This window comes from Rattus rattus, chromosome 3, assembly GCF_011064425.1.
Source record: "Rattus rattus isolate New Zealand chromosome 3, Rrattus_CSIRO_v1, whole genome shotgun sequence".
In the NCBI taxonomy this organism is placed as follows: domain Eukaryota; kingdom Metazoa; phylum Chordata; class Mammalia; order Rodentia; family Muridae; genus Rattus; species Rattus rattus.
The window spans coordinates 157,718,107-157,779,054 of NC_046156.1; the positions used below are offsets into that span (position 1 = coordinate 157,718,107).

The 60,948-nt window shown below is 44.0% G+C and overlaps 1 protein-coding gene and 1 long non-coding RNA gene across 2 annotated transcripts; both read right to left on the bottom strand.

Moving 5' to 3' along the window:
• Positions 1 to 3,210: 3,210 nt before the first annotated feature.
• Positions 3,211 to 6,271, bottom strand: LOC116895606. The gene is made up of 2 exons (XR_004387293.1): positions 6,062 to 6,271; positions 3,211 to 3,331 (listed from the first exon to the last, which is right to left on the bottom strand). It is a non-coding gene; the product is annotated as an uncharacterized LOC116895606 (long non-coding RNA).
• Positions 6,272 to 31,668: 25,397 nt separating this feature from the next.
• LOC116895980 (baculoviral IAP repeat-containing protein 1f-like) lies at positions 31,669 to 59,733 on the bottom strand. Its single transcript, XM_032897016.1, is given in 18 exon segments — positions 31,669 to 31,750; positions 31,752 to 31,796; positions 31,798 to 31,925; positions 31,927 to 32,032; positions 32,034 to 32,064; positions 41,115 to 41,279; positions 43,310 to 43,396; positions 43,705 to 43,857; positions 45,771 to 45,938; positions 47,748 to 49,856; positions 50,306 to 50,363; positions 51,091 to 51,172; positions 51,545 to 51,644; positions 52,638 to 52,757; positions 53,918 to 53,969; positions 54,962 to 55,043; positions 58,558 to 58,657; positions 59,110 to 59,733. Coding segments are annotated over 18 exon segments (4,236 nt in total). The 5' UTR covers positions 59,678 to 59,733.
• Positions 59,734 to 60,948: the final 1,215 nt, after the last annotated feature.

Below are 60,948 nucleotides of genomic sequence, written 5' to 3' on the forward strand. Positions count from 1 at the left end.
TCTGTGGTTACTGGAACCCAGAGCACACAAGGTCGGGCCAACTACTCCCCAGAAGGGGGAACATGACTGAGATCTGTCACTAGCTGTGCTGTCTCTAAGAAAACCTGGGCGTGGTGGAGCAAGCCTGGAATCCCAGCACTTGGGAGGGAAGGCAGTAGGATTAAGTGATTAAGGTCATCCTAAACATTGAGTTTGAGGCCATCCTGGGTTATGTGAGACCGTGTCTCAAGGACCCCTCTTTCAGCACCCCTCACCGGACAAGAAGAGGAGGGAAGCCAGGTGTTATGATAGCACATGCCTGTGCTTTAGTATTCATGAGACTGAGACAGGAGCAGATGAGTTCAAGTAAAATCTGAGCTATAGAGCAAACCAAGACCAGTTACTTAGTAACACCTTTCTTTCTTTCTTCCTTTCTTCCTTCCTTCCTTTCTTTCTTTCTTTCTTTCTTTCTTTCTTTCTTCCTTCCTTCCTTCCTTTCTTTCTTTCTTTTTTTGAAACAAAGTTTCTCTGTGTAACCCTAGCTGTCCTGGAACTCACTTTGTACACATAGTAACATCTTGTCTCTCTCTTACATACACACACATACACACACACACACACACACACACACACACACACAGCAGAAAGAGAATAAAATGGGATAAATAACAAAAGAGCAGGCACAGCTAAAGGAGATTGTGTGTGTATGACTGTGACTGTGTATCTCTGTCTGTATGTATGCATCTGTATGTTTGTCTATGTGTTTGTGTGTCTCTCTCTGTATCTGTGTCTACCTGTCTATGTGTATGTGTTTCTGTGTGTGTGTGTGTGTGTGTGTGTGTGTGTCTGTGTGTGTGTGTAAATCATGACCATATTTACCCCTGGATGAGGACCAGCATCGACTATGACCTGGTGATGTCCATAGGGTCTTCTAAAGCATTGAGGGACATTTATTTCCTGACAGTGCTTAGCTCATAGGCCCCTTTTATTGTTATTATCCTTTAAACCAGATATGTAAATATATTAGTTACTCATAACAACATGCTGGTTTGTAACTCAAACAAATTTCCGTTGATAGATTTTAGACCAAGTGTTATATACAACCACTGCTGGCAACCATCATCAAAGTTAGATGGTAAAATTCTACTTACTTATTTAAGTGGAGAATAAGCCTTGCTATGTAGAACTGGACTGGTCTGCAACAGGTGATTTTAGAAGGGAGGGGATTAAGGTGTTCAGAGGGAGATAAGAGAGGCTAATAGGAAGATGATAGTGAACATATAGTTGTTATACACTGTTATATAAATATATATTTGTCACAATGTATATATATATGATAATATCACTATTATATATTGTTAATGTATAATAATAAAACACTTTTATAAGAATATTTTAAGGATTTGGATATTATTGCCATTCCACCTCAAGGTCAGATAATTATTTAAAACTTTAGTTTAAAGTTCAGTAATTAGACTTCATCAGCTTCCATCAACTTTAGAGAAGCATTGGATACCACAGAACACAACTGTAGAGCTCAACAGAGACTGCAAACACCAAGTTGCAGACTTTCATGCCTTCTATGGGAAACCAGGGCAAAGACTTGTTCTCAGTGACAAGTGCTGGGCTTTAAAATAAATTGATTTGGGATGATTCATATTAAAGCATTTAATATAAAAAAAGAAAACTGGATTTCTTCCTTCATGTTTCAGAGAGCTAGGATTTCATGTAGATTTTGTGCCCAGAAATACCCAATTTTTCAAGCTACATACAGTGATATTATCTTTGAAGATTCCTAATTACTAAGTAAAAACAACAAATTTCATTCTGCAGCTGAACACTTGTGTGGAAGAGAAATGAAAATAACCTTTGAAGATGGGCAGAAAAGGGGGGGTGAGGGTAACTCAATAGTAAGGGGATTGCCTAGAGTGCCCAAGTCATTGTATCCATCCCCACCGATGGAAAAAAAAAAACCACTTAGGATGTCTCAGACAGGAGAAAAGAAAACACAAAAGGATTCCAGAAGATGGAGAAAGAGGAAGACTAGTTTGTAATAAAACACAATCAGAAAGGGCATGGAATTTCCAGATATGGTAGCAGCCCTCTGCAATGCCAGCACTTGGGTGGATGAGGCAGGATGGTCGTAGGTTCAAGTCCTACCTGGGCAGGATAGCATTCTGTAATAGTCTGGGACATAGAGAGACCCTGTGTCTTTAAAGACTGTATTATTAGCCCCAAACCAAGATGTAACTATGAAGAGAAAAAAAAAAGCTGGACAGGAATGGGTCATGGGAGACAAGGGATGAAAGACATAATGATGTGTGTCTTTCACAGCAAGAACACAGAGTAGGCAGAAATACACACAGGTAAAGACATGGACAGTGAGGAATAACAGTGGAAACACTTCATAGTGGGAGAATCATTTTGCTCACTTAGGGAAAAAGAAGCAGTGTGATCTTCTATTGGGTCATCCTTCTTCATTCTCATGCATCCTCCCACACAGGAGAAACACAGACGATCTCCCTTTTGCCTAGAAAAGGAATGGGGTCAGTTCTACAGCACATACACCTGTTCACCAACTCACAAGGTAACTCCAGATGTTCAGATTTACTGGACATCACAGACACAGGCTTAATGAGTAAATCAGAAAGAATGTATTCTAGCTGGGGTGGGACAGAAGAACAAATTTAGGAGTCTGTATGCAAGCTGGATTGTGAAGAACTACTTGTGTCTCCTCACATCATTGTCAGCAATATTTAACTAGAAGTAGAAGCACGTCACCCATGAGACTTGAAGAAAACTGGAAAGAGGTGTCAAGCATGAAGACCATGTGTTAAAAAGATCGTCTGTTGGACAAAGTGGATGCAGAATCCCCTGGTTCAGAGGCTGAACACTAGGGAGCTTTGGGAACTGAAGATTATATGGGGCCCTTAAGAGATCTATGTCAAGCAATGAAGAATACAGAAATATGTACCAGGATTTGACTATTTGGTCCACACTAAATGCTGACACTAAAGAGATGCTCAGCATGAGAGCAGTGGCTGCCCTTGCAAAGGAGTCCAGTTTGGTCCCAGCACCCCCATGATGGCTCACACACAATTGCAACCCCAGTCCCAGGATCCAGCACCCTGTCTGGACTCTGAAGATATCATGCAGACATGAGGCACATGTACTTATGTGCAAACACATACACACACACACACACACACACACAGAAGGAAACCTGACTCACCTGTGTAGAAAAGACCTGCTTTGACCAGAGCTTCAACAGCCATAGGTGATTCATGGGGCCAGTCCTTAAACGTGTCCATTCTTAGTCCTTCATTAGCAAAGACACTGTCATTGCTATAAGCTTGGATAAAAAGATAGAGGTGAGACCAGCAGGCTTTGATAGGATGTGTGCATATGCAGTTTTGAAGTCTCTGTGTGTGCACGTGTGTATATTGTGATTGTGTGTCTGTGTGTGTGTGGGTGCACATGTGAGTGTTTTGTGTGTCTGTGTGGGTGGATGGATCTGATGATCCATGCTGGGGTCAAAACTGTGAGTGGTTAGAAGAGCAGGAAGGAGGAAAAGATACAAGAGCTACCCTGCTAGAACTCCGGGAGCAGAGCAACAAAGTTTGGGGTGCTCCATTCATTCTATTAATATCTGTGTATGATCAATGTGTTAAAATGTAACTTAAGACTGTCCACTGACCATGTAGCATCAGGATACAACAAAATAGAGAGGCAATTCCTGTTTCCAGACTGAGGTCATTTCCCCTGTGGCTCCCTTACAACAATCATTTCGATGGCTCACATTTTGAGATGACCAGATGTGGGGGAAGGGGATCTCCATTAGACATTCTACCTCATCCTGGCCTCTGGATGCTGGTTCTTGCATTTTCCATGCTATGAGGACTTGAAATTACATTGTCCTTGCCTTGGTCTCCCAAGTTACTCAAGTTGAAACCTTGTTTGTATTCACAATTAACCCTAGATGAGGGTTGTTTTCCTTTTGCTTTAAGTATTTCTTTGACGTAGAGAATACTACACAGTAATTTAATTAACAACAAAAAGATTTTCACAGTCTAGAAACCTATGTTTTCTTTGAGGTTTGACCTCTATTAAGCCAAGAGGCTACAGGGAATAGGTTCTACAGTTTTCCTTAGTGCTCACAGGGTGTTCTCTGTTTGGAGCAGGCTAGCACTTCAGACTTCCTTTGGTTTCCTTCTTTACCTGATCCCTTCACCTATGTCAGAAATCTGTCTTAGGACTTACAGTTCTCTGTGTGTTCATGTGTATGAAGGTACGTGTGGGACTCATGCCTGTGGAAGTCAGAGGACACCCTTCACTATTTCTCCCTGGTTGTTAGGGAGGGTGGCTAGGATGTGAAATCCCAGAAACCATGCCTCTGTCTCCCCAGCCTGGGATCACAAATGCACAACAGTGACACCAGATGGCCAGAGAGGAGGTCAGATCCACTAGAGATGGAGTTGCGGATTATTGTAAGCTGCTACTATGTAGACATGTTGAAAGGAACTTAAGTCCTCTGCATGAACAACTGATGCTATTAACATCTGAGACGTCCCTTCAACCCCAAGTTTATTGGGGGTCGTCACAATGATTTGCTAGGTTAGAAAGCTATCCTTCTACTTATGATATTTCCAAATCAGCTTCCTTAGTGCTGGGATTGCAGGCATGGACATTGAACAGGCACTAACCTTATGCAGCCTATAAGTGCCTCCTTCCAAGAGCAGCAATTACAGGATGAACAATCTTACCCAGTCAACCACAGACTACTTCCCTGTATTATGATCGCTTTCTTCCTGTCCACTCTCCCTTGTCCCCAGGCTTCTGAACTCTGCTGGACCTGAACTAGGAGCCAATCCTACTTGCTATATAGTTGCTCTATTGACCTAAATTCCTAACACTAAGGTTTTGTTTTCCATGGGTGCTGGGATGGGACCAGAGGACCAGGCCTATTCTAAGCAAACAAGTAATGTCCTCAGATCTGTCACCTCATTTGGTTGTGAACATTCCGCAATTTCTTGACAATGCACCAAGCCATTTGAGAATGCGTCGGGGGTTGGGGATGTAGGTCAATGGGTAGCTTGCTCTCCTAATCGCCTTGGTTCCATCCCCAGCACCTGAGAAGCTCCACTTCAGCACTCAGCAGGAGGGCCAGAAATTCAAGGCTCGTTTGAGTTCGAGGCCAACCTGGGATAGGAGAGACCCTAAAAACTGCTTCCAAAACATTTTATCCAAAAGCTTAGTTGTTTTAAAGGGAGCATCCATTGCAGCAGCAACACTACATAGCTATGCTTACCTGCACTAACAACTAAGAAAGCCACTTCAATGAAGGGCTCCATGATACAGAAGCTTGACACTAAACCTAATAACATCTTAATTAATGCCATCATGGTAGAAGGAGAGAACCAGCTCCTAGAAATTGTCCTCTGACTTGTGCACCTTCACACATGGGACCCATGGACATACACAGACAATAATAAGTAAATAATTGAGTGTATATGTTTTTTTTAATTTACTTTAAATTTTTTCTTTATTTTGGTCTACATGTTTGACTGCACCACATGTGTGCAGTGGCCACAGAGGTCAGAGGAAGACACTGGATCCTCTAAAACTGGACTTGCAGCATTGTGAATTGCCAGAGAATGCTGGGAACTGAACCTGAGTCCTTTGCAAGAGCAGCAAGTGCATTAGCCACTGAACCGTCTCTCATGCTCATAAAGTTAGAACAAAAATAAACCAAAGTCATTCCATAACAGGGAAATCATTTATGAACATAAGTTTTAAACAAGGGCTGGAGAGATGGCTCAGTGGTGAAGAGCACTAATGCTCTCTCTTTCAGAGTTCCTGAGTTCAGTTCCCAGCATCCACATCAAACAGTTCACAAATGCCTGATACTCCACCTCCAAAATTCCTGATGTCTTGCCTTGCTTCCAAAAAAGACATCTGTATACATGGCATGCATGCATGCATGAGAGAGAGAGAGAGAGAGAGAGAGAGAGAGAGAGAGGAGACAGAGACAGAGAGAAAGAGAAAACAAGCTAAGTGTTTCGAATGAGTCTGAGGTTTTTACCTGATACCACAGGTAATTCTCTTCTGACCCAGGAATTCACAAAATGCTCTCCCTGAGGAAAGAAATTTGGTTACTAACTGATTGATGTATAAATTATTCATCCATCTGTGAGCTGCAAGTGAAGAACTTCCCCCACTGAAGCCAAGTTTCATTAGAGCAGCCGAATATGGGCAAAGCAGTCGTTTTCATTCTGGTTTGATTTTTACTGATTTGGGGAATGTTTACACAGTTCCAAACCCAGTGAAATGGAAACTTTCTCAGGGCCACTCTTACCAGACAGCTCAACAACAGAACTGCAGTCACACACAGATGTATGTGACTCATGAGGAACTGAGACTCAGGAAAGGGCTCACCTCAGAAGGGCCTCTCCAGTTGAGCAACTCTCCCTCTGAGAGAACTGCCCCAGGCTCTCAACCCATGCTATCCAAGTCAGTCAGCCAGTACAGTCTCCCTTGGCTTCAGTTTGGGTGGATTTCCCAGTGCCCACCACTAGGAGGAGATCCTCGCTGGTTTGAGTCTAAATACCCAGCTGCAGGAGGCAGCTCTGAGGGCCCTGCCTCTGCCAGGTACCACAGAGGACTGAGTCTGTCATCCACATGGAGGCAGCAGAAGGATGCTAGGGAGTGGCCTCAGGCAGAAGCCACCCACAGCCAGCCTGGAAAACCAAGTCTAAGCGGCTCCAGCTTAGCAAGACAGCAGGATTTCTGTTTTCCTCTCTGCAGACAAGAGGCAGGAGAATGAGAAGAGAAAGGGAGAAAGGCACAGAATCCATCAGAAAAGAAAACAGAAACCCTCACCCTGACAGTTCGGATATTACTCAGAACATACACTGCTGGAAATGGTGGTGTGTTTTCGATTACCGTTACATGAAGAAATCCCTCGTAGGTTTGTATGTACTTGGCAATTTCCTCTGCGGACTTCTTACTTTGAAGAAATTCACATCTATGATTTAAAATATGGTTAAAATTTACTCCCAATATCGATGACATCAATATTAATGAAAAGAACCGCAATATTACAACAAGATTATCTATATAGCAATAAATGGTCGCTAAAAAAAACCATCAAATTGTGAATTTCGTACTTCAACAAAACTGTCAAATTTCCCTGAAGTCTTACTTGTAAGGATTAATATCATGCTGTTAAAAAACTTAAAATTTATTAATGATAAAACACATCATTATTTATACATCAGACCTTCTACTGGCTAGGTACTTTTTGTCAGTTTTACACAAGCTTGAGTCATCTGCTTGTGACTCGAGAGAGCACCATCAGAGAAAATGCCTCCGTCAGATTGGCTTGTAGGTGAGTCTGTGGGTCATTTCCTTGATTAATGATGTTTTTGGGGGCTGGAGAGATGGCACAGAGAGGTTAAGAGCACTGACTGCTCTTCCAGAGGTCCTGAGTTCAATTCCCAGCAACCACATGGTGGTTCACAACCATCTGTAATGAGATCTATGCCCTCTTCTGGTGTGTCTGAAGACAGCAACTGTGTACTTACATATAATTTAATTAATTAATTAATTTTAAAAAGGGTGTCGAACTACCAGGAAGGGGTAACGATGGGTCAGCTCAAATTTGCCCAAGTTTATCAAAATGATATTTGTGGTTGGGCCCCGTCCACTATGGACAGTACCACTCCTGGGAAGGTACTCTTGGGAGGCATAAAAGAGATAGCTGGACCCAAGCCTGAGAGCAAGGCAACAGGCAGTGTCCCTGCACAGTTTCTGTTTGTTCTTGCTTATGTTCCTACCCTGACATCCCTTGGTGTTAGACTGTAATCTGTTTGTGCAAGAGATTTCCTCCTCAGATTGCTTTCGGGTACGGTGTTTTGCACAACAACAGAGAACAAAACAGGGCAAACCTTCTTATTCTTTTAATTCTTATTTCAAGACAGGGTCTTTCTGTGTTGTGATGGTGTTGTCAAAGTCTTTACCTCAAGCAATCCTCCCACCTCTGCTTCAACAGTAGCCTGCACTATAGGCATATAATACTATATCCTGCTGTCATTTTCTTTAAGAAAATATGAGATCAATTCACAGTATTAGGGGATGGCACATGCACTCTCTCTCTAAATCAATGTAAAAATAAGAGGTGGAAGAAGAAAGGCATCTGAATATCAGCTATGAACTTCAACGATATTAGACATTAATGCTCTTCTCTTTTAGGAGACATAACAATGCTTGACTCTTTTTTTAAGTAATGATTTAAAGATATACATTAAAGGAATGACAAGTGGAACCATGTGTTAGCTGGAATTTGCTTTGCCATAACCCAGTCATTACTGTTCCACGGGGATGGTGGCGAACAGGTAGATGAAATATGATAAGGCCAACTTTGGAGAAGTGTGTATTACATTTCCTCTGTTTTCTGTGTAATTTCCATAATGAAAGTTTGAAAACTACTTAGAGGAGTGAATATTTATGTGGCAGAAACAAAAACCACAGGCATCAAAACCACACCACTAAACGAATTGTTAAAAAGAAGTAAAATGCACTACTTCCTTTTCTAAGCAACAATAACAAAATTCTGAATGCCCAAAATAAAACACACTTGTTTGTTTCCTGTGGCTCTGGTGTGAGGTGACCTAGGACCTGGTCCTCTTGAAATTCGTTGTTGTTTTTAATCAGAAGATGACCTTGAATTCCCACTTCTCCAGTGTCCACCTTCCTAAAGCTGGGATTACAGGCATGTGCCTCTTTATGCAGCAACCATTTTATTTCGTGCATTTCTCTCCAACTTGAAATATTTCAAAGTTAAGGTTAAGTCATGAAACTGCTGCTTGACAAGGCAAATTGTTATATTGAGACAGCAAACAACATTTAATAACTGTTAGGAGGGCCTGGGGGAATGTACTTAAGTTCACTGCCCAACACCTACTAAGCCCTAAGGAGGGGGAGAATACCTCTGTCTTCCAAGGGTACCAGCACTAACATGCACATAACCCACCACCCCAATTACTAAAAATAACATGGTCTGGGGAGATGGTTCAGTAGGTGACAGAGTCCATCTAGAAAAGGCTATAACAAACAAGTGAGTTTTCTGGAGATGGCCCACCGTTTTGCATGACTGTGATGGGTGTGGTCTGAGAGGCAAGGTCCCCAGAGACTTCACCCCAGGATTGCTTCTCCCTTAAGATATGCTTGCCTTTCCTGCCACTGTTAATTGATTAATGATTTCCTGGGTATTTACCTACTCTGTTGTACAGATCTCCTACAGAATCAATATGAAGATGTACTTTTGTGTGGCAACACTGTTTGAACAAATTGATGATTTCAGAAAAACTGATACTTTTGTAATTCTTGATGTGATTTTATAGAACTCCTAAATTTATACAAGTGATCTCTAGCCCCCTATAGAATACAAGCTGCAAATAGGGCTCTGTAAACTTTCATGTATCACAGGCTAAATACACTAGGAAAACAGGCTTAGAACAAGTTTACAATCAAGGAAAACATTCTTTTTTGGTCAGGAATGATGCCACTATCTGGGAACTAAAGGTAATAAACTGAGAAGGGACAATTTATTGTAGGCACAAGGACAGAAAATAAATGATTGACTAGCTTATCTATCCAAGAGTTCAAAATGATGACACGAGATAGATGACTTATCTCTTCACAAAAACATGCTAACTTATGACAAAAACTATTGCTTTAAATTTATATTGAATTTATGGAGCTAGAAAATAGATAAGGGATGTTCAGTCAGGTACTAGTCTGCCAGGAGCCAAACCCACTTTTACACCCTCAGTCTCAGGAATGTTCTCAGGAATGTTTCAGACCCACTTATACACCCTCTGTTTCTGGGAAACCTAGCCAGTTATCTGTTCTATCAGTACACCTGCAACTTGAGGTTTATGGTCACAGGAACAGAAAGAACAATGGGAGGGTGGTGACAGTGATGAATTGGCCTTAGGCCCTGTGTAGCCTTCCTGCTTGCTTGTCTTTATAAGCCACTGCCCTGAAATAAAGTTTGAGAGCTTGATCAGACAAATGACTTGCTCTCCTTCTTTGTGCCTCCTCTCCCCCATTCTTTCGCCCCCTCCTCAAGTCTCCTCTGAATCACAGGTCCGGGTACTAGTCCTAATGGAAAGACATGTAAACAATTCTGCTGTAACTCTTTAAAATGTATTGATCTATGAAATAAATCATTACTTTAAACTTACTGTGAACTTAAGGAAAATAAAAATGTTTAGAAAACCATGAAATCAATTATCCTTCTGTAATGGTTCACAGAATAATTACACTTAGGTAATATTTTTGAGAAAGAATAAAAGCCAAGAACAATAATAAAGTGGTGGTGTAGCCCTTTTCTGCTTCACTCACTGTGCATGTGTCTGTGTGTGCACCTGACTTTCTTTTTCTTTTTCTTTTCTTTTCTCTCTGGCTCATAAAGAGTTAACAAAATTAGAGCCTCTTACCTGATTGGCATGAGGCCCCAGAGTCAAAGAATAAAGAACACAAGTTGTTCCTCTCCCCCTTCTCTCCATGTGTTCATGGCCTCTACTCCTCTACTCTTCTCCTATACCTCTACTTCTCTTCTTCTTCTCTCTCTCATCCCTCTACTTTGTCACTTCATTAAACCTCTTCACATGGGAAAAAATGTCCAAGATTTTTTTCTTAATCCCATGCTGCTATCACCAGGAGTTAATTGCTAGAAGCTATTAGCCTTTGGCCTCAGAATAGCAAGAGAGAGTTAAACAGCCAAAAGTCAGCTTTTGCCCCCAACCCCTCCACTCCACACCTCACTGCTTTCCTCAGTTCCTAGATACCAAGCAGGCCTCTGAAAGTACATAAAATACCTCACCACAAGCAAGAGGATCTGAACGTGAATTTGTGTTGCCCATGTAAAAGCAGTCCACTATATCCTTAATCCTAATCTGGAGGAAGAGATAGATAGATCCAATGGGCCTGTCTCAATTGATGAGATATGTCAACGTGTCACCTCCACAGGAATGCAGAAACATACACTACATGCCAACACACTATGCATATAAACACACTCTACATATACTGACATACTACACACAAAATATAAAAATGAAAAGATAGTGAAGCAAAAACTAACATAAAAGATAAAAAGCCATTTAAGATCATGTGATTCAAACTTTTCACTATGTGACCAGACTTTCCTTGTTTAAAAAGTTCTAGGGTGATCCCATATTGGAAAAGAGAAACATCAGAACTCAAGAGAATACTCCTACAATGTGGCTCTTTTGCCTCTTGTTTTCTTTTGCTTTGTAAAAAAATAAAATACTTGTCAACTTACTTGGGGAACCACTTGGCATGCTCATTCCAGGGATCATCTCCTTCTTCCCAGTTTCCCAAGCATCCACCACAGGAGAAACACTGCACAGTGTCCCTTTTTCCTACAGAGGCAGAAACATGTTTGAATGGCCAGCAATGGCACCAGCTGTGTCTTGGACCTGATCATACTGTATCAGAACACTCCAGCATGCCTGATCTTCCTAGACCTCTCTGGTTGAGCCCTGTTCACAATCCCACTGCCCTAAATGACCTCCTTCTGAGCTCTGAACTTCAATTCCCCAGCCATGGCCATCCTCCACATACACAACTCTCCACATGCTATCTTCTCTCAGATAGAGGTAGCTCATAGCTTTCATGTCCAAAGTAATGGAGAAGCAAAAACTAAAACTAGCTGGCGTTGCCTTGGCCATGTCATTTCTATAAAAATGGAGGCACATTTCTCTAATTCTTTGAGCCTCAATAAACTCAACTACAAAATGTGGAAGAACAGCAAACTGGTTGACTTAGAATTAGTGCTCAACCCCTGCATCGCTGCTTTCATTGTCATTCACATCTGCTCTAACACCTGTGTGTGGCTGAGGCATTTCAAAGTGTAGGGTTCTTGAGGCAGCTGGCCTCATGGATGGGACCTAAACAAGTAAAAGGAAAAATCCTTTCAAACTACAGAAATTAAGTGAATCAAGGAAATATATGAGTAGCAATGTTCTTGAAACCAGAAGACTTTGGAATCGAGCTATCTCATGGTCCAGTTCAGGACCTTAGGACCCTAGCTCATTTCCTGGATTCTTTTTATTTGTGTTTTCTAGTGCTGGATCTAAACCAATGGCTTTCACATGCTAAACATTAGCCCTCCAGTGATGAGCTGCACTTTGCCGTTAATATTTTCTAAGGTATGCTGTGATAGAGAACCTTTATTTTGAAACATATTTAGCAAACTAGTAAAGCTACAGAAAAAAGCAAATTAAAGTTGGAAATATAATTATTGAAGTTGATGTTTAATGAGCTAGATCTCATATCTAATATAGCACAATTAACAAATAAGGAATGTTTAACAAGAAGTAGTAGTAATAGAAGAGGAGGAAGAGGTGGAATGGAAAAGGGAGAAAAGGGGGAAGAGGAAGAAGGGGAAGAGAAGGAAGAGGAGAAGCAAAAGGGAGAAGAGGAGGAAAAGGAAGAGGAAGAAGGAGAAGAGGAGGATGAAGAAGAGGAAGAGGAGGAGGAAGGGGAAGAAGAAACAAAGAGGATGGAGAGATGTCTCAGTGGTTAAGAGGACAATGGGAGAAGACTGGAGTATGGTTCCTAGGACCCACCTCAGGCAGCTGATAACTACTTGTACTCCCTGTTCCAGGGGATCTGACATTTATTTCTAGACTCCATGGACACCGTTATCTTATAGTGCAAAAATCCCCCCCCACACACAAATACATATTTTTTTAAAAAAACTAAATTTTATATTCCGCAGAAACACCTCACAAAAAGGAATCCTCTTACCTGTAAAGACAAAGCCAGCTGCTGAGAGTACACGTGGTGATGTCCTATGGGCATAAAACGGCCAGTCCTCAAAGGACTCCAGTCTGGCCTCCTCCTCATGGTACCTTGCTTTGCCACCTCTCAGCAGCGTCTCTGGACTCTTCACCCGTATGTCGTACTTGCCAATGTTACCAACATCTTTGCCCGAAAGGAACTCACATTCTGGACGTAATTTCCTGTGAACTTCTATGGGAACTTTCCTGATTCCGGTGCTAAAGAGGATTAAGCTACAGCAGAAGCACTGAACCCCATGTTTCACATCTGTGTGGTAAAACCCAGCAGCTGCCATCTCCTGTGGGGTCCATGATCTGGACATGTCATAGGTCACAAAAGTCTTCAGTCGTTTGGCTTCACTGCGCATCTGTGCATTAAAACCTTTCTTCATTTTCATCCGTTCTTTATGGTCTTCTTCTTGTTGTCTCTTGAAGACTTGAAGTGCATCCACTTGGAGAAGAGTAGAGAGATCAGAGACCGAGTCATCATCAAACTCACAAATTCTCTCCTCAAAGGCTTCTCCCTGGGCTGCCATTTTCTAAATGAGAAAGGCAAGCAGAGGGCTGGTGTTTGTGGTGTTTTTGTTATTATATGTAAAGAACTGTGTCTCAGGCCAGAAAGATGGCTCAGTGGGTAAAGAGGCTTGCCCCAAGCCTGATGTCTTCAGTTTGTTGCCCAGGTCTTTCAGGTAGGTTGGAGACAAAGAATCTTGTATATCGACCTCTGGCTTTCACTTGTGAAAGACAGAAAGAAGTTGCTTGAGAAACTATGAACTATGAAACATCAATATCACCTGCTTAATCAGCAAATACTTGCTAAGCACCTACCTGTGTGTCAAGCAGTGAGCTGGGCCTCAAGGCCTGGCAGTGAGTCACAGGGACCTGAATCCATCCATGAAGTCTTGCAAGTGTCCTTTATCCTGATTGAGTGCTTATTTTAGCATCTCGTATGCAGCCCATTCTAGCCCTAGAATTTAAGGTTGAAGCTCATAACCATAGTAGAGTATGTAGTCTGGGACTCTATTTGGTTTTGTAACAATGTACTTGGTATCCTAGGTCCTTCAGCTGTACACAACCCTCCTTTCAGGTCCCAGCACGCATTAGGCTACATGTAGTCTCATCTCTGAACAATACTACAGGTCTCCTTGCTCCTAGCAACATTTAAACTTAGACAGTCTGTACTCAAATGCATTCCCAATGTATTGAGATAGGAGAATTAGAAAGGCTAATCTGGCCTGAACAGGTTTTGGATACGTATGCAGGAAGGCATACTGTGTCTTTATGAATGCCCTATTCCCCATTTCCTTATGTCCATATACAATTAAAATCACATGCATTCTGGGAAGTGACATGCATCATGAGCAAGGACTGACAAAGTTCATACCTGTCCATCAGAACAGAGGGTCCATACCTGGTAGCCAACTTTCCTTCTCCTGAGCCCCGCCCAAATGATAATTAGGCCATGAACACTCTCGCTCACATTGTTGGCTATCAATCTTGAAGGTGAGTCTATACCATCGTTTCCTGCCAGTTAAGGTTACCTTGTTGTTATGCAAAATGTCTGTGAGCCACTCTTTCCAATTCCAACTCCAACTCCAATTCCAACACGGGAGTCTGAGAACTGGGAACAATCCAACCTCGTGTCTCAGTCTCTTGGATGCTGGGATGTTTACTGGCATGTGTCATCGTGCCCAACTCCAAGTGTGAATTATGAAGACAATGTAGAATATGGGAGATGCTCACCATGTGTGTTAAAAGGAAACATACAAAATTGTGCACCCTTTATATTGACAATCTGACAATATCATTCCATTAAAAATTATTCTTGAAGATTTTACTTTTTTTTCATTTATTTACTCTTTTATTGATATGAGTACACTGTTGCTCACTTCAGACACACCAGGAGAGGGAATCGCTTCCCATTACAGTTGTGAGTCACCATATAGTTGCTGGGAATTGAATGCAGGACTTCTGGGAAGAGTAGCCAGTGCTCTTAATCACGGAACCATCTCTCCACCAACTGAAGATATTATTTTCAACTCTGTGTGTGGGTGTATATATTCTAGGAAAGGTGTTGGATGCCCAGGAGCTGCAGTTGTGGGTGGTTGTGAATAGGCTGGCCACGAGGCCCTGAGATAAAATGGATTCCTTTGCAAGGGTAGACCCATCCAACTGCAAAGCCATCTCTCCGGCTCCTTAAAAACATTATGTTTATTGTGTTCACTTCCCAGGTTTAATGCTGCATGTGAACTCTAGATGCCCCTGCTTCAGGCACAGAGTTGAGTCTGGGAAGTAGACGCTGGGGTTCACGGGTTCTTACAACTTTTTACAATGGGTTGTACAGAGCAGGTGGAAAGTCACAGGGTGGAGACATCTATTAAAGGAGAGTTATTGATGAGCTCAGGATCATGCCTGGACTATGACCTGGTTCGAAAAGAGGACGGAAATTGCTCTGCATGCCATTTTATATGATATTTACACAGTGCATGCCACCCCATGTTCTTACAAAGCTGGGTCTTCTTGAGCATGCGCCCTTGGTCGAGTGAAGCCCAGGTAGGGAAAGGGCTCCAGTCTTCCACCTGTCATGTTAGTCTCTGGAACCTCGTTCTTCACCCCATTCCCTGTTCTTCCGACTCATAGTTGTTGAAATGGCTACTATAAAATATATGAAATATTTTCCTCTTGCCTACAAGTTACATGGAACAATTGACAAATATCTGTAATGTAATGAGTTTTGGCTGTGTGTGCTGCTAGGAATGAGCTCAAGGTCTTCTGTACGCTAAGCAGGAGCCAACCACTGAGCCACACCCCCAGCCAGCAGTGTAGGTCTGTTTTTAGTTTTGTTTACTTGTGTTTTGTTGTTTGTTGTTGTTGTTGTTTTCTGAGTTTTTTGAAACAGAAATTCACTGTGTGGCCTTGGCTCTTTAGACCAGGCTGGGCGCAAAGTCTTTCATCTGGCACCTAGAGGAGGTGACAGCAGTGACACATTTGATGCCACATAGTAATGAGCTCTTCTCACTTCTGTATAAAATCTCCTAGAAATCTATCAGTCCTCAGGCTGCTCAGCTCCTTGACTAGTTATTTTTACACTGGTCCCCTGCTCCCTCCCACCATCCCCCACATACACACACTTACAGTCTCCTTAGCAATTATGAGACAAAGGTCATGCCCTTATCTAGAGACACAGTTCCCCAACTCTAGCTTCCTGCTCCTTCCCAGTACTGAAGGAGCCCGCCCAGACCTGACAGCCTAAGGCTTTGCTTAGTTATTTTCATTTTTGCTAGCACAGCCTGTTGTTATTTTTTCTGTTGCTGGGATAAAATACCCTGACAAAAGCAGCTCACAGAAAAGAAGGCTTATTCTGACTTACAGTTTGAAGATCTGTATTTCATGGTGGCACAGAAGGCTTGACAGGAGCAGGAAACCAGCTGGTCACAGTGCATCAGCAGCAACAGGCAGAGAAAGCAAGAGGAGTGTCACAGGCTATAAAGCCTCCAGGGCCCCTTCCTCCAACTCCACCTCCTTTTTAAACTTAAGCAACCCATTCGTTTACATCTCAAAAGATATCCTTCTTCCCAGTTACCCCTCCACAACTCCCCCATCCCATATTCGCCCTCTCCTCCCTCCCTTTTACCTCTCTCCTGCCCCACTGCTCCAGTATCTCCCTATGCTGGGGCATCAAACCTCCACAGGAACAAGGGTCTCCCCTCCCATTGATGTCAGACAAGGCCATCCTCTGCTACCTATGGAGAGAGCCATGGATCCCTCCAGGGTACATTCCTTGGTTGGCGGTCTGGTCCCTGAGGGCACCTTCCTATGGGGTTGCAATCCTTCTGTCAGCTTCCCCTACTGGGGTCCTTGCATGTTTCACCTCTTAAACGTTTCAAGGTCTTACCCAGTAGACCACCAGCTTGAAACCAAATGCTCAAACCATGAACAGCCCGTGTGGACACTTCACATTCAGACCACAGGATGAACCCAGACACAGAATTCTCCACTAACATCTGTATCTGAATACCTCCCTCCAACCTCTCCTCCCTGTCATCTTTCCTTTTTCATTTTCTAAACTTATTTTTCTTACCATGTATCTATAAACATGGTGGTTTTGCTCTCTTAGGAAGTCACCAGGATACAACTGGATCTTCACCTTAATGATTTATTCTACAGCTTTACACAGCCCCACCCTGAAAACAATAAAGGTTCCCTCCTATAATTCTACACTGGGTATTCCATTTCAACCCATGATCCTTTACAGAACTCTCAAACGATTGTGGCATGGCTAATCTTGGTTGGTAACTACACACTTCATCTATCCTGTTGCTATGGAATCCCTTCATTAGTATTAGAGCCAACTTCTGCATGATTAAAATATAGACTGAAGACCAGCAGCTCTCCAGGAAACTTCTAGGAGTCTAGGGCCACATTGGTACCGCTGAGACAGCCAGGGTCGTAGACTAAATAACTACCAAATCTCAGCCATTCTAACATTGGCTGTCTCACACATCATTGATCAATGTCTCATACAGTCACTGTGAGACTTCCCAGACCCCATCCTGTGAGCCAATCTCATAAATCCCATGTATTTGGATATATATCCACAACTACATATCTATCTTTATCTATATATCTAAATCTATATGGGTACATTCTATCAGTTGTATTCCTTTAGAGAACTCTGACTTTAGAGAACAGAATGGAGAACTTCCCAGGAAAAGGAAGTGACAGCTGCAAAGCCCCTTGAGTAAGAGTGTATAAATATTTTTGTTGCAGGGCATAAAGAAATGAGCTTCAAACTCACTAGGAAACATTCTTACTATATTTTATAGCTTTTGTAGGGCCAGAAGATGCTGTGCAGGCTGCAGGAAGTTGTCGAGAGGCATCAGTGATCTTACTCAGAACTGGTCACTGCAAGCTATGTCACTGTTCCTAGGCCAAGGATTTCCACTTGTGCAATACTGGCATGCTGGTTGTGGGGTAGCAAACCTCATTGTGATTACATTTGAGGCCAGTCTACCGAAGGGAATTTCCTGGCTTTGTAATCCTCATGCACAGTTCATGGCTGGGGAGGTAGGTCATACACCCTAGAGTAGAAACCACTCTAGCATGCAGTTTTGTCGACCCACTTTCTGTTCCTGGTGAGTTGCATGCATGTGCACCTGTCCAGGAGCTATCTCAGATCTATGAATAGAAAACACACACACACACACACACACACACACACACACACACACACACACACACACACACGAAATTTAGTGGCTTACAGGCTGTAATCCAGTTCAACCAATTCAACAATGACTGTTCCTTTTCACAAAAGCCAAGAATCTGGTTCAGTCTACAAGGCTGCATGCCTCAGCTGGTCATCAGTCTACATTGGAATCCCAAAGAAGTTCTAATAGTAGTGAAGGAAGCCTCAGCAACAGGATAGATGGATTTTCCAGTGAAAGTGAGCGGAGTAGGAAAAAAGCAAGAGCATCTTTCCATACCTCTCTTTTACATAGGTTAATGCTTAAAAACACAGCCCTGACTTATGGTGGTTCTTCCCACCTTAAGTATATCAAGAAAATCCATTACAGATGTGCCCAGCTGCTTGGTTTTTATAGGATTTCAGATGTAATAAAATTAACAACTAAGATCATCATCAAAATAAGAGATTGAGTATGAGGCAGTGGGCTGTGAAAGGTACCCTGATTCCTGACCAAGATAGGACGAATCTCCAGAGACCCTAAAAGGGACGGCAGGCACATTCCCAGTCTCCCAGGAGATCAAGGGTTCACATAACTGCAGCCCTCACAGACACCTGTAGAGAGGTTTAAAACAGTCCAGTCACATAGGGCAAGGCCACAATCCCCTCCTCCACAGGGTGAGGATGTGACCACTGGTCACATAGGCTCATGGCAGATCAATCATAGACACAGGACCACGCCCCCAAATATGTAGATGAGGTCTTCCAAGCTCTCAGCCTGAACCAATAGGAAGTACCTGCTGTCAGACACTGACCCATCGAAAAACTGTATTTAAAAATCATATTCAGAAGGATTAAAGGTGTGCAGGAATTATTCCATTGTCTGAGAGCATCTGTTGTAAGAGCTGTAACACCTCTGTTTGGGGAGGAGATCATTTCTCCTGAAATCAAAGCCAGAAGCTCTCCTGTACCCCTCGCCAGGTAGTCAGTCTCCTGCTGGCTCAGCCCAGACCAAGCAACTGAAGCAGCAGTGGTGGAAAGGAGCAGGACCAGCAGCAGAGGCGGCAGAAGCAGTCCCCCCTCCATGTCCCAGTTCTCTTCCCTTTTCCTGAACCCAACACCTACCCAGGGCCGAGATCTCTGTGGAGAGCCCCCAGCCAGAAGTCCCACAATTGAGCACTGAGCCGTAAGTGGCATGGCTTTCCTGTTGCCTCAAACAAGGTTCAGGAATGCTGTGGAAGAGGAGGTAAAAAGAATGTCAAAGAGTGATGATGGTGAGAGATGCTGTGAGATGAAAACCACTGGATCCCCCCCCCCATTTTTATTGATTGTGTATTTTTTTTTTTTTTCGTTTTTTTATCTTTATTAACTTGGGTATTTCTTATTTACATTTCAATTGTTATTCCCTTCCAGGTTTCCGGGCCAACATCCCGCTAACCCCTCCACCTCCCCTTCTATATAGGTGTTCCCCTCTCTATCCTCCCCCCATTACCACCCACCCCCAAAAATCACGTTGACTAGGTTTCAGCCTTGGCAGGACCCAGGGCTTCCCCTTCCACTGGTGCTCTTACTAGGATATTCATTGCTACCTATGAGGTCAGAGTCCAGGGTCAGTCCATGTATAGTCTTTAGGTAGTGGCTTAGGCCCTGGAAGCTCTGGTTGCTTGGCATTGTTGTACATATGGGGTCTCAAGCCCCTTCAAGCTCTTTTCCAGTTCTTTCTGATTCCTTCAACGGGGTCCTGTTCTCAGTTCAGTGGTTTGCTGCTGGCATTCGCCTATGTATTTACTGTATTCTGGCTGTGTCTCTCAGGAGAGATCTACATCCGTTCCTGTCGGCCTGCACTTCTTTGCTTCATCCATCTTATCTAGTTTGGTGACTGTATATGTATGGGCCACATGTGGGGCAGGCTCTGAATGGGTGTTCCTTCTGCCTCTGTTTTAATCTTTGCCTCCCTATTCCCTGCCAAGGGTATTCTTGTTCCCTTTTTAAAGAAGGAGTTCAGCATTCGCATTTTGATCAGTCATCTTGAGTTTCATGTGTTCTGTGCATATAGGGCAATTCAAGCATTTGGGCTAATAGCCACTTATCAATGAGTGCATACCATGTGTGTTCTTCTGTGATTGGGTTACCTCACTCAGGATGATATTTTCCAGATCCATCCATTTGCCTATGAATTTCATAAAGTCATTATTTTTGATAGTTGAGTAATATTCCATTGTGTAGATGTACCACATTTTCTGTATCCATTCCTTTGTTGAAGGGCATCTGGGTTCTTTCCAGCTTCTGGCTATTATAAATAAGGGTGCTATGAACATTGTGGAGCACGTGTCTTTTTTATATGTTGGGGCATCTTTTGGGTATATGCCTAAGAGAGGTATAGCTGGATCCTCAGGCAGTTCAATGTCCAATTTTCTGAGGAACCTCCAGACTGCTTTCCAGAATGATTGTACCAGTCTGCAATCCCACCAACAATGGAGGAGGTTCTCTTTCTCCACATCCTCACTAGCATTTGCTGTCACCTGAGTTTTTGATCTTAGACATTCTCACTCGTGTCAGGTGAAATCTCAGGGTTGTTTTGATTTGCATTTCCCTTATGACTAAAGATGTTGAACATTTCTTTAGGTGTTTCTCAGCCATTCGGCATTCCTCAGCTGTGAATTCTTTGTTTAGCTCTGAACCTCATTTTTTAATAGGGTTATTTGTCTCCCTGGGGTCTAACTTTTTGAGTTCTTTGTATATTTTGGATATAAGGCCTCTATCTGTTGTAGGATTGGTAAAGATATTTTCCCAATCTATTGTTGCTATTTTCTCCTAACCACAGTGTCCTTTGCCTTACAGAAGCTTTGCAGTTTTATGAGATCCCATTTGTCGATTCTTGATCTTAGAGCATAAAGCATTGGTGTTTTGTTCAGGAAATTTTCTCCAGTGCCCATGTGTTTGAGATGCTTCCCCACTTTCTATTCTATTAATTTGAATGTATGTGGTTTGATGTAAAGGTCCTTGATCCACATGGACTTAAGTTTTTACAGGGTGATAAGCATGGATCAATATGCATTCTTCTACATACTGATCTCCAGTTGAACCAGCACTATTTGCTGAAAATGCTATCTTTTTTCCATTGGATGGTTTTGGCTCCTTTGTCAAAAATCTAGTGACCATAGGTGTGTGGGTTCATTTCTGGGTCTTCAATTCTATTGCACTGGTCTATTTGTCTGTCTCTGTACCAATCCCATGCAGTTTTTATCACTATTGCTCTGTAATACTGCTTGAGTTCAGGTATAGTGATTCCCCCAGAAGTCCCTTTATTGATGAGGATAGTTTTAGCTATCCTGGGTTTTTTGTTATTCCAGATGAATTTGCAAATTGTTCTGTCTAACTCTTTGAAGAATTGGATTGGTATTTTGAAGGGGGTTGCATTGAATCTGTAGATTGCTTTTGGTAAAATGGCAATTTTTACTATATTGATCCTGCAAATCCATGAGCATGGGAGATCTTTCCATCTTCTGAGGCCTTCTTCAATTTCTCTCTTCAGAGGCTTGAAGTTCTTATCATACATATCTTTTTACTTGCTTGGTTAAACTCACACCGAGGTATTTTATATTATTTGGGACTATTATGAAGGGTGTTGTTTCCCTAATTTCTTTCTCGGCCTTGTTCTCTTTTGTGTAGAGGAAGGCTACTGATTTATTTGAGTTAATTTTATACCCAGCCACTTTGCTGAAGGTGTTTATCAGGTTTAGGAGTTCTTTGGTGGAACTTATGGGATCACTTAAGTATACAATCATATCGTCTGCAAATAGTGATATTTTGACTTCCTCCTTTCCAATCTGTATCCCTTTGGTCTCCTTTTGTTGTATGATTGATCTGGCTAACACTTCGAGAACTATATTGAATAAGCAGAGAGAGAGTGGGCATCCTTGTCTAGTCCCTGATTTTAGTGGGATTGCTTCAAGTTTCTCTCCATTTAGTTTAAAGTTAACTGCTGGTTTGCTGTATATGGCTTTTACTATGTTTAGGTATGGGCCTTGAATTCCTATTCTTTCCAGGACTTTTATAATGAAGGGGTGTTGAATTTTGTCAAATGCTTTCTCAGCATCTAATGAAATGATCATGTGGTTTTGTTCTTTCAGTTTGTTTATATAATGGATCACGTTGATGGTTTTCCGTATATTAAACCATCCCTGCATGCCTGGGATGAAGCCTACTTGATCATGGTGGATGATTGTTTTGATGTGCTCTTGGATTCGGTTTGTCAGAATTTTATTGAGTATATTTTAAGGCCGATGTTCATAGGGAAATTGGTCTGAAGTTCTCTTTCTTTGTTGGGTCTTTTGTGGTTTAGGTATAAGAGTAATTGTGGCTTCAGAAGGAATTCGGTAGTGCTCCATCTGTTTCAATTTGTGGAATAGTTTGGATAGTATTGTATGAAGTCTTCTATGAAGTGTTTGATAGAATTCTGCACTGAACCCATCTGGACCTGGGCTCTTTTGGTTGGGAGATTTTAATGACTGCTTCTATTTCCTTAAGAATTATGGGGTTGTTTAACTGGTTTATCTGTTCCTGATTTAATTTCGGTACCTGGTATCTGTCCAGGAAATTGTCCATTTCCTGCAGATTTTCAAGTTTTGTTGAATATAGGCTTTTATAGTAAGATATGATGATTTTTTGAATTTCCTCTGTTTCTGTAGTTATGTCTCCCTTTTCATTTCTGATTTTGTTAATTTGGACACACTCTCTGTGTCCTCTCCTTAGTCTGGCTAAGGGTTTATTTATCTTGTTGATTTTCTCAAAGAACCAACTTTTGGTTCTGTTGATTCTTTCTATGGTCTTTTTGTTTCTACTTGGTTCATTTCAGCTCTGAGTTTGATTATTTCCTGCCTTCTACTCTTCCTGGGTGTATTTGCTTCTTTTTGTTCTAGAGCTTTTAGGTGTGCTGTCAAGCTGGTGACATATGCTCTTTCCTGTTTCTTTCTGCAGGCACTCAGCGCTATGAGTTTTCCTCGTAGCACAGCTTTCATTGTGTCCCATAATTTGGGTATGTTGTACCTTCATTCTCATTATATTCTAAGAAGTCTTGAATTTCTTTTCTTTATTTCTTCCTTGACCAGGTTATCATTGAGTAGAGCATTGTTCAACTTCCATGTATATGTGGGTGTTCTCCCTTATTGTCATTGAAGACCAGCTTTAGCCCGTGGTGGTCTGATATGACGATGAGATTATTTCTATCTTTCTGTATCTGTTGAGGCCTGTTTTTGACCAATTATATGGTCAATTTTGGAGAAAGTACCATGAGGGTGGGTTGAATTATATCCTTTGGTTTTAGGATAGAATGTTCTATAAATATCTGTTGTCCATTTGGTTCTTGACTTCTCTTGGTCTGTCTATGTCTCTGTTTAATTTCTGTTTCCATGACCTGTCCATTGATGAGAGTGTGGTGTTGAAATCTCCTACTATTATTGTGTGAGGTCCAATGTGTGCTTTGAGCTTTAGTAAGGTTTCTTTTATGTTTGTAGGTGCCCTTTTATTTGGAGCATAGATGTTTAGGATTGAGAGTTCATCTTGGTGGATTTTTCCTTTGATAAATATGAACTATCCTTCCTATCTTTTTTGATGACTTTTAGTTGAAAATCAATTTTATTCGATATTAGAATGGCTACTCCAGCTTGCTTCTTCAGACCATTTGCTTGGAAAGTTGTTTTCCAGCCTTTCACTCTGTGGTAGTGTCTGTCTTTGTCTGTGAGGTGTGTTTCTTGTAGGCAGCAGAATGCAGGGTCCCTCATTGCTTATCCAGTTTGTTAATCTATGTCTTTTTTATTGGGAGTTGAGCCCATTGATATTGAGAGATATTAAGGAATAGTGATTATTGCTTCCTGTTATATTCATATTTGGATGAGGTTATGTTTGTGCTTTTTCTTCTTTGTTTTGCTGCTTAAGATTATTTTTTGCTTTTTTTCTAGGGTGTAGCTTGCCTCCTTATGTTGGGCTTTACCATTTATTATCCTTTGTAGCACTGGATTTGTAGAAAGATATTGTGTAAGTTTGTTTTTGTCATGGAATATCTTGGTTTCTCCATCTATGTTAATTGAGAATTTTGCAGGATACAGTAACCTGGGCTGGCATTTGTGTTCTCTTAGGGTCTGTATGACATCTGTCCAGGATCTTCTGGCTTTCATAGTCTCTGGCGAGAAGTCTGTGATTCTGATAGGTCTGCCTTTTATATATTACTTAACCTTTTCCTTACTGCTTTTAATATTCTTTTTTTTATGGTGCACTTGGTGTTTTGATTATTATGACGGAGGAGTTTCTTTTCTGGTCCAGTCTATTAGAAGTTCTGTAGGCTTCTTGTATGCTTATGGGTATCTCTTTCTTTAGGTTAGGGAAGTTTTCTTCTATGATTTTGTTGAAGGTATTTACTGGTCCTTTGAGCTGGGAGTCTTCACTCTCTTCTATACCTACTATTCTTAGGTTTGATCTTCTCATTGAGTCCTGGATTTCCTGTATGTTTTGGACCAGTAGCTTTTTCCGTTTTACATTATCTTTGACAGTTGTGTCGATGATTTCTATGGAATCTTCTGCTCTGAGATCCCTCTCTTCTATCTCTTTGTATTCTGTTGGTGATGCATGTATTCACTGCTCCTTTTTGTCTCTTACTTTTGGTTTTCTATATCCAGGGTTGTTTCCTGTGTTTTTTCTTGATTGCTTCTATTTCCTTTTTTAATTCCTTCACCTTTTTGATTGTGTTTTCCTGGAATTCTTTCAGGGATATTTGTGATTCCTCTCTATAGGCTTCTACTTGTTTTTTTATGTTTTCCTCCATTTCTCTAACAGAGTTCTTTATATCTTTCTTGAAGTCCTCCACCATCATGATCAAATGTGATTTTAAATCTAGATCTTGCTTTTCTGGTGTGTTTGGATATTCAGTGTTTGCTTTGGTGGGAGAATTGGGCTCCGATGATGCCATGTAGTCTTGGTTCCTGTTGCTTGGGTTCCTTTTCTTTCCTCTCACCATCAGTTTTTCTCTGGTGTTACCTTGTTCTGCTATTTCTGACAGTGGCTAGACCTTCCTATAGGTCTGTGTGTCAGGAGTGCTGTAGACCTGTTTTCCTGTTTTCTTTCAGCCAGTTACAGAAACAGAGTGTTCTGCTTTCGGGCATGTAGTCTTTCCTGCCTACTGGTCTTCAGCTGTTCCTGTGGGACTGTGACCTAAGTCTACCAGGCAGGTTGCTTGGAGCAGAAAAGTTGGTCTTACCTTTTGGTCCCTCGGCTCAAGTTGCTCATGGGAGGCTGCTTTTGAGCTCTCTGTGAGGGAGGCAACCAGGGAGGGCCTGCGCCGCTTTTTCCGGGGTGGGGGGGGTGGGGGTGCACCGGGATCCCAGACAGCGTTAGGTGTTTTCCTCTGGAGTCAGAAATATGGGCAGAGTGTAGTCTCTTCTGGGTTCCCAGGCATGTCTGCCCCTCTGAAGGTTTTAACTCCCCTCCCACGGGATTTGGGTGCAAAGCTGTTGATTGGTCCCTTCCGGTCCAGAAGGTGTCTGACTGTGGGGGGGACCTACCGCTGCCCAGTGCCCTGTCTTCCAGTTCCCAGAGGCCCCATACAGTTTCCTCTTTGGTCAGGGAGGTGGGTAGGGGGGGCAGTATTAGTGGTCTCCCGCTCTGCAGTCTCAGGAGTGCCCACATGTCCGGGGGTGAGCTCTCTCTCCCACAGGGTTTGGGAGCAGGGAGCTGTGGTAATTGTTTATTTCTTATTTACATTTCAAAATGTTATTCCCTTCCCAGTTTCCAGTCCATCAGCCCCTAATCCCCCTCCCCCTTCTATATTCGTGTTACCCTCCCCTTCCTCCCCCCATTACCCTCCCCACAACAATCCCCTACACTGATGTCCAACCTTGTCCAACCTTTCTTCTGGTGCCCCAACAAGGCTATTTATGCTACCTATGCAGTTGGAGCCCAGGGTCAGTCCATGTATAGTCTTTAAAACCACTGGATTTCATGTGACTGCTGCACTCATGAAATCACACCAGCTGTGGTTATTTGCACAAGATCTACACATAACCAGTGCAGTCAAAAGCCTTTCATGGTTGTTTGTTTTTCTGGCCCCATTCCTTACTGGAAGAACTTAGGCAGTTGATAACCTCAGGAGGAAGGAGAATCACCATTTTCTATTCAAATGTGTAGTCACTGCTAGTTTTCCCAAGCTCCAGTTGATGGTCCTATACCCACACCATATGGGCAGCACTAATTGACCTAGCAGGAGATAGATAGATAGATAGATAGATAGATAGATAGATAGATAGATACATACATACATACATACATACATACATACATACATAGATACAGAAACATAGATACATAGATAGATATGATGGATGAAATATGGTGTTAGGGAGTGTATTGTAGAGATTTTAGGATTTTAAGAGGAAATAGCTGAGATGGTATGTATTATCATGTTTTGTTATCTCCATGTATACAAAAATTTAAAGAATAATGCAAAATTAATATTAAAAACGACAAAAAAATGTTTGCAGAATAGTCAGAGAACAGGAAAGAAGCCAGTATAGTCAGAGTGAGAGGAAGGAGAGATAAAGGAGATGGGGATTGGCACAGTTGAGAGATATTGGAGAGATGGCCATTAAAGGCTAGGGCTCACAACCAAAATATAAGAGTTAACACTATTTACTTTAAGTGGGAAGATGATTGGAAAATACTGATCATGATCTGTCCTCAGAAAAAGCCTCTGACGTAATAGTAGAAATATGCCATGGTTTTGAAAATATGTAGAATATGCCAAGGAAAGAAGGAAGCTAATCATGGGGGATCTGCTGTACTTTCAAAGTGGACCCACCAGGATTTGCCCAGTAGGTTTCATGTAAAACATAAAAGATTTAAACCAATGATAATGCCATGGGGGTTTGGTAAGTAACTAGAACAAAGGGAAAGATCCAAGTGTTGAAAGTCTGAGTAGTCTGTCTTAGTTACTGTTCCATTGCTATGAGTAGACACCATGAGCAAGGCACCCTTTGTGGCATATAATTGGGGCCTAGTTTATAGCTTTAGAGGTGGTTAGACCTTGATCTTCATGGTGGGAAGCAGGCACTGGAGCAGTAGCTGAGAACTTTACATCTTGATATGAAGGCAATTAGCAGAGAGAGAAAGTGAGACTGACATGGGCTTTTGCGCCTCAAGACCCACCTAAGCCATACACTCCCTCCAAAAAGGCTACATCTTCTAATCCACTAACTGTAGACCAAACGTTCAAACACAGGCACCTGTGGGAGTTATTCTCACTCAAGCCACCAGAGCCCTTTTTAAAACTGATATTTTAAATTTTTACAGTGTGTGTGTGTGTGTGTGTGTGTGTGTGTGTGTGTGTGTGTGTGTTGTGTAAGTGCCTATGAAGATCAGAGATAGAGTTACAGGTGGGTCGTAAATCCATCAACCTGTGCCCTGAGAACCCAACATGGATCCTCTACAAGGGCAGTTCATAATCCCTAACTTCTACATTAGTTACTATTCTAGTACTGTGATAAAAACACCATGAAAAAAGGGTTTATTAGGCCATATGTCCCAAAAGGTTAAGAGTCCATTGTTGTGGTTTGCCCTGGAGTTATCTGTATTTTGATGCTAATTCCACTGCCCCAAGGACAGCTGCCTAGTCACATGCTCAGGACTCAGGTGACTTCACCAGAACCTTCTCCCCATTTAAATTGTAAAATACAGGTGAGGACAGGAACAGGATAGAAGGAGGCCTGTCATTGGATGAGAAGGAAGGATGGGTGGGAGAAGAGTTTGAAGGAAGAGGAGGAGACAGAAATGGAAAGGAGAGAGAGAGAAGGGAGAGGGAGAGAAACCATGGCAGGTGACGTTAAGATTCCGCTCTGTGTATTTACAGGTTGTTATTAATGTTCTTAAGGGATGGATGGTACTGGGCTTTGTATGTTTAGGAGGGCAATTATATCTTATCAATTGGGTCAAAGATCATTGTGTTGTGTGTTCATTTATGTGACGGTTTGAGTATAGGAAAGGTGCAGTGGACTGGAGACATTGGTTGCCACCGGGAGTTGATGTTTTCAGCCAAGATATCCAACAGATATCTTGGGGCACCTTTAGTGTCAGACCTAGTGAGGATAAAAGACAACCCTTTTTTTTTTTTAAATTTTTACATTTTACAACAATAGTCCATCGTGGTGGGGGAGATAGGCAACAAGGAAAGCAAGTGGCAGAAGGAAGAGGTTGAAGGCACACATCTTGAACCACAAAGTTCAAACAGGGAGAGCAAATTGGGAATAGGGATAGACCTTAAGTTCTCAAAGCTCTTTCTAGATCACACCCCCTAAGCTTCCACAAGGAACATGACCAACTGGAGACCAAATAATTAAATACATGACTTAGGGGAAACATTGTTATTCAAAGCACCATAACCACTGACCAACATCTTCAGCACAAAAATACTTTTGTGGAGAAGACAGTAGCAATCAAGACTTTGGAGATTTGAAAATGGAAATTTCCATTTGAATGGAGTAGTGCAGGGCCTATGTCTTGGTTAGAGTTGGAGATGGTGAGGTAGAGAATGAGAATTTAAAGCCATTCATCTGGATGAGGGGGTCTGTGAAGGGTGCTTACACACAGACAAAGCCAGGAGAAGTCAGATCTCCCCAGGATTTAGAGAGGAGAAACAGCAGAGAGCTGAGCTGGAGCCCTCTGAGGAAAGCAGGAGTGAGTGATACCCTAGGAACAGGTGCTTCCAAGAGGCCAGCAATGAGCCGAGAAGTTAGCTGCTGAGTTTTGCAAGGACAAGGCAGGCAAGTCCTTCATAATTGGCTACACAGAAAAAGTCCGTCAGACATTCTGGGGTCAGAAGGACCCAAACACAGGACCTTCCTCCCACTAGACCACTAAACAGCCTCTCCAACCCCTTCCACAATTTATATATTGAGTCAGTCTCTTCAGATCGCCCAGGCTGGCCTTGAACTTGGGAAGGTATCTGATGGAAGGGTAATCTTGGACTTGGGAACCCCAGGAACCACAAAGCTCTGAGATGGAGGCATACTATAGGAAGAGTATCCTGATTGCCCAGGCTGGCAAATTCCTCTGTTAGAGCTAACGGTTGCATTATACTTGCCCCAAACTTCCATGTGGTAAATATACTGCATGGTTTCCGACTTTTCAATGGGCTCTGAAAAGTATTAACATATCAGATCAACAAAAAGAAAATCAATCTTTCTCAATGGAGACAGCTCAAGGTAATGCCTCAGTGTCAAATCCTTTCTTTTCAGTGCAAGAGATGGTGCTCAGGGCCTTGTAAATACTCATGAGGCACATTGTCTTGAGCTACACCACTTCAGAAATTTAATATTGAGAATACCAATCATTGAGCTGCAGGTGCTTGCTCTGATGAAGGTTATCTTGGATTTAGAAGCCTGGAATCACAGTCTGAGGAAGCCTCCTCCTGGGGCGGAGGTCTTGGAGCTCTCCCGGGGAGGGATCACCAGATTTGCTGAGGAGCTCAGGGGCCTCAGCTCTGCTCTCCTTCTTTGTGTGTTTTCTTCTCAGCATCTTCCAACCAGAGATGCTCCAGGCAATTACATCTTATGAAGGAGATTTATTGAAGGTAGGAGTCCAGGAGGATGAGGGACAAATCCAGGGAAGGCTGTCCCATGCTCCTGGGGAGGAACAGGCAGGAAATGAAATGTAGGGGCAGTGCTGATAAGGGTTTCTGAGGAGCCTGGAGAGGGCTGTCACTGTGGCCAGCTCTTGCAATGGTTTCACCAAGGCTGTAGGCTGGAGACAGGAAAAGAGGTGTCACTACTGTGACAGCTCTTGAGGGGTAGCTCAGCAGAGTAGGCAAAGAGATCTGACACCATGGACAGCTCCTGGGACAGTTGTGGGCTTGAGATGTGGTACAGGTTGAGATCTTATATTGCCATCATTTTGACAAAAGGTGCCATTTGGACCAGTTCTAAGGAGACATTTTTTTACTGAGTGGGCCATAGGCTGGTGCGGAAGGAAGAACCTGCATGATGTATGCCCAGGATCTTTCTGGCTTTTCAGTCTCTGGTGAGAAGTCTGTGATTCTGATAGGTCTGCCTTTATATGTCACTTGACCTTTTTCCTTACTGCCTTTAATATTCTTTTCTTTGTTTTGTGCATTTGGTGTTTTGACTATTATGTGATGGAGGAGTTTCTTTTTCTGGTCCAAGTCTATTTGAGTTCTGTAGGCATCTTGTATATGTTTATGGGCATCTTTTTTTAGGTTAGGAAGTTCATCTATAATTTTATTGAAGATAGTTTTTGGCCCTTTAAGATGGGGAGTCTTTGCTCTCTTCCATACCTATTATCCTTAGGTTTGGTCTTCTCATTGGGTCCTGGATTTGAATGTTTGGGTTTAGGAGCTTTTGAGTTTTACATTTTCTTATATGGAGAAGGTGGTTGAATGCAGGTAAACATGGTGCTGGGCAGGAGGCTGAGAGTTCTACATCTGCTACAGTGGCAGGCAGCAGGAAAGGGAAAAAAAGAGAGAGAGAGGAGAGAGAGAGAGAGAGAGAGAGAGAGAGAGAGGAGAGAGAGAGAAGAGAGCCTTGGCCTGGCCTTAGCATTTGAAATTCAAAAGCTACACTACTAATGACACAAGACCTGTGGTCATACCTATAACAAAGGCCACACCTCTAATAATGTCACTTCTTAATGACCAACCATTCACATATATGAGACTGTGGTAGCCATTCCTATTCAATCGCGGAAGAGTTAGAAACCACAGACCAAAGACCATGAATTCCAAGAAAATCAGAAGGCTGTTACAGCACATGCCAAACTCAAAAAGTCCTATAAAACAAAGCAGGAATCAAAAAAGGCAGTTTTTTCTAAGTCCAATACCTTCCCTCCTGTTGGCAATACTCACCGGTCAACAACAGCCACTCCAAGGCTAATGAATAGCAAAAGCTTCTACAAAGACCTCATGAGCATCTCCTGGAGAGAGAGGTTTGCACCCTGTGATAAAGTTCACCTCGCTTCCTCATGTAAGACTGACTAATCTATAAACAGGCGGGTATATCCTCCACCCAATACTCCTGCCCATGTTTTGCTTTCCATGGATCAGGGTTCCTTCTGCCAGCCATTCCTGTTGGACCTTGGTAAAGGAAGGTTCCCCTGTATCAACTTGAAGGAGGAGCATACAAGGACTGATAAGGCACTGTTTATTATAGCTCCCTAAGTTCAGTGATGAGCATGCAGATTTTTAAAAAATTATTGGCCTTAGGATATTGGCAGGTTTAGAGCACCCTGCTTTTTACTGAGGACTAAGGTGTGGTGCCCAGTGAAAGGAAACCTTTGAACTATCTATAACCCAGGACCAGGACAGCTCAACACACTTTTACAACCTATGCACGACATGTAGTGTACAGCTATAAATGCAGGCAGAAACATATATCCATAAGAAAGGGAAATTTCCAGTCTACACAGTTGCTAAGTATTCTTTTAACAGGATGGTTAGTTGGTGTCTTTATCAGAGACAGGACCTGCTATGCGACCCAGGCTGGTCAGAACTTCATGATTCTCCCACTTCAGTATTAAATGCTGAAAAGTACAGGTGTGTATCCTCACGCAAAGCTAAAAGCAAAGTATTTTAGGAAGTCAGGTATTTGGAACTGCAGCCTTCAGGAGCTTCCTTTTACTCCTGACAACAGGAGAGAACGGGACTATCCATTTCAGAAGATAGTCAGCGTTTGGACTGAGGGGTCTTTCCCTTCACGCCATTAACACTTTATGTCCTCTTCATCCAGCAGCCAACTGAGCATCCCCAGCCTGGTGAGGCTGGGCAGTCGGGACACACACTGACCCAGAGCCTTAACGGTGCTGGCCTGAACTTGGATGCATTCTGGGATATGCCTGCCAGATGTTCAGCTCTTGCAAGTTTGGCAGGTTGTCCAGGGCTTGAAAGAAATTTCTGTATCCTTCCTCAGTAATCTTGTGATTCATTGAAAGATCTAAGTTCTCAGTTTCTGAAACCTCCGCTAGTTGCCACCCTGGCTGGAAAACAAAACACTCATGAGAACAGAATCCTGAGGGTGTCAGTAATGCTGCCAAGTTATTGGAACTACTCCCAAACCCCAACAATGAAAATGGTACATGCTCTACACGATGTTTTAGAGATCAGATTTTGAAAGCACCAAGCAGCTGCCTGGTTGATAAGAAACCTCCCGGCCAAACAGAAAGGGGGAAGCAGACAGCAGGAAGCCAAGCACAGAGAGTTGCAGCTGTCTAGGCAATGTGGACTTCTCTTCTGTCTCATGGAAGGACATATGTCAAGGCAGAGACAGCTATGGACCAGGGTTAGTGCAGGGAACTGAGAAATTGTGGCATCAGTGTCTCCTTTGTGCAGAGAAGGGAAGGTGACCGTCCTAAAAGCTTGTCCTCACACAGAGTCCTCCATCTATATCTCAGAAGGGACTCCCTGTTACTGAGAGCAGGGCTCTGAAGAAAATGGAGCCAGGCTCATGGTGACTTTGGAAATGAACACCTAGTAGGGCTTTGGTTTTGTTTTTCACTATCTGACCACTTTGGTCTACTATGGGGAAGGCTAGGGTAGATTTTACTCAGAATCATGTTGTAGCTTGAGGGTAAAGACAGAGGCCCTAAGAAAGTGTTTCTTCTGTGTCCTGAATAAGGATCTTCTGTGACAGTCAGGAGGTTTTCTTCATTCCCTGAATGAATGCGCTTCTGAGAGGATCAGAGAACAGCTCAGCCCTCCCCACCCATGGCCTGCTGTCCCCTGCTTTTCTTGATTCTGCACATCGCATTATGTCATCATCTGATGCTCTGGTGTGTGTAAGTGCAGTTGCCTGGCAGTAAAATTGAAACGTTGGCCAAGAGTAAGCGGTCAGTTGTCTGTGGGCAGATGGACACTGTTCCACACTGAGATGGCTCAGCAGGTGAGGGCAGCTTCTGGACAAGCCTGAGGACCTGGGTTATTCTTGGGACAACACATGCATTCTCTCTTTTGTCCTTCTTCCCACTGTCCCATGCTTCCTCCTCCCTCCTTCCTTTCTCCCTCCCTCTGTCCATCTCTCCATCTCCCTTGTTGTTAGTTTGGACAGTGGTCTCAGGCTGACCTTGAATTTGATTGCAGCTGAGCATGACCTTGAACTCTGGATCTTTTTCCTCAGTCTCCCCACATCTGGGACTCCAGACATAATCATTTCCACACCAGCTAACTCCTTTTGTCTTGCTTGAGAGAGGGTCTCACTGTGCTGCCCAGGGCAGCCTGTTACTGGCTGTGTAGGTCAGGCTGCCCTGGACCCCACAGAGATCTGCCTTCTTCTGCTTCTTTGGTACTGAGCATGAAGCCATGCACTGCCACTGTGGGATGATGTCACAGGTGAGGCAGGCACAAGATAGAAGGAGGCCTCTCATTGGACGAGAAGGAAGGATGGGTGGGAGAAAAAGTTTGAAGGAAGAAGAGGAGACTGGAACAAAAGTTGACTAGAGAAGCCATGGAGAGAACATGGAGGCTGACGTTAAGATTCCACTCTGTGTATTTACAGGTTGTTATGAATGCTCTTAAGGGATGGATGTGCACAGGGCTTTGTATGTTTAGGTGGGCAATTTTATCTTATCAATTGGATGAGAGGTTATTGTGTTGTGTGTTCTTTCGTGTGCAGATTTAAGTGTAAGGGAGTGTGGGGTGGCTGGTCTGGGCCCCCACGGAATTGGAACGTGTGTTTCTGGCAAGATATCTACCAGATACCTTGGGGCACTGCGGTGATGGTCCTAGTGGAGATAAACGATACCCTTTTGGTTTTTATATTTTTACAACAACAGACCACTTCCAGCCTAGATTAGATTTTTAAAACCTAGCAATCTACATGTACAACTTAAATGGTGGGGCATAGGAAGGCTAAAAGTAAAAGGCAGGAAGAGGACGTGAACATGATGCTGGGCACCTATATTAATACACAGGAAGTGAGCATGGGCAGGCAGTGCCACCACAGGTAAAGCACACTCATCTACTGGAAATGGATACTGCTGAGTGCATCTCCATTCCCACGCTGGAAATTTAAACACATCCTCTGGGATTATAGTGTAAGGAATGGACCTGTCGCCAGGTCGTGACATGCCATCAGCTACTCCTTTAAGGGCTAATCATGTGGGGGACCTGGCTGGGAGAGCATCCTTAGGAAGATGAGTTCAGCTAAGGTAATTTCGTTTTCTTCACAGAATTCCCAACCTCTAGTGCACTGTCCATGAGCCAGCCTTCCGTGGGTTAGATGACCCTACATGCCATTCTGAGGCCCATCTCAGAAATGCATGACCATTTCTTTTTTCCCCCTCTTCTGTCTTTTTATTTGAGACGTTGGTTAATCTGAAAGATAATCCTCAACTCCTCACTAAGGCTTTGGGTTGTCTCACCCATGAGATCCACCAAGTGCCTGAACTGCAAGGGATTGACAGTATCTCTTAGAGACAGAATGGGGAGCAGCCCCTGGTGAGGCTGAAAGCTGGCACAACACTATGAAGAGGTTTGATCCTTTTTCTTGGTTTATGACCCAAGTCTCCTGTAACCCGGTCTGGATTTGAACCTGCTATCTAGCCAAGGAATTTTTGAACCTCTCAAGAGTTCAACTATAGGCATGTAGCACATCAACCCCCACCCCAAAGCGGTTTTCATCAATCTATGTGATATAACTCAAGATTCTACCCCTAGTGGTACCTAGACGCATCCATCCTATGAGAATGGTCTCAGAAGCCCTTCATAGGAACTGACTGCTAGAAACAGTTCAAGTGCCCATTGAATGGGCACACAGGGCAGAAAGGTCAGTAACTGAGTATGCCCAGCAGTAAGGTCAATGCTCTATAGTCACATGTGCTACACTGCACACAAGGCACAATCACAATGCTCTATAGTCACATGTGCTACACTGCACACAAGGCACAATCACAATGCTCTATAGTCACATGTGCTACTGTGCACAAGGCACAGATCACAATGCTCTATAGTCACATGTACTACACTGCACACAAGGCACAATCACAATGCTCTATGGCCACATGTGCCACACTGCACACAAGGCACAGTCATGCTCTATAGTCACATGCCTACACTGCACACAAGGCACAGTCACAATGCTCTATAGTTACATGTGCTGCACACAAGGCACAGTCACAATGCTCTATAGTCACATGTGCACACTGCACAAAGGCACAATCACAATGCTCTATAGCCACATGTGCTACACTGCACACAAGGCACAATCACAATGCTCTATGGCCACATGTGCTACACTGCACACAAGGCACAGTCACAATGCTCTATAGTCACATGTGCTACACTGCACACAAGGCACAGTCACAATGCTCTATAGTCACATGTGCTACTGTGCACACAAGGCATAGTCACAATGCTCTATAGTCACATGTGCTACACTGCACACAAGGCACAATCACAATGCTCTATAGTCACATGTGCTATACTGCACACAAGGCACAATCACAATGCTCTATAGTCACATGTGCTACACTGCACACAAGGCACAATCCAATGCTCTATAGTCACATGTGCTACACTGCACAAGGCACAGTCCAATGCTCTATAGTCACATGTGCTACTGTGCACACTGATCAATGCTCTATGGCCAATACATGTGCTACTGTGCACACAAGGCACAATCCACAATGCTCTATGTGCACACACAGTGCACAAGGCACAGTCACAATGCTGCTCTATAGTTACATGTGCTACACTGCACACAAGGCACAGTCACAATGCTCTATAGTCACATGTGCTACACTGCACACAAGGCACAGTCACAATGCTCTATAGCCACATGTGCTACACTGCACACAAGGCACAATCACAATGCTCTATAGCCACATGTGCTACACTGCACACAAGGCACAGTCCATGTTATGGCCACATGTGCTGCACTGCACACAAGGCACAATCACATGCTCTATAGCCACATGTGCTACTGTGCACACAAGGCACAATCACAATGCTCTATAGTCACATGTGCTACTGTGCACACACGCCCAATCACAATGCTCTATAGTCACATGTGCTACACTGCACACAAGGCACAGTCACAATGCTCTATAGTCACATGTGCTACACTGCACACAAGGCACAGTCACAATGCTCTATAGTCACATGTGCTACACTGCACACAAGGCACAATCACAATGCTCTATAGCCACATGTGCTACACTGCACACAAGGCACAGTCACAATGCTCTATAGTCACATGTGCTACACACTGCACAAGGCACAGTCACAATGCTCTATATCACATGTGCACTGTGCACACAAGGCACAGTCACAATGCTCTATAGTCACATGTGCTATACTGCACACAAGGCACAATCACAATGCTCTATAGTCACATGTGCTACACTGCACACAAGGCACAATCACAATGCTCTATAGTCACATGTGCTACACTGCACACAAGGCACAGTCACAATGCTCTATAGTCACATGTGCTACACTGCACACAAGGCACAGTCACAATGCTCTATAGCCACATGTGCTACTGTGCACACAAGGCACAATCACAATGCTATAGTCACATGTGCTACACTGCACACAAGGCACAGTCACAATGCTCTATAGTCACATGTGCTACTGTGCACACAAGGCACAATCACAATGCTCTATAGTCACATGTGCTACACTGCACACAAGGCACAGTCACAATGCTCTATAGTCACATGTGCTACACTGCACACAAGGCACAATCACAATGCTCTATAGTCACATGTGCTACACTGCACACAAGGCACAATCACAATGCTCTATAGTCACATGTGCTACTGTGCACACAAGGCACAATCACAATGCTCTATAGTCACATGTGCTACACTGCACACAAGGCACAATCACAATGCTCTATAGTCACATGTGCTACACTGCACACAAGGCACAGTCACAATGCTCTATAGTCACATGTGCTACACTGCACACAAGGCACAATCACAATGCTCTATAGTCACATGTGCTACACTGCACACAAGGCACAGTCACAATGCTCTATAGTCACATGTGCTACTGTGCACACAACACAGTGTCATAGTCACATGTGCCACACTGCACACAAGGCACAATCTATAGTCACATGTGCTACACTGCACACAAGACACAGTCACAATGCTCTATAGTCACATATGCTACACTGCACACAAGGCACAGTCACAATGCTCTATAGTCACATGTGCTACACTGCACACACAAGGCACAGTCTCACATGTGCTACACTGCACACAAATCACATGTGCTACACTGCACACAAGGCACAATCACAATGCTCTATAGTCACATGTGCTACACTGCACACAAGGCACAATCTATAGTCACAATGCTCTATAGTCACATGTGCTACACTGCACACAAGGCACAATCACAATGCTCTATAGTCACATGTGCTACACTGCACACAAGGCACAGTCACAATGCTCTATGGTCACATGTGCTACACTGCACACAAGGCACAGTCACAATGCTCTATAGTCACATGTGCTACACTGCACACAAGGCACAATCACAATGCTCTATAGTCACATGTGCTACACTGCACACAAGGCACAGTCACAATGCTCTATAGTCACATGTGCTACACTGCACACAAGGCACAATCACAATGCTCTATGGCACATGTGTACACTGCACACAAGGCACAATCACAATGCTCTATAGTCACATGCTACACTGCACACAAGGCACAGTCCAATGCTCTATAGCCCATGTGCTACACTGCACACAAGGCACAATCCACAATGCTCTATAGTCACATGTGCTACACTGCACACAAGGCACGGTCACAATGCTCTATAGTCACATGTGCTACTGTGCACACAAGGCATAGTCACAATGCTCTATAGTCACATGTGCTACACTGCACACAAGGCACAGTCACAATGCTCTATAGTCACATGTGCTACACTGCACACAAGGCACAGTCACAATGCTCTATAGTCACATGTGCTATACTGCACACAAGGCACAGTCACAATGCTCTATAGTCACATGTGCTACACTGCACACAAGGCACAATCACAATGCTCTATAGTCACATGTGCTACACTGCACACAAGGCACAGTCACAATGCTCTATAGTCACATGTGCTACTGTGCACACAAGGCACAGTCACAATGCTCTATAGTCACATGTGCTACACTGCACACAAGGCACAATCACACTGGAGACTGCACACAAGGCACAGTCACAATGCTCTATAGTTACATGTGCTACACTGCACACAAGGCACAATCACAATGCTCTATAGTCACATGTGCTACACTGCACACAAGGCACAGTCACAATGCTCTATAGCCACATGTGCTACACTGCACACAAGGCACAATCACAATGCTCTATAGCCACATGTGCTACACTGCACACAAGGCACAATCACAATGCTCTATAGCCACATGTGCTACACTGCACACAAGGCACAATCACAATGCTCTATAGTCACATGTGCTACACTGCACACAAGGCACAATCACAATGCTCTATGGCCACATGTGCTACACTGCACACAAGGCACAGTCACAATGCTCTATAGTCACATGTGCTACACTGCACACAAGGCACAGTCACAATGCTCTATAGTCACATGTGCTACACTGCACACAAGGCACAGTCACAATGCTCTATAGTCACATGTGCTACACTGCACACAAGGCACAATCACAATGCTCTATAGTCACATGTGCTACACTGCACACAAGGCACAGTCACAATGCTCTATAGTCACATGTGCTACTGTGCACACAAGGCACAGTCACAATGCTCTATAGCCACATGTGCTACTGTGCACACAAGGCACAATCACAATGCTCTATAGCCACATGTGCTACTGTGCACACAAGGCACAATCACAATGCTCTATAGTCACATGTGCTACACTGCACACAAGGCACAGTCACAATGCTCTATAGTCACATGTGCTACACTGCACACAAGGCACAGTCACAATGCTCTATAGCCACATGTGCTACAGTGCACACAAGGCACAATCACAATGCTCTATAGCCACATGTGCTACTGTGCACACAAGGCACAATCACAATGCTCTATGGCCACATGTGCTACAGTGCACACAAGGCACAGTCACAATGCTCTATGGTCACATGTGCTACACTGCACACAAGGCACAGTCACAATGCTCTATAGTCACATGTGCTACACTGCACACAAGGCACAGTCACAATGCTCTATAGTCACATGTGCTACACTGCACACAAGGCACAATCACAATGCTCTATAGCCACATGTGCTACACTGCACACAAGGCACAGTCACAATGCTCTATAGTCACATGTGCTACACTGCACACAAGGCACAGTCACAATGCTCTATAGTCACATGTGCTACACTGCACACAAGGCACAGTCACAATGCTCTATAGTCACATGTGCTACACTGCACACAAGGCACAGTCACAATGCTCTATAGTCACATGTGCTACTGTGCACACAAGGCACAGTCACAATGCTCTATAGTCACATGTGCTACACTGCACACAAGGCACAGTCACAATGCTCTATAGTCACATGTGCTACACTGCACACAAGGCACAGTCACAATGCTCTATAGTCACATGTGCTACACTGCACACAAGGCACAGTCACAATGCTCTATAGTCACATGTGCTACACTGCACACAAGGCACAATCACAATGCTCTATAGTCACATGTGCTACACTGCACACAAGGCACAGTCACAATGCTCTATAGTCACATGTGCTACACTGCACACAAGGCACAGTCACAATGCTCTATAGTCACATGTGCTACACTGCACACAAGGCACAGTCACAATGCTCTATAGTCACATGTGCTACACTGCACACAAGGCACAGTCACAATGCTCTATAGCCACATGTGCTACACTGCACACAAGGCACAATCACAATGCTCTATAGTCACATGTGCTACACTGCACACAAGGCACAATCACAATGCTCTATAGTCACATGTGCTACACTGCACACAAGGCACAGTCACAATGCTCTGTAGTCACATGTGCTACACTGCACACAAGGCACAGTCACAATGCTCTGTAGTCACATGTGCTACACTGCACACAAGGCACAGTCACAATGCTCTATAGTCACATGTGCTACACTGCACACAGGCACAAACACAATCTAGGGTAAAAGGAAAATAGCCCAAGCAGGCTGATCGTATAGGATTCCCTCATGTGAAATGGCAAATGTAGCTGCAGGTGTCTGGAGAAAGGAAGCAGCTTGGGTTCGGGGTGACCTAACCTGGTTGACTGCTACACTGACTTGGATAACAAAGCAGGAACATGAGCAGGAAGTGGACATAGCTTTACATTTCACCACACTACACCTGTCGTGTCAGTATTCAGTTGGGTAAGAGTGGATCTGGCCAGGGGTCTGAAACACCAAGTGTGAAGACACAGATGTTACTAGGCTGTGGTGCAGTGGCAGAACACTGCTGTAGTGTATGTGTGAGGCCCTGGGAAACAAACCCAGAGACTGGATGCTTCTACACCTCTCTGTCTCTCTCGGTCTCTCTGTCTCTGTCTCTCTGTCTCTGTCTCTGTCTCTGTCTCTCTGTCTCTGTCTCTGTCTCTCTGTCTCTGTCTCTATATCTCTCTCTGTCTCTCTCTGTCTCTGTCTCTCTCTGTCTCTGTCTCTCTGTCTCTCTATCTCTGTCTCTCTATATCTCTCTCTGTCTCTCTCTGTCTCTGTCTCTCTGTCTCTATGTATCTCTCTGTCTCTGTCTCTCTCTGTTTTTCTCTGTCTCTGTCTCTCTGTCTCTGTCTCTCTATATCTCTCTGTCTCTCTCTGTCTCTGTCTCTCTCTGTCTCTCTCTGTCTCTGTCTCTCTGTCTGTCTGTCTGTCTCTCTCTCTCTCTCTCTCTCACACACACACAAACACACACACACACACACACACACCCTAATTTGACAAATATAAAAGACACTGACCCTCCCCATCAGACCAGGATGAATCTACACGTGCAGAAGAGCTGAGAGGAAGCAGGTGAAGGCAGCTCCATGGATGCCACAGCTTCCACACAAGGGAACCCTGTTCTCAGAGGGAAACTCACCAACTTCAGTCACACTGTCATCGTCCAAGACGTGGTGAAAGGCGAGAACTCGGAGACAGGGTAGCTGCAGACACTGCTGGACAATAAGTTTGGCCACTTGGTGAATCCCGTCCCCCTTGGGAAGGTGCAGTTCCTCCAGCTTCCTGAGAGAACCCAGAGCCTGGGCTGTGGGAGACACAAGGAAGCCATCCTTGGGAGTTGCTCCATCATGAGAGCCAATGACTTACACACTCTGTAGTGTAGGAGGCAACACCTAGCCAAGGCCCCCTTCATCCCTGTCCTGTCCAAGGGCAGGAGAAGGGGCCAGCACACAGCAGCTCCCTGCTGACCTCTACCACTGTTTCCTCCATCCTCCCCCAACCTGTCCCTTGATCCAAATCCAGGCTGCCTCTCCCTGTCTACTCTGTCATCTGAATTGGCGTCCCCACTGGAGGTCCCTCTCCTAGCTGCACAGTGCCTTCAGACCCCTCCCTTCCATCCCACCTCCAGCCATCACTTCTAGGACATCTGCCCTCCTCAGTAAATCATGGTCTGCTACTCTGACAGCTTCTCACCATGTACCCTAAGCATGACATTCTGCAGATCACGTGATCAACAGTCTCTACTTCTGTGCCTTTGTAGAAACTATTTAGAGGACTCTGTAGCGTGAGTCAATGTTCTGGACCTGCCTTTCACTTTCCTCTTTCCAGTTTCTTTACAGACTCTTGTTTTGTTAGAAATGATAGAATTTATTTAGAACTCAAGTCCACGGATTGGGGAGTTGGCTCAGTGATACAGTGCTTGCCCAGAGTGCTGGATTCCATGGCAACACACACACACACACACACACACACACACACACACACACACACACACACACACACACACACACACATACACACACACAATGAGTTGCTGTCTCTATAGGAAACTCAGGTTTTCCTTAGGAACAACATGGTCTGCAAAACATTATGAAGATACAGCTCTGAAGATGCATCTGCAGTTTCCCCTGTCCCTTTATTTAACCTGCCAAGAGTAATTTCCATGTAAACTCATTACTTTCTCAAAAGTGTATTAAGTCCAAAGTATTTGAAATTTGGGGCAGGGTAGCACTGACTGCTCTTCCAGAGAACCTGGTTTCAATTTCCAGCAGCTACATGGCCGCTCACAACTGTCTGAAACTCAAGTTCCCAACACAGACAAACATGCACACAAAACATAAGTGCACATGAAATAAAAATAAATAAAGCATTTAAAAGTAGTGAAAAATCTCTGTGTACTTATAATGGTAATAATTCTGAGTCGGTGTTTGTAAACTGTGTGTGTGTGTGTGTGTGTGTGTGTGTGTGTGTGTGTGTGTGTGTGTGAAGCTCAGAGAACAATAACTATGAATCAGTTTTTCTTTCTACTATGCTTGTCCTGGGAATAAAATTCAAGGCTTCCAGCTCGGCATCAAGGTTGTGGAATGCTCTAAGCCAATTTTTCCAGACATGAACTTTTTTGAATTATGTTGATGCTGAATGTGTACAGACATTGCCACGGTGTCATAGTCCTTGAACGACGCTGTTTAGGTAGGCAATCTAGAGATGGCTTAAAGAATACAGAGGATGTAGGGTCATATGCAAACACTGTACCGTTTTATATCATGTACTTAAGCATCTTCTAATGTTGGTACCAGCAGAGGAGTCCCAGAACCAATTGCCATGGATGTTGTACTGGTGGTCTGATGTCAACTTGACACAAGCCAGAATCATTTTGGAAGAGGGATCCTCAACTGAGAAAATGCTTCCACCAGACTGTATTGTGGACCAGCCTGTGGTGCACTTTCTTGACTGATGAGCGAGGACAGCACCGGGACAGGTGGTCATGGTGCTGTAGGGAAGCAGGCTGAGGCATCCATAATGAAAGAGCCGATGAGTTGCAGCCTCTGCTTCAGGTCCTGACTTCAGGTTCCTGCCCTGATTTCTCAAGGCGATGGAGTGTGCCTGACAGCTGTAACCTGAAATAAACCCTTCCCTCTCCAAGCTGCTTTTGGTCCTGGTGCTTTTTCACAACAATAGAAAACCTAGCCAGTAGTCCAGGGACAAACATTCAAACCTGCTTTATTGTTGGGTGACAGGAAAAGAAAGAAGAGGAGAAGAAGTAGAAGGAGGAGGAGGAGAAGGAGGAAGAGACAAAGAATAAAGTAAGAAACGCTGTTTCATAAATAAACTTACCAAACATTTCTGATGTTTCCTTATCTGGGAATTGTTGGCCTTTAAGATTCAATATCTTCAGAAAAACAAAATTTGGCAACAAGGTGACTGGTAAAAGGAAATAAAATTAAGTTAGGTCAGACACATTTCCTATGACACAGAGGAGAACCATTGAAATAGAGTTTTTCAAAAGGTGATATCACATTCAGACTGAATCACTAAGACTAAGGAGAGGACGAAACTATGCAAATGAAATGTTTAAACTGTAGTTTACTAACTGTAGCTCATTCATTGTTGTTAGAGCCTCGCTGAGGATCCGATGTCCTCACAGTTCCCATGACATCAGTGGCATTTATCCTCGAGTATTTAATGACTCTGCACAGGAGCATCTGAAGTCAAGGCTGTACAGTTCTTACCAAACGGCATGGCTTCAAAGCATCGTCCAGAAAACTCAATCTCTCTGAGTTTCTTGCAGGAAGCAAGCGCAGACATGAGAGACTCACAGTTTGAAAGGAAATCACATTTCAGGTGGATATCATGCAGATTTGGAGAGTTCTGAATCAATTTAACTGGAAAAGAGGAAGGATATTTAGGAATTAGAGAAGGCTGCAAATTTTTATCAGATGGGTTTTCGACCCATCAGCTGCAGCCACACCGATTAAACAGGCAGTAACACAGTGGCACAGCTTCTTGATGTCAGACTACATCCACTGGGCTTGTGCTCAACTTCCACAGCTGACTAGTGAGCAGACAACCTGGGGCAAGTTCCTGACCTTCTCTGGATCAGCTTTCTGTTCTCAAATTTCAAAATAAGGGCTTACCACAGGGTAAGTACAACCTCAGTCACAGACATGGTAAATGTTCCCTCGAGTATTTCAGAAGAGTCCAAGAGATTCCCCCAAACAATACAGGCTTTGGCTGTTGTTCTTGGTTTGCTCCCAGAACTTGGCAGAAAGACGCTGCTGTTAAAGACACCTCACTTCTCCACAGCCCTTGGACGGACCAGAGCAGAACAGACCTGAAAACCTCCTTCCTGATGATTAGTATTCTCCCTCGCCTCTGTCTGCCCCTCCTCTCTCTCCCTCTCTCTGTGCCTCCCTTCCCCCCAGCCTCATGAAGAAGTAGTCATGAGTTGGAGGAAGGATGAGCAAAAATGGTGTAAACATAGCAGCGATGCTTGAAATTCTAAAAAAAAAAAATAATAATTCTTTTAAAATAAGGGCTTGGTAAAGCCTCCTTCAGCTTTTCACCCTATCTCTGTGTTTGTATACTACATTTATGAATAAAAATACCATACAAAGTACTATAGAAGGAAGAATAATTCCATAGCATAAAATTTTTTATTTAAAATTTTTATTCCATGTAATTGTGTGTGTGTGTGTGTGGGGGTGTGTGGGTGTGTGTGTGTATGTGCTTGCTAATGCACTCCCAAAACTATTTTGGTTTTTGGTTTTTGTTCTGTGAGACAGTGCCTCACGCTGCAGCTCAGACTGATCTAGAATTCACCGGTTTTGAATTTGAGCCACCCTCCCACTTCGGTTCTCACGGGCTAGGGTTTCAGGTGTGGAGCACCATGCCATCTTCAATGGCCTTTGGCTTGTCACTTCTAGGTTCACTTAGTCTTCAGTGCTCCCCAAATCAAGGGGCTTAGCATATTTTAAAGCATTTTTCTAAATGACATATTTCAGAAACATGGTTGCATGTTCCTCCACCATACACGAGGAAAAAAATGGGGAAATGTTCAGAGTGCTACCAGTAAGATTTCCTTCTCCCTCGGCAAGCAGATGTGTAAGTGGTGGTGTAAGAACAACTTAAAATTGAAATAAAAGAACTCTACACATAATTTTGGGGGAAAAGATGAAGAAGAGGAGGAGGAAGAGGGGGAGGATGAGGTGGAGAGGAAAACCGTACCATTTGAGGTAAGTTGAGATGTTCAGCAATGAAGGCCAGGAATATAGCAGAAAGCAATTGCACAATACCGGGTCAGGGCAGAGGAAAAGTTGCTTCAGAAGAAGAGGAAGAAAGTCCAATTGTCAAGAAAATGGTGCTTGGAAAAGAGGTAGAAAGAACAGAAGGAAAGTTTATGTTTCCCTGAGCGTGCAGAAACGTTTCAGGTTTATCACAACTGGATGCACAGCCGTGGCTACATAAGCAATGGCCTCTCAGAGCTGAAGAGACTGGAGGAACTCACTTAGCATCTCTCTCTATGACCTACTGCCCCCAGATGCACAGTGACCACCACACAGTACCCTCCCTCGCACAGTGAAGAGCGAATTGTTTGTGAAGTGTTCAGAACAGTACTTAGCTTATACTAAAAACTCAAGATTTACAATAAGTTTCCAAGGAAAGGTGCTTCTCCCACAGTTCATGATGTCAGGCCCAGGGAAGTTTGAACAAACAATGACTGAATGGTTCTAACAATTACTAGCCAAGTAGCGTTTCCATTTCACACGTGAACTGGAGATCCAAGCACCGTCCTTACCTAGTTTGGAGAGGTCAGACTCTGTGAAGGTGTGGATGGATAACTTCTCCATGTGATGGAGGTTTGGGAACTCTCCTGGAAGGACTGAGAGCACGTCCTGTGTGCCATCTAGTCTCACAGACAGTTCTTTCAGGCCTAGGAACTTGTCCAAGTTATGGAAGAGCTGATCTGGAAAGCAGTACATAGTTTCCATCACTCAAGAGCTCCAAGTGTAAGTTCTCAAGGTGCTGTGATCGTCAACCATATTCATGCTCCCAAGATGGAGCTCTCTGACATCCTAACATCTGTGTAGAAGCACATCCATGAAGACACTGCCAGCTGCAGCATCTGCTGATCATGGAAGGACTCTAGGGGAAGCCCTGTGCTGGTCTCTGGGCTCACAGTAATAACTGGCACCTCCCTAACCAACAGTGCAGAACACCTGACTTTGTACATGCAAAAGCACATGCAGCTGGATTCCTGCTTCCAACTCATAACAGATAAATATTGGATTAAAGACACATGTATGAGCTAAAGCCATAGGACGATTACGAGAAAATGGGTAATATTCAGGACCTTGGACTTTATGGTGATGCATCTTTAGATACGTTTTAAAAAACAGTAGCAAAAAAATTTAGATATTGGGCAATATTTGGCTAGTATCTTGACTACCTTGAAAATTATTTAAAACCCAAATGACTGGGCACACCTGTGAGGGTTTTTTCCCTAATTAAAATTTTGAATTGGGAAGATCAACATCTACTATGGGCCTTTGAGGTGGGAAGATCCACCTTTACTCTGGACCATACATTCTCTGGCAAGCTGTATAAAGGACACGAGAGAAGGAAACTCTCTCTCTTCCTCTCTCTCTCTCCTGCTTGCTCTCCCTCTCACTAGCAACTCTATTCCCACACTGGCACTAGAGCATGCGTCTTCCAGCCTCATAGATTGAATACCCACTGGATTCATAGATGTCTGTTGTTTGACAGCTATTCTTGGACTAGTGGGACCACAGCCTGTAAACCATTCTAAGAAATTCCCTTTCTTTTTATACATAGCTTCATTCTGTAAATTCTCTACAAGTTCCTCTATCACAGACCCTGACTATTAAAGACCTTATCAAAATTAACAATTGTTCATGCATCAAAACACACACAAAGAGATGAAATGCCAATCTACGGAATGGGAGGAGGTGTATTTGAAACAACGTGACTGATAAAGGTTGATATAGATTTATTTTTGTCAGTCTGCAATGGAATCCAGAGTCTTGCACATGGTAGCCAAATACTCTGCCTATAACATACAGGTTTAAAGCCACCATACACAAAGACCTCCTAGAACAAAACACCAATGATTTGGTTTTATTCTGTTTGAGACAGTTTTGCTCCATAACCTTGCCTAGCACAGACTCATTATATGCCCCAAGCTGGTCTCAAAGTCAGAACAGCACTCTTCCCTACGTCCCTGGACTCCTGAGAGTGCAGAGATGAACTCCCATGGCTTGACATAAAGTTTAATGACAAGAATTCAAGAGCACTTCGTACACAGACACATGAAGAGTCTCAGTCAGGAGGAGAATGGAAATCTGAACTACAGGAGAGAAGACTGACTCACTAGACCATGTCCCAGACAAGTGAAGCGTAAGCGAAATGGTAGAGATGTGCAAAAACTGGACACTTGCACATTGCAAGTGGGAAAGTAAATGAGAGAGCACCCTGAGTGCAGATGATTCCCCAGCATCATCTACATGTAGTCTACCATTTACCACCAGCAAGCAATCCACACCCTTATAAGGGTCTTGAAAGATTAAATACTGGTAGTGATGTTTTCCTAGTGGTGTTTGAGTTATTAGAAACCCATTCTATGATCCAGGGCCTTTCACTGGTCCAAAAGAATGAAAGTGTTTCGATCTCTCCCATCTCGAGGTTTCCTTCATCTAAGCTGAGAATGAGAAGACAGTGTCAAGCAGAATGGTCATGGGAGTACACTCAGGGATACCTGGAATCTGGCTTGTTCCTGAGACCTCAAGAGACTGCAGGGCTGACAGGGTGAGAAGCAGCTCCTGTTCTGCTCTGCTGAGCTCCAGCCTGCACATGGAACACTTGGTGACAGAGGTCTTATTCAGCTCCAGAGCTGGGCGGATGCTTTCAAGAAAGCCACTGCTGTTGAATAAATGGAACTCAATGCTCTGTGTAGCTGAGAAGACTTCCATTAGGACATGGAGCAGAGCCTGGTCTGCCGGACCCATGTTGTTCACTCCAACGTCCAGCCTAGGGATCTTGTAAGGCTTGGGGGACAGTTTCCAGTACCCTTCACTGATGTCTGGGAGCACCCTGGGCCAGATATTTCCATAGTGTTTTATGATCTTCTCATCTTCAGCAAAATTTCTCTTCCATTCACTTATGTGCTCAAAGGCAGATGTGTACTCCTTATCTATAGCTGGTGGCTGTAAGTTTTCAAAATATGTCTTGAATGAATAATCCACATGAGATGAGATTTCATTTCCATTTATAGAAACCTTTAATCTCCCCAACAGTAACAGGCTTTCTGGGTGGTCCCAAAAGTACTGTGAATTCAGTACTCTCAAAGCCAGTGTTCTCCCTCGAAGGAACTGCAAAATAACTGGAGAGCATGCAGCAACTGTGTTGCTTTGATAAGCAAAGTTTAGGGCAATGTTCAATAAATGTTCTGAAAGGAATGAAGAGAAAGATTCAGGAGAATTTAGCCACAACCCTCTAACAAAATGCAACCACAGAAAAGTTTCTGGATGGAGCTTCATATAATCCTCATTTTCAGACATGTTCTCCAGGGACTCTTTCTCATCCACCAACTGAAGCAAATGAGATACAACTTTTGGCCCTGCCTTTGAGGAAGAGTGGTCGGAGACATACTGCAAAAATATGCCATAGGAGTTTATAGCCTTCAGAGGTGAGTTAATTTGTCTCAAATAATACAGTCCCAGATCTTGGTCTCCCTGCCTATCTGACCCCAGGAGTTCTGAGAGCCTCATGGCAGCAAGAAACTCTTGGAACAGAGGACTTAAAAACCGGTAGACTGGTCTCAGCCTCTGGGCGGTGAATTTGCTCATCAAGCAGGTGGTGAGCTCTTCATCTTCATCAACTCCTGCCTCTATGAGGTCATCACTACTGAACTCAAAGCTCGATGAGAAAAGCCCTGTCAAGGCCAGATGCCCACAGGAGGACATGGTGGCCTGGAGAGGCCTGGCTGTAGCTTTGTGCTTTAAGAACAGGTATTGCATATAGGACTTGAAAATGGTCACATCCTGAAAGGGCTGGTCAGATGGATTTTGAAGCCAGTCAGCGCATACTGCTGCCACAAAGAGAGGGGTTTTGTGAATTCCCTGTAAATCTGTATTATTTCCAAAGTAAATTATAAACTCTTCCACACGAATTATGTCATGTGAGAAGATCTTCTTTAATATATAGACAGTATTATAAAAGGGAAACTCTTTGATCTGTAGAACTGTATCTAGGTATGGGCGGATGTCCCTGACCTTGTTGGTATGGACGGCCATCAGTAAGCAGGTCCGTGACAAGTAGTTTTTGGTAATCAGTGTGTCTAGGGCTTGGGGAAGGGAGTCCATCCCACTGTAGTCATCCAACAGGAACAGGACCTGGTGTCGTAAGTGCTGGATGCCGCTGCTCAGGCTCACTTCACTGATGCATCCTCCTGCCTCTAGGAGCTGGGCACAGATGATGTCGGCCAGTCCCTGGTCTGCTCTGATGGAACGAAGGGAGAGGTAGAAGACCAGCTGGAACCTGTTCAACAGGGGACAGCATCCTGATGCCCAGAGGAAAGCTATCCTCTTCAGGAAGGTTGTCTTTCCACTGCCAGCTTCCCCCTCCACACACATGACAGAGCTAAGATTGGCGAAGACCTCGGGGATCGTCAGGGCCACTTGCACTGGCCGGCTGACGTGCTTTGAAATGAGGGACACCTCGCAGCCGAGCAAGTGGTCAGTGCCGAGGCTGGAATACGCCTCGGGCAGGTTCATGTGGCGGAAACTGGCTTTGGTGTAGGTGCCTCTCAGCTGCTCACTCAGACTCCTGGCCTCTTGAAACCACTGGGCTTCACTCTGACCCAAGTCTGCAGAGGGAAGAGAGGTACAGGTAGGTATACTTCAAATCTGTCTTATGGCTTTGCTTGTCAGCTAAGGGGACCCTCCTCCACTTCACATGACACCTCCCAGACCTTTTCACAGTATCAGATGATGTTCAAGCCTCCTCCTTGACCTGGGGAATTGGGCAGTATTCTTAAGAACACTCTGTCACCCTAGTTTCACTTCTAAGCTCTCAGGAGGCCTGCTTGCTGTGCGGTGTCTTTAATGCTGGCTGGTCTGGGTGTGGCACAAGGTGTCTGTTATTCGTCCTGCATTCACTCTCTGGAAGCCCCAGGAATGCTCACTCTCTAGCCACAGTTTCCTTCATCTGAGCTCTCTCCTCTCTAGCAGTTCCCTGGACAACCATAAACACTTTCCCTTCAAATGCTATGTACAAATAAATACCCACAATCCCATGCTGCTTTCCAGTTCTTACCTGCCACAGAAGAATGAACTGCCACTGGATCCTCATGGTTGCTTTCACTTGTGGTTTCCTTTGAAAGATAAACCCTTTTTTACACCAATTCGCATGATACCGGAGTGCTATGTAATCACTGAGGACCCAGTGTCTTCTAGACTTAGCTGCATCTTCATGAGGCCTTCTGCCAACTGAGCATAGGTGCAGCCCTTGCAAGGTCGTTTTTAAATGCACCAATATAAAGCACATATAAATATTAAGGCCCTAGCAAAAGTCCTTTCTGGCTTTATAATCTTGTATCCATGAACCTAGAGTGCTTGCCAAGGATGCAGCCGGCCTTGGGTTCACTAAAAAAGCCATTGCAGCTGGGCGTTTGCACACAACTGTAAACCTAGCATTTTAAAGGCTGAGGTAGAAGATCACACATTCCAGGTCAGCCCAGGCCACCAACTGAGCATCTGTATCAAGCAAAAACCCAACGAGGTAAATCACGCAAGCCTTTACAGTTCAAACGTTCAAGCAGGAAGTTAAGAGTACTGCCCTCTGGAGAAGGCGGGACGTATCTAGTCTGCATGTTAGTCAAGGGTGAGTCTAAAAGAATCTGATGGTAGACTTCCTATGGGAGAAGGACTCAGAATTCACTGTGAAGACCCCTCTACACTATCATATGGTAGTTGCTTACTAAAAACTTTAGAATTTATTCAGTTGTGACACAGTTACAGTCAACAGCTCCTGCTTGCAATGGTTAGTGTTTAAGCACACGACCACATGCTGCTGAGTCACAAGAGGGCAGTGGTCATTACCATGGCTTCTGGACATGCACAGTGGCTCTGAAGGGTTGGGATCGCTTCTGCAGAGGACTTCAGGGTTTGAAGAAATACACAGCTGTGCAGAGGAGAGAAAAGTCATAAAAATGGTTCTGTGCAATTAAATATTTATATTGAGATTGTAACAGATGTGTAAACAGAGAGAGAGAGAGAGAGAGAGGATTAAATAGGAAGAACATTTCCAGTGATGTCAGTGTTGGATCCTATGAGACATTTATACTGTATCTCTAAACTGCTCAGTACACATGATCTGTAAAGGAATGGTGAGAACACACTGAGAATGTGGGATGAAGCAGAGTTAATACCAGTCCACGCGAAAGCTAAAGTGAACTTAAAAGACTCACAGACAATAACCCAGCCTGTGTAGGGCAGAGGCAGGATTTTAGGGGCTTGAGGCACGTTTAAAGTCAGGAGAAGTCATTTTGCTCACTTGGGAAAAAACTTGGTGTGTTCTTCTATTGGGTCATCACCTTCCACCCAATTCTCCATGCATCCTCCACAGGAGAAACACCGGACAATGTCCTTTTTGCCTAGAAAAGGAATGGGGTCAGTTCTACAGCACATACAGCCATCATATCACAAGAAGACAACTCCGGATTATCTAATGAAATTCTGCTCTCATCCCAGTTGGCTCGTATGGCCAAGTCATTCAGGAAGCAGCAGTTCACACAGGACTCTTGACCCTTCACTGGAGTGGTCAGTGCTTTGACGAAACCTCTCCCAAAGGTATCATCCTGAAAGATTTGCCATCAGAATCTGGAACAGCATCTCAATCTCAACGAGCAGAGATTTCTGTCTGTTCTGGACACTAACGCCATACTGGACATTCGCAGGCACAGGCAACCGAAAAGCAATTGCTTACTGAGTAAGTCAGAAAGAATACATCAGTGCAAAACCCAGGAGCAAATAAAGGAGCTTCTATGTCAGTGAGACCATGAGGAACTACTTGTCTCTCCCCGTATTCTTGCCAGCTATACTCCGCTGGAAATAAGAGCACATCGCGCATGAGACTGTATTCTGAGGGAAGAATCCTAATGTGCCTGAGCCAAGGGACCCAACTGGAAGCAGAGGATCCACCATCCTCCACTCTTGAACCGTGAAGGCACTGTGGAGAACGGCGTCCTCATCTGTGTGGCCAAAGCCCCTGGGGTCTAGAGCTTATGTCTTGTCTAGAATAGGGAGCTGAAGAAGACAAGGGTGAGTGTGAGGACAGAGCCTTGAGGGAGCCATCTCCCCAGCCCCGGGGAACCCCAACTCTTTAAGTAGGCACTTTGCTTCCTGAGAAAAACAGCCTATTTCTTAGCAACTCTTAAAGGTAGTTATGTCCATATAAGTTCTGATTCAACAAATATTAGGGAGCTGGGGAGGTTGTTGCCTGGGTAAGAGGGATTGGATACTGTCAGCCTAGACATCAGGTGAGCGCCAAGGAGTTGTAGGAAAGTGAAGTTCTTATGGGGCAGCAAAGGGATCTATTGGGAATGATGGGGATTAGAACATCTAGTAGATGTGAAATACTGACTTACCTATGTAGAAAAGGCCTGCTCTGACCAAAGCTTCGACAGTCACAGGTGAATCATGGGGCCAGTCCTTAAACGTGTCTATCCTTAGTTCTTTGTTTGAAAAGACACTGTCATTGCAGTAAGCTTGGGAAAAAAGATGGAGGTGAGACCAGTGGGCTTTGATACCAAAGCTCAAGGTAGCTGTGTGTGTGTGTGTGTGTGTGTGTGTGTGTGTGTGTGTGTGTGTGTGTGTGTGATAATCTGATGACCTGTGCTTTATTTAGCCTCCCTTTGCAGATGGTTAGAAAAGCAGGAAGGAATCGAAGATCCACGAGTAACCTTGTTTTAAATGCTAGAGCAGAACTGCCAAGTCTGCGGTACTCCACTCATTCTATCCATTTCGGTATATGATTAAGGTTTTAAAATGTAATGCAGGATTCATTCTTTCTCCGGGGCCTGGAGAGGTGGCTCAGGGCTTAAGAGCACTGAGGACTCTTACAGAGTATGGGGTTCAATTCCTACCTTTTAAAAATGTATGTGAAACATGAAGTGAAAAAAAGTAAGTATTCATTAAGAGTTATGGCTTTTAATGTTACTTTTGAAAAATTTGTAAAGCTTCAGGCCTAGTGGTTCTTATGAATCTGCAAAGATCTTAAAAGAATAAAGGTGAATCCTGGGTTGTGTGTGGTGGGTTGCCCTGGTGCTGGTTGCATTCTGATGCTAATTCCTCTGGTGGGGCTGCCCCTGACAAGCAGCTGATCTCTTATTCAGGTGATCTCATGTGAACCTTCTCCCCATTCACTTGTCAATAGAGGCCTGTGATTGGGCAGTGAAGGGGAAAGGTGGGATGGAGGAGAAAGTGGGGGCAGTTAGAGAGAGAAGGAGGAAGGAGAGAGGACAGAGGAAGAAGAAGAAGAAGAAGAAGCAAGGATGGAGAAGAACCACCTGGCCAGGAGAACCTGCAGGTAACAAAGGGTCTCCTGGCTGGGAAGTGACTTAGATGTGCCCAACCTGCATATAAATATAAATATAATAACTGGCTTGCGTGGTTTTGTTTTGTTTTTTTTTTTGGTTTTTTGTTTTGTTTTGTTTTGTTTTGTTTTGGAGCTGATGACCGAACCCAGGGCCTTGCACCTGCTAGGCAAGCGCCCTACCACTGAGCTAAATCCCCAACCCCTGGATTGCGTGTTTTTATACAGGCTTATTCAAGTTGGAAATTACTCCAACAGTTGTGGGGCAAGGGTAATTACCAGCGAATGAAGAAAGAAACCAGCAAAGTGTTTGGAATGTGCCTGAGATTTTACCTGATACCATAGGTAATTCTCTTCTAACCCAGGACTTCACAAAATGTTCTCCCTAAGGAAAGAATTTTTTTTTAGTTGATTTATAAAATGTACATCTATGTGTGAGCTTCAACTGAAGGTAAAATTCCATGAGAGCTACAGAGTTGTTGGTGAAACACACCATTAGTGTTGACTATACACACACACACACACACACACACACACACACACACACACGCATCAGATCATAATACAGATGTTTGTGAGCCACCATGTGGTTGCTGGGAATTGAACTCAGGACCTCTGGAAGAGCAGTCAGTGCTCTTAACCACTGAGCCATCTCTCTAGCCCATGGAAAATGTTTTATTCAGTGCGAAACAACAGTGAATGTTTACCTGTAGCCAGGTGGAAACCGCAGACAGGGTCACTCATACGAAACACCCAGCTCAAAGACAGAACTAGGTTACACACTACAAATGTATTTTAATTAATGCAGAATTCAGACACAGAGAGGAGCAACCTTCAGAGGCACCTGCCAATTGAACAATATGCTGTCTAGGAAAATTTCACCAGTTTTTTCCCCCCTGAGGAACAGCCCTCTTCCCGATTTTTCACACCATGTTCAAGCAAAAGGCAGCCAGAACCAGCCCAAAGCCAGACAGAAAAATCAAACCAGAAGTGATTCTAGCTTAGCAGGACAATGGACTCCTAACTCTCCCACACTCTATGGGTAAGAAGCAAAAAGATGAAGGAGAAAGGAAGAGAGTCACAGAAACCATTAAAAAAAAACAACAAAAACATTGGGGGGGTGGGTGGAGCTGGAGAGATGGCTCAGAGCCTAAGAGCACTGACTGCTCTCCCAGAGGTCCTGAGTTCAATTCCCAGCAACCACATGGTGGCTCACAACCATTGTAATGAGATCTGATGCCCTCTTCTGGTGAAGACAGCGACAGTGTACTCATATACATTAAATAAATAAATCTTAAAAAAGAAACAAACACCACCTCACCTCAGACATTAGGCAGTAAAAAGATTTTTGAAAAAAAATTGGTTGATGTAAATTACCGTTACATGAGCAAATCCCTTGTAGCTTTGAACATACTGGGCAATTTCCTCTGAGGATTTCTTACTTTGAAGAAATTCACATCTGTAAGAAACAACACAATTGACCATTTTCCCAATAGCATGATAGACTTGTCCTCTATCACAACGTATGTTTGCAATGTGCTGATCATTTTTGAATGTTTTTATTTTTAAAATTTTTATATGATATATTTTCATTAACTTTTTACCAATTCTTTGTGAATTTTAAATCATGCACCACAATCCCACTTATCTCCCTATCACTTTGTATCTGCCCTTGCAACCGCCCTTGCAGGATGTTATATTTATGCAGGAAGGCAGGTACAGGATAGAAGGAGGCCTATCATTGGACAAGAAGGAAGGATGGGCCGGAGAAAAGTTTGAGAAGGAGGAGAGGAAGCCGGAGCGAGGAAGAGGGGCAGGGAGAACATGGCAGCAGACGTTAAGATTCTTCTCTGAGCATAGATACAGGTTATCATAAATATTTTTAAGGGATGGGTGTGTACAGGATTTTGTGCTGTCTGGATGGGTAAATGATATCTTATCAATTGGATCAGGGGTTATTGTGGTGTGTTCTTTCACCTGTCGACTTAATTGAGTTCAATAGAAGTTGTGGTGGCGGGACACGGCAAGCCCGCCATGGAATGGGGATTGTGAGCCTGGCGTGGTAACAACCCGCCAAGGGAACTGTGAGTGAAGCAAAGCAGCGTGGTGAAGTGTCACACAGGAATGACTCGCGGAACGCCCAGGTCAGAGAGAGAGAGAAAAGCGTGGAGTGGTACTTTTGAGAACCAGTTCTGCCTTTTTCATTTTTACGGCAACATGCCCTCCCAAGAGAAAATCAAAAAATAAAACGAAAACAACAAAATCTTGTTGCGGAAGCTGTGGTGTGTCACAGTGCGTCCCACAGTATGCTCTTTTGTCCACACACCTTTACTTGCAAATGTTCATTGTAAAGAATCATGGGTCTGTTTTTTAGAGTTCATTCTATTGCTACCCTGTGAGTACTGGATCCTCCCCGAGACTCCTCTCAGATCTCCTGTTGTCACTCTAGGTCATGGAGACCCTGCAGCTTTAGATCTGTAGGAGCAGCCTCTTTACACACTCCAGCAGTTCATGGATGGAATAGATGTTGGGGCGGACCAACTCCAAGCCCAGGATCTGAGCCTGGTGGGAGTAGGCTAAGTGGTCAGTCTACCAGATCTCCTGCACCCACACCACCAGGGTGAGCTCTCCAACACTGCTCTGGCTAACTCAGTCAGGGCTGCAGTCAGCAAGGGACAGAGCCAGCTTTCCTGCTCTCACACTCCCTCAGAGCCTGCTCACCCAAGTCTGGAACACCAGGGCCAGCACTACTGTGCTGCCCAGGCAAGGGGCAGGGCCTACCCTCAGGTGCTTCAGCCAGTGAAGGGTGGGGACTGTTCTCCCAATCTCATGCTCTCAGGACCAGCTCTCCCATGCTGCCCAGGTTAGGAGTGGGGCCAGCTCTCCAGCCTGCCCTAGGCAGCAAGAAAGTGAATGGGAGTGGGCACCTTAACCTAAGACCCCACACTACCACATGGCCAGTGAGGGGTGAGGCCAGCTCTCCCAAGCTCGTGCCCTTTGGGCAGACTCATCCACCACCCATGAAACCATGAAGCCCGCTCTACTGTGCTTCCTGAGGGGATCTCAGGCTGCTCTCTCCTGTGCTGCAGGTAGTTAGAGACAAGGATAGCTCTCTCAAGTGCAGCAGTCAATGAGATATGGGGTCAGCTCTGCACAGCCCACAGACAACAATGGTTCCCGCCACAGCCCAGACCAGGTATGTCCCCATGGGCCTTAATGGTAACAGACACCCTGCTGTTGCAAGGCCATGAACTCAGACACAGCCCCGCCCTCAGCAGCAGCATGGGCCTGGACTTTACCATGGTCTGAGGGGACACCACCAGCTATTCACCTCAGGCTGATCTAGGAAGGAACAGAGGACTAGATTTTGTGTGTGTGGAAGTGGGGGCTGTCAGGTAGGCAAGAATATCGTGTTACTGTCTCAATAAAATGAAATGATTTGAGATTAAAAAAATATGAGGGGAGAGTGATCAGGAAAATGCCCTCCTATGTTAATCTGCGGCTTCCTAAGCCCACATATGTACACACACATGTATTCTACATGCAAACATACACTAGATTCATCACACGCACATCTATATAATAATTAACTGAAGTATGGGGGGAGTTTAAGTTCAAGTGATTCAGATTTTTCACAAATCTTGCTTGAAAAGTTCTAGAGTTATCCCAATGTGGGTAAGGGGAGGGTATACATCTCAAAGGGAAGCTCCAGTAATGTGGCTCTTTGGTCCCTAGTATTGATTTGCTTTTTGAAAACCTGACACTGAGGGCTGAAGCGATGACTCAGAAGTTAAGGGCACTGCTTGTTCTTCCAGAGGACCTGGGTTCAATTCCCAGCACCCACATGGCAGCCCACACCAGTCTCTAACTCCAATTCCAGGACTTTGGAACCCCAGCACAGACATGCAGGTAAAACACAGATGAACAAGCAAGATTAAACAAGCAAGTAAACAAAAACCATGAAATTGACTAAAGGTGGAGTAGTGACTTCCATAGTTAGCAGCAATGGCTGTTCTTCCAGAGGAACTGAGCTAGGTTCTAAAAACCCACATAACAGTTCACAACCATCTGTAGCACAACCCATACCCAGGAGCTTTGTGCCCTCTTTTGGCCTCTGTGGTACACACACACACACACACACACACACACACACACACACACACACACACACACACACACACACACACACACACACACACACACACACACACCACACACACACACCACACACACACACACACACACACACCACACACACACACACACACACCACACACACACACACACACACACACACACACACACACACACACCACACACACACACACACACACACACACACACACACACACACACACACACAAACACACACACACACACACACACACACAGACCTCACACACACAACAAAAACCACACACCACACACACACATACCACACACACATACACACACAACACACACACACCACACACACACACACAAACACACACACCACACATACACACACACACACACACACACATCACACACACACACTCACACATACTACACACACACCACCACACACACATACACACACACACACATACACACACACCACATACACACACATACACACACACACACACCCCACACACACACACACACCTCCACACATACACACACATACCACACAACACACACACACACACACACCCCACACACCACACACACACACCACACACATATACCACACACACACACCACACACCACACACCACACACAGTCACACACACACACCACATAAACACACACCACACACACATCATTTACCACACACACCACACAACACACACAACATACACACACACTTGCATGAGTTCATGCTTTTGTACACACTTGTAGGATATATATCTAATAAAAATGGAATACATCATTTAAAACCTTTATTTAAGCTGGACACTTTAAGAATAAAACTTTTGCAGCTTACTTGGGGAACCACTTGGCATGCTCCTTCCAGGGATCATCTCCTTCTTCCCAGTTTCCCAAGCATCCACCACAGGAGAAACACTGCACAGTGTCCCTTTTACCTACAGAGGCAGGAAAGCATATGACTGACTGGCAATAGCACGACCTGTGTCTTGGAGCTGACCAGACTGTACCAGAACAAGACGCACTCCAGCCCAGCACGAGTGTATTTGTAGGGGCTGCAGAAATGCTCTAGCACTGGGCTATACCCTCAGCTCACTGCTGCTACACTGAAGGTCTACATATGAAGAGAAGTAACACTTGATACACAGGCAAACATATGTGTCTGTGTGTGTGTGTATGTTTACAGACAGATATATAGCAAACCAATAAAGCTACACTAAACACATATTAAAGCAGAAGCAAAATTGTTGCACTTGAAATTGAATGAAATGCATCTTATGTTTAACATAGCATCTTCATCAATGAGGGTTCACTAAAAAAATATTACGCACAAAATGAAACCTAAACTTTAAATACCACAGAAACACCTCACAAAACGGAATCCTCTTACCTGTAAAGACAAAGCCAGCTGCTGAGAGTACACGAGGTGATGTCCCATGGGCATAAAATGGCCAGTCCTCAAAGGACTCCAGTCTGGCCTCCTCCTCATGGTACCTTGCTTTGCCACCTCTCGGCAGTGTCTCTGGACTCTTCACCCGTATGTCGTACTTGCCAATGTTTCCAACATCTTTGCCCGAAAGGAACTCACACTGGGGACGTAATTTCCTGTGGCTCTCTATGGGAACTTTCTTGAGGCTAGTACCAAAGAGGATTAAGCTACAGCAGAAGCACTGAACCCCATGTCTCACACCCGTGTAGTAAAACCCAGCAGCTGCCATCTCCTGTGGGGTCCACGATCTGAACGCATCATAGGTCACAAAAGTCCTCAGTCGTTTGACTTCACTGCGCATCTGTGCATTAAAACCTTTCTTCATTTTCATCCGTTCTTTATGGTCTTCTTCTTCTTGGCTCTTTGCCAGCTGAACTGCATCCACCCCAAGACGAGCAGAGAGCTCAGGGAGATATTCATAATCAAACTCAGAAACTCGATCCTCGGAGGCCTCCCCATGCTCAGCCATTTTCTAAAGGGGAAAGGAGAGCAGTTGTTGGGTGTTCGGGGTACCTTTCTTTCTTTTTTTTTTAAAGATTTATTTATTTATTATATATAAGTACACTGCAGTTGTCTTCAGACACACCAGAAGAGGGCATCAGAACTCATTACAGATGGTTGTGAGCCACCATGTGGTTGCTGGGATTTGAACTCAGGACCTCTGGAAGAGCAGTCAGTGCTCTTAACCACGGAGCCATCTCTCCAGCCTCAAGGTAGCTTTCATATTCGCATGATGTGCACCATGACCAAAGCTTCACTGGGGAGGGTTTACTTCCACTCCCAGGTGTGGTTCATCTGTAAGAGAAGTCAGGGAATGAAGTCAAGGCCGGAAGAACTGTAGGCAAAAGCTAGTGCAGAGATCACGGAGGGATGCTGCTCACTGGTTCACTCTCTATGGCTTCTTACCTTGTTTTCTTTCTGTTCTCAATTATCTATTTATTTTGGTTTTTCAAGGAAAGGCTTCTCTGTGTAGCCCTGGCTGTCCTGTAGACCAGGTTGGCATCAAAGTCAGAAATTTTCCTGCCTCTGCCTTCAGAATGCTGGAATTAAAGTTTGTGCCAGCATGCCACGCTTAACCCAGGGGTGGCACCCTGCCCTCTCACATCAATTGACAACCAAGCAAAATGTTGCCACCCGCGACTGCAAACAGCCCAATCTGATGGAAGCAATTCCTATTTCTACCCTTGAGGTTTTGGGATTAACAAGTATGTGCCATACCTAACTAAAACGAGTCTTTCATCTGGCACCTAGAGGAGGGTTCCATCTTGCAGCAGTGACACATTTGATGCCACCAATCCTCAGTAAAGAGCTCTTCTCACTACTGTATAAAACCCCCTAGAAATCTATCAATCCTCAGGCTTCTCAGCTCCTTGACTAGTTATTTTTATACTTGTACCTGGACCGCCCTCACCATCCCTCGCATACACATACTTAGCAATTATGAGACGAAGGTCATGCCCTTATCTAGAGACACAGTTCCCCAACTCTAGCTTCCTGCTCCTTCCCAGTACTGAAGGAGCCCGCCCAGACCTGACAGCCTAAGGCTTTGCTTAGTTATTTTCATTTTTGCTAGCACAGCCTGTTGTTATTTTTTCTGTTGCTGGGATAAAATACCCTGACAAAAACAGCTCACAGGAAAGAAGGCTTATTCTGACTTACAGTTTGAAGATCTGTATTTCATGGTGGTACAGAAAGCTTGACAGGAGCAGGAAACCAGCTGGTCACAGTGCATCAGCAGTA